At 36.1% G+C, this 72089-nt stretch overlaps 4 long non-coding RNA genes across 7 annotated transcripts; all 4 read right to left on the reverse strand.

Moving 5' to 3' along the window:
- Positions 1-4426: 4426 nt before the first annotated feature.
- LOC131055461 (uncharacterized) lies at positions 4427-5413 on the reverse strand. The gene is made up of 2 exons (XR_009108362.2): positions 5196-5413; positions 4427-5058 (listed from the first exon to the last, which is right to left on the reverse strand). It is a non-coding gene; the product is annotated as an uncharacterized LOC131055461 (long non-coding RNA).
- Positions 5414-17903: 12490 nt separating this feature from the next.
- On the reverse strand, positions 17904-21290 carry LOC131055460 (uncharacterized). Its single transcript, XR_009108361.2, has 3 exons — positions 21022-21290; positions 20200-20857; positions 17904-18685 (listed from the first exon to the last, which is right to left on the reverse strand). It is a non-coding gene; the product is annotated as an uncharacterized LOC131055460 (long non-coding RNA).
- A 15128-nt stretch (positions 21291-36418) lies between these two features.
- Positions 36419-39573, reverse strand: LOC131055458 (uncharacterized). Of its 2 annotated transcripts, none has more exons than XR_009108360.2 (3): positions 39331-39573; positions 39079-39167; positions 36419-36801 (listed from the first exon to the last, which is right to left on the reverse strand). It is a non-coding gene; the product is annotated as an uncharacterized LOC131055458 (long non-coding RNA). The 2 variants fall into 2 exon arrangements; XR_009108359.2 differs by having other exon boundaries at positions 39079-39147; positions 39331-39568.
- Positions 39574-49137: 9564 nt separating this feature from the next.
- LOC131055457 (uncharacterized) lies at positions 49138-52482 on the reverse strand. Of its 3 annotated transcripts, none has more exons than XR_009108358.2 (3): positions 52241-52457; positions 49888-52101; positions 49138-49764 (listed from the first exon to the last, which is right to left on the reverse strand). It is a non-coding gene; the product is annotated as an uncharacterized LOC131055457 (long non-coding RNA). The 3 variants fall into 3 exon arrangements; XR_009108357.2 differs by having other exon boundaries at positions 49138-50460; positions 51274-52101; positions 52241-52456; XR_009108356.2 differs by having other exon boundaries at positions 49138-52101; positions 52241-52482.
- Between the last annotated feature and the right edge of the window lie 19607 nt (positions 52483-72089).

Below are 72089 nucleotides of genomic sequence, written 5' to 3' on the forward strand. Positions count from 1 at the left end.
AGAATGAACAAGAACCAACCAAGATCTATTGTGACAACAACTTAGCCATAGCATTAATCCAAAATCCAGCAACAAAGTATTGGTGCAAAAGCATGTCCATGTTTTAGTTTTCTTGTTTTGGTTGTTCATTTTTGTGTTCTTTGTCCCACATTTTTTATTTACATTCCTCGTCACCAGTTCTTCTATTCTGGTAAGATTCAATTATGGAGAGGTCGTTGGCATTGGGGAAAACCGTATGGAACGGTTGAAAGGCAATGGGAAGGGAGAACAGAAAAATGGAAGGAAGGAATGATAGAAACTGCAAGGAAGGATGATCAGGCCGAAGTGGTTTTTGAATTTGTGTAGTTAGCATTAAGGTTGCAGTCAATAAATTGTATTCCTCCTATATGTTACAGAGATAAAATTGTTTACAGGTGTTCTGTTTTCTGATTTGTTGATCGTCTCAGACACTGATGTGCTTATGTTGATTTCTTGCCCTCACATTAGCGTATAGTTCGTTGCTTTAATCTGGTTTTTGAATTTGTGTAGTTAGCATTAAGGTTGCAGTCAATAAATTGTATTCCTCCTCCTATATCTTACAGAGATAAAATTGTTTACAGGTGTTCTGTTTTCTGATTTGTTGATCGTCTCAGACACTGATGTGCTTATGTTGATTTCTTGCCCTCACATTAGCGTATAGTTCGTTGCTTTAATCTCATGTAGTTCCTGTCGCATCATTAGTTATTTCTGTCATCATTCCAAATTACTATCGCCATTCAAGGCAGAAATAGTTATCATTTAGATAGTTGCCACTGTTTTGGGAAATCCTCATTCATCATTTTGGTATCAGAGCTCATTTGTCATCATTTAGATAGTTGCCATTCTCTAGAACTCGTCAATTATCAGGTATCATTTTATTAGGAAGTTGGTTAGTAATGAAGAAACTTTTTTGGAACATTGCAAGTCTGAAGAAAAATATAGAAATATTTTCACCAAGACAGAAAAGTTTTGTGCATCAAAGACATAGCTTGGGTATATGGCAATAATTGTGATTAAAAGAGAGTATTGGATCTAATCATACCTACGACCATTCACTCTCCTGCCGTTGCCAAATTTTAAATGAGAATTTATCTCTGCGTCTCCAATATGAGGTTTTCCCACACTAGTTGAAGATTGCAGAATTAATTGTAATTAATTGCATTTAGTAATATTCTCGTCTTTGGTTTTGCTGGGATATACGTTGAATAGGGCACCATTTCTTTTTTGGCATATAGATATATGAAAAGTGTATGCTCTGCTGTAGCAACTGCTAGAGCGCAGCCAGAAACCGGGGACTTTGTTTTCAATATTTCTGAGTGTGAAGAAAGAGCAGCAGCTCTGAGAATGGATTACTTTTCTATAAGAATTTGTCTGTCTTAAAAAACTGTATAAATACATTTCATTTTGGGTTCATTTTTGTTCTATCTATGTTATTTTGCAGTCTGTTTTAGTTTCTTTTCTTTCTTTGTCTCTTGCTTTAAAGCATGCCAGCAAATGAGCTGTGCATTTTCGACATCGAATAGCCCCAAAATTAACGATGTTCTAATTCATGAGTTGTGACAGCAATTAAAAGACCCGCTGGAATCCCCTTTGCACTCGTGTATTGTATATTGTCAAATCGTAAAACTTTGATGTAAATGTCCTCAAAGAGTATTCTCTAAATGTCATGCCAAGTGTTTTTGGCTACAGCATCTTGTAATCAATGAAAAAGCTAAAGCGAAAAATGGAGGAGCATTTCCTGTAGTATAATTTGCCAATTCAGTTTTACAAAAACAATCCATCAGAACAATTTGTACATTATGCCTGGTGTTCATCAATTCCAACTTGATGCATGGCTACCTCTAATGGAAACATTTCAATTACCTTTAATGCAAAATTCACAATACTCTTCAAGAGCCTCCATTCATCATTAAACATCGAGAATAAAATAAACAAATGCAACAAACTTCAGTTCACAACACGTCATCATAGCACAAAAATCTTGCAAGCAGTTGAATGAGATCTAAGGTATTATAAGAGGGTGACGCAGAGTATTCAATCCTAACTCATTGTGAAACATGTAACAAAAATGACATGAGACATTGCGTATTCTAGTTCACACTCGTCAAGCTTTAAACTCAATTCGAAGAACTTCAAGGCTGGGACATCAGTATTCGGCAAATTATATCTTTATCATTTCTTACTTAGATCAAGATTTATCCTTGTAACACATCACCCAAAAACCATTTGACTGATTGGGCATCCAAGAATGTCCAATCCTTCACAATTAGTTAAGTTGTGAAATGCTTTTGGTAAGTACTTCACTCCTTGCTCAGTTGATTTAGAGGATCCAAAAGATTTAGACATCTCAGAGACTCTAACAGAGATTTCAAATTGTATTAATCAGCAATTGGGTGATTCTTCCTGGAGGACAAATTTTCCAGAGAGTTCGACAAACTTGTCAATTAGAGATTGCTCAAATTATCTGGGGTTGTCAAACTCCTCAAGAGTGGGCTCCCTAATTACAGAAATTACAATATGCTCCGTTGATGAAAACTGGCACATCCCTCATAGTCGCCTCATTCCAACAGAGCCATCTCAGGGACATTTGATTTGTGATTGGATGTAGCAACTCTTGAAATTCCTTACATCTCATTAAAGCAGATTCTCTTCGGATGTTTTCTTTCACTCCAGCTTCTTTTTGACTCCATGCAATTAGGCAAGGTTGTCAACGTTCTAAAACAAATAAACTCCATATGTGCTCTAAAACGACAAAATTCTTCAGGTAGTACTTTTCTTCAGGTAGTACTTTAATAGATCTAAGATATTGCAATACAGGTAGTGTTCACATGCTCTGAAAATTCAAGAACTTTTTAATGCAACACTGATAAATTAAGATGCTGCAGCAATACCAATACCAACCAGCAACATCCTTAACTTGATGAAACTGAACAAACCAGGTAAACTCCACGTGCTTCAACAATTTTTGAAGACAGAACTCTTCAGGCAAAACTTTGATAAATTAAAATACTGCACCAATACTAGCTGCTTAAAAAAATTGTCACCATTTTTCATTTCATGTAATAGGAGCCACTTAAAAAAACTGTAAACATCTTGACTTCATGAAATACAAAACCCTTCAAAGAATTGGGCAACGTCTGCTTAAAAGACATTATTGATGTCTTTGACTTCTTTATGCAACCGCTTTAAAGGACTTGGTAACATCTTTAACTTGAATTCATACAACTACTAAAAAGAAACTACCAACATCTTTATGCAACTGCTTAAAACAATCTGACAACATTTTTCACTTCATGCAACACGGGTAAGTCTTAAAGTCCAACAATTTGAAAAGAGAAAATTGGTGAGGCACATAATCTTTCAACAAATATCCAACTGCAAAAGGTTATTCCTTTTAAATGCTTCAAACATCATATTAAAGTTGGGCACTTTTGAAAACTAAAGAACCAAGCTATAATCAGCCCTCTCAATTGCCAATGAGGCTGCATAATGTCCATTGAAATTATTGCAGTTTGAAAACCTAAAGAAAATGTATAAGTATGCACACTGGCCTACAGATAAAAATGTTCCGCGACTTTCAAATATTAATGGCTAAAGCAAAGTTCCAATAAATAATAGAAAATATGAAGTTCCCTCTCTTCGCCATGTAATTTTTTTCATCACAAACTATCTACCCAAAATACACGAGCAATAACGTATCATTGGACTGTTCTCCTAATCAAACTCAACCACATTTATTTAGAAGCATCTCTCCGTCACTAAATTTTCCAAATAACCAAACTTTTCTGTTGCCCAATAGCCAATTATATAAATATCACTTGCTCTTCATCAAGCTTTTGAAAACCATTATTCTCCACATCTCATATAATATTTCTCTAGATCTAATTGATATTCTCTATCAGTAATTACTTGAAATACCTTTAAGAACAAAAAGTAGTCTGTCAACTTTTAAGAGTATCAAGAGTTACATTTTATTAGCTCACATTTGAATCTATACATAAATGTTAGAATACATGGTGGATTTATTTTTTATGAAAAGCATGTCAATAAAGAAGGTGGGATTACAGTTTAGGAATCAACTCAGCCAATTTCTAATGATCAAAACTTTCACAATAGTTGAAGCAAGCTTGATGATCATGGATCTGCTTTTTTTTAATTAGAAATATACATTTATATTAATAAAAAATAATATACAAAAGAAATGTCTTTGTCTTTCAAGATACCTTGAAACTTAAGCTGATCAACCAACCTCTTGGGCTCCCTCCCAATGGAAGCCTATTATTTTACATGAAAGCTATTTCCTTCCCCACAAGGGGAGACAACCTGATGACCACATATCTCCACACCTTGAGAGATGTATGGATCCATTCACTTGTATATCTATGGATCAATCTATAACACTTCTCACTAAAGTGTTTAACCACGTGTTGTTTTGATACATTCTATTAATACTTTCAATATAGTGACTGATGTCATTTCATACATTTTTTTATGAAACATCAAAAATAGATCTCAAGCCAATCATAACTAAAGCAATAAGATTATATCAAGCATGCCAACTAAACAGCTTAGCGTGTCAATTAAATAGCTAAGCATGCCAACAAAACAGTTTAGCATGCCAACAAAACAGTTTAGCGTGCCAACTAAATAGCTAAGCATGCCAACAAAACAGCTTAGCGTGCCAACTAAATAGCTAAGCATGCCAACTAAACAGTTTAGCGTGCCAACTAAATAGCTAAGCATGCCAACTAAACAGTTTAGCGTGCCAACTAAACAGCTAAGCATGCCAACTAAATAGCTACCACTAATGTAAGGAATTCAACCCTACCACATCAGGAAATAAGGATGTATATATCTATGTTCCTGATCCATCTTTACCAAAACCGCCCATCCCATCATGGAAGCAGAGCAATGTAAATGTGTCAAAGCCTTGTAGGTCTTCAGGACTTCAAGGCATAGTTGGCTACCACGATTGAAAAGTTTCTCATCAACAAAACTGGAGCTTTCTCCACAATACTCTCTAACAGCCACTAGTTGCAACTTCACACGTACAACAAAATACAACCCAGAACAAATAAATGAGATTACTAATCAACCTTTGAAAAAAGAGAGATAACAGAGCCAAAAAAAATCAGATGTAAAATGTCATAAGCAGAGGCGGGATAGTTAGGGCTTACTGTGAATGTAATCCAAGTGGTATGCTGCCATTTTTCTCTCTCCATTGGGCATGTGGCCGGCAAAGAGCAAAGACTTCCTGTGGGAAGCAGCGTTACAGATCGCCTTCTTAAGGGCGTAAAAGAGCACATTAGGTCACAACAAACCCTAAGGGTATACAGATGAAACCTTATCAACAAGATTCCCTTTTATTTTTATTGTTTTGTTGGCATACGGCTTATATTTGATGGCCGTTTCTATAACAAATATTTAACTGTATAATACGTTCAATCTATTGTAGAAATTGGAAAAACTAATATTAAAATTTGGATGAAAAGTGAATGATATAATTAAAAAATAATAATAATATAAATATGTTTATACTGGTAAAGTATGATGATTTAAGTTTTGTTGATATTTTTGTCATAAGATTCATATCTTGTGGGGAAGTTATTGAATGTTTCTATTGAAAGTGAGATTATATTTATTTATTTCTAAATTTAAATGATTTAATAGAAAAAAATTATGTTCTTTAATAAAAATTTCTATTAGGCTTAGCTCTTTATTAGAAATTTCTATTATTTTGAACTTTTTTAACTTTTTGTATATAATAATTTTTATACTAACCACTTTCTTGCATATTTTTTAGCAAGTAAAATATTTTACAATTTTTAATTAATTTTGTTTTTGGGTATTCTCTAATTGATAGCCTAAACCCTATATTATGTAGAGCTACAAGTTGTAGATGGAGGGGAGAGCAAACCATGTTGATTTTGTTTGCAATGAGTCATTTCCATATAATCATACAAATATATAATTGTTGATTTGTTAATTATGTCTCTTGATTTTTGTCATTACATCTCTGGATGATAGGGGTGTTGATTTTGTTTGCAATGAGTCATTTCCATATGATCATACAAATATATAATTGTTGATTTGTTAATATTTTTAAGATTTAGATTCCTAAAATCAATTTCATGGTTGGCATAACTATAATATGGTGAGGATTTGTGGAGGACCTTATATAGAAATATTGTTTAGTGGAGAGTTGATCATGATTCATTGGACCTTGTTTGCACCTTCAGTCACATTATTTAGCAAGTCATCTCAATTTAATTACTTACCAAGAAAATAGGCAAAGTTGATTTTGTCTAATCTTAATCTTTGATTTGCTAATTTGTTATATACTTTGTTGTTTTACATGATTAGTTGAGGCCTATTAAATATGTCTAATGAGATATGACTTTGATCCATTTTGTTAAGAAAAAGGTAATTATTCCTTGCATCTGATCATAAAATTATCAAATTATATTATCCATCTCTTCTCTTTCCATAAATCTTCCCCTCCAAAACCAAAAACCCTATAAATAACTAGACCACCACCTAACCACCTCACTAGTAACACCACAACACACCAAAAATAGAATAGATACCTAAAAAAGAGTAACCACAAAAGGAAACCAAAAAACAAGAAGCACTAAAAATTTAAAAGACTCTAGTTATCTTGACCCCTTTTAAGCCCTTTCCCCTTTTCATCCCTACCCACCCTTTCCCCTTTTCATGTATCTTACCTCATCTTGATGCTTCTTTCACACTTAAACTATGAAAGGAAAAAAAGGTGCAAATCACACTTCATAAACTAATTCATCTAAAAAAAAGAAGCATGGATAAAAAACTATTTTGATCATAGAAGATAACACAAACATAATTATAATATAAATCATATGTCAAAAGCTCTTTGCCCCATACTCCAAAATGCATACCAAAGATCTTTACATGCTATGAAAATACATACCTTATAGGAGAATCACCAACATCTAGAGTAATTTTGGTAACTTAGCAAATTCACTATGAAACCTTTGTTTTTAGTATCTAATAAATAGGAAAATGTCAAATTATGTTACCTGTTTTTTTCTGGTCAAATACTCACGTCTGTGGGAATGGAATCAACTCCGATACCCCTTTATTTTCAATTTTGATTTGCTACCTGCTCACCTTCCACCCCACTACAAATAGAATTGTTTTTGCTTGTTTTGAAGTTAGCATTATCACAAGTGATCAGGAAGCAGTCGGCAATTTCCCTCTTTATTACTTCGAATATGTACTCTTAAGACTTCTCACTTTATTCAGCAATGCATATGATGATTAAGTTGGTGAATAGATTTGCTTGTTCATGAGGATTCCCTTACTGTGAAATAATGATGGATGATCATTCCTCAATGGTTTATTGATTATTCATTATTGACACTGCATTCTTGGCATTTTGTGAGAACAAATGAATTTAAATCTATTTCTCTCATGCCAAAATTGGTTTTGGAGGCCTATGCTACCAGAAACATGATGGCTTAATGCCGTTTCAAGTTTCAACGGCCGAAACTGGTTTCACCTTGTGAAATGGCCGTCAGTGTTGTTTGCTAACATTGCTGCATAATCTGAGATCAAATGATCTGCTAAAACAGAAGGCTGTGAAATCTGAGCACAAATGATATGCTAAAACACAGGGCTGCAAAATGTCAGCACAAATAATCTGCTAAACACAAGGCTGTGACAAGGAGTTAAGGGTTTGTTTTCTTCGGATGCAAATACAGATGGATTTAATACAATTATACTTACAAGATTTTATACTTACGAGATAAGTTGTTATATATATATGTATATTCCGTTTCTTATATGCAACTTTTAAATATCCCCATTTCTTGTCACGCTATCATTGCCATTGCAGTTTTCATTTCTCGTTTCTGGTAACATAGTTGGAGGCCTTATTTTGCTGGTTTTAATTAGTAGTATGTAGGGATCTAATGAGTTTCCAGTGAATAGTGAATATCCTAGTAAATTTCTTTGATTCCTGAATAGTTGATAATTCGTTAGTTTCACAATAATGGTGGATGATCATTCTTCAATGGTTTCTTGATTGTTCATTATTGACTCTGCATTCTTGGACACTTTGTGAGAACAAATGAGTTCAAATCTATTTCTCTCATGCCAAAATTGGTGTTGTTGGCCTATGTTACCAGAAACATGATGGCTTAATGTCGTTTCAAGTTTCGACAGCTGAAACCTGTTTCACCTTGTGAAATGGCCATCAATGTTGTTTGCTAACATTGCTGCATAATCTAAGATCAAATGATCTGCTAAAACAGAAGGCTGTGAAATCTGAGCACAAATGATCTGCTAAAACACGGGGCTGCAAAATCTGAGCACAAATAATCTGCTAAAACACAAGGCTGTGACAAGGAGTTAATAGTTTGTTTTCTTCGCATGCAAATACAAATGGATTTAATACATTTATACTTACAAGATTTTATACTTACAAGATAAGTTGTTGTATATATGTATATTTCGTTTCTTATATGCAACTTTTAAATATCCCCATTTCTTGTCATGCTATCATTGCCATTGCAATTTTCATTTCTCATTTCTGGTAACATAGTTGGAGGCCTTATTTCGCTGGTTTTAATTAGTTGTCTGCAGGGGTCTAATGAGTTTCCAGTGAACAGAGATTTTTTTATAAACAATCAATCTTCTGAAAAGTAAACTATTCCCCACAATATCCTAGTAAATTTCTTTGATTCCTGAACAGTTGATAATTCCTTAGTTTCACAATAATGGTGGATGATCATTCTTCAATGGTTTATTGATTATTCATTATTGACACTGCATTCTTGGGCACTTTGTGACAACAAATGAATTCAAATCTATTTCTCTCATGCCAAAATTAGTGTTGGAGGCCAATGCTACCAGAAACATGATGGCTTAATGTCGTTTCAAGTTTCAACAGCCAAACCGGTTTCACTTTGTGAAATGGCCGTCAGTGCTGTTTGTTAACATTGTTGCATAATCTGATATCAAATGATCTGCTAAAGTGTTGTTTGTTAACATTGCTGCATAATCTGATATCAAATGATCTGCTAAAGTGTTGTTTCTTAACATTGCTGCATAATCTGATATCAAATGATCTACTAAAACAGAAGGCTGTGAAATCTGAGCACAAATGATATGATAAAACACAGGGCTGCAAAATCTGAGCACAAATAATCTGCTAAACACAAGGCTGTGACAAGGAGTTAAGGGTTTTGTTTTCTTCGCATGCAAATACAGATAGATTTAATACATTTATACTTACAAGATAAGCTATTGTATATATGTATATTTTGTTTCTTATATGCAACTTTTAAATATCTTCATTTCTTGTCACGCTATCATTGCCATTGCAATTTTCATTTCTCGTTTCTGGTAACATAGTTGGAGGCCTTATTTCGCCTGTTTTAATTAGTGGTATGTAGGGATCTAATGAGTTTCCAATGAACAGTGAATTTTTTTATAAACAATCAATCTTCTGAAAAGTAAACTATTCCCCACAATATCCTAGTAAATTTATTTGATTCTTGAACAGTTGATAATTCGTTAGTTTCACAATAATGGTGGATGATCATTCTTCAATGGTTTATTGATTGTTCATTATTGACTCTGCATTCTTGGACACTTTGTGAGAACAAATGAATTCAAATCTATTTCTCTCATGCCAAAATTGGTGTTGTTGGCCTATGTTACCAGAAACATGATGGCTTAATGTCGTTTCAAGTTTCGACAGCCGAAACCTGTTTCACCTTGTGAAATGGTCATCAGTGTTGTTTGCTAACATTGCTGCATAATCTGAGATCAAATGATTTGCTAAAACAGAAGGCTGTGAAATCTGAGCACAAATAATCTGCTAAAACACAAGGCTGTGACAAGGAGTTAACGATTTGTTTTCTTCGCATGCAAATACAGATCGATTTAATACATTTATACTTACAAGATAAGTTGTATATATGGATATTTCCATTCTTATATGCAACTTTTAAATATCCCCATTTCTTGTCACGCTATCATTGCCATTGCAATTTTCATTTCTCATTTCTGGTAACATAGTTGGAGGCCTTATTTCGCTAGTTTTAATTAGTGGTATGTAGGGGTCTAATGAGTTTCTAGTGAACAGTGATTTTTTTTATAAACAATCAATCTTCTGAAAAGTAAACTATTCCCCACAATATCGTAGTAAATTTCTTTGATTCCTGAACAGTTGATAATTCCTTAGTTTCACAATAATGGTGGATGATCATTCTTCAATGGTTTATTGATTATTCATTATTGACACTGCATTCTTGGGCACTTTGTGATAACAAATCAATTCAAATCTATTTCTCTCATGCCAAAATTGGTGTTGGAGGCCTATGCTACCAGAAACATGGAGGCTTAATGTCATTTCAAGTTTCAACGACCGAACCGGTTTCACCTTGTGAAATGGTCGTCAGTGCTATTTGCTAACATTGCTGCATAATCTGATATCAAATGATCTGCTAAAATAGAAAGTTGTGAAGTCTGAGCACAAATGATATGCTAAAACACAGGGCTGCAAATTCTGAGCACAAATAATCTGCTAAACACAAGGTTGTGACAAGGAGTTAAGGGTTTTGTTTTCTTCGCATGCAAATACAGATGGATTAAATACATTTATACTTACAAGATAATAGTTGTATATATGTATATTCCGTTTCTTATATGCAACTTTTAAATATCCTCATTTCTTGTCACACTATCATTGCAATTGCAATTTTCATTTCTCGTTTCTGGTAACATACTTGGAGGCCTTATTTTGCTGGTTTTAATTAGTGGTATGTAGGGATCTAATGAGTTTCCAATGAACAGTGAATTTTTTTATAAACAATCAATCTTCTGAAAAGTAAACTATTCCCCACAATATCCTAGTAAATTTCTTTGATTCCTGAATAGTTGATAATTCCTTAGTTTCACAATAATGGTGGATGATCATTCTTCAATGGTTTATTGATTGTTCATTATTGACTCTACATTCTTGGACACTTTGTGAGAACAAATGAATTAAAATCTATTTCTCTCATGCCAAAATTGGTGTTATTGGCCTATGTTACCAGAAACATGATGGCTTAATGTCGTTTCAAGTTTCGACAGCTGAAACCTGTTTCACCTTGTGAAATGGTTGTCAATGTTGTTTGCTAACATTGCTGCATAATCTGAGATCAAATGATCTGCTAAAACAGAAGGCTGTGAAATCTGAGCACAAATGATCTGCTAAAACACAGGGCTGCAAAATCTGAGCACAAGTAATCTGCTAAAACACAAGGCTGTGACAAGGAGTTAACGGTTTGTTTTCTTCGCATCCAAATACAGATGGATTTAATACATTTATACTTCACACTATGCATGAGAAAGTTGTTAAAATGACCAGTGGGTACATCACACATCCGGCTCTGAGGCAGATACACAAACTATACTTACAAGATAAGTTGTTGTATATATGTATATTTCGTTTCTTATATGTAACTTTTAAAGATCCCCATTTCTTGTCACGCTATCATTGCCATGGCAATTTTCATTTCTCATTTCTGGTAACATAGTTGGAGGCCTTATTTCGCTGGTTTGAATTAGTGGTCTGTACGAGTCTAATGAGTTTCTAGTGAACAGTGATTTTTTTTATAAATAGTCAATCTTCTAAAAAGTAAACTATTCCCCACAATATCCTAGTAAATTTCTTTGATTCCTGAATAGTTGATAATTCCTTAGTTTCACAATAATGGTGGATGATCATTCTTCAATGGTTTATTGATTATTCATTATTGACACTGCATTCTTGGGCACTTTGTGACAATAAATCAATTCAAATCTCTTTCTCTCATGCCAAAATTGGTGTTGGAGGCCTATGCTACCAGAAACATGATGGCTTAATGTCGTTTCAAGTTTCAACGGCCGAACCTGTTTCACCTTGTGAAATGGCCATCAGTGATGTTTGCTAACATTGCTGCATAATCTGATATCAAATGATCTGCTAAAACAGAAGGCTGTGAAATCTTAGCACAAATGATCTGCTAAAACACAGGGCTGCAAAATCTGAGCACAAATAATCTGCTAAAACACAAGGCTATGACAAGGAGTTAACGGTTTTGTTTTCTTCGCATGCAAATACAGATGGATTTAATACATTTATACTTACAAGATTTTATACTTACAAGATAAGCTATTGTATATATGCATATTTCATTTCTTATATTCAACTTTTAAATATCCTCATTTCTTGGCATGCTATCATTGCCATTGCAATTTTCATTTCTCGTTTCTAGTAACATAGTTGGAGGCCTTATTTCGCTGGTTTTAATTAGTGGTATGTAGGGATCTAATGAGTTTCCAGTGAACAGTGAACTTTTTTATAAACAATCAATCTTCTGAAAAGTAAACTATTCCCCACAATATCCTAGTAAATTTATTTGGTTCTTGAACAGTTGATAATTCGTTAGTTTCACAATAATGGTGGATGATCATTCTTCAATGGTTTATTGATTGTTCATTATTGACTCTGCATTCTTGGACACTTTGTGAGAGCAAATGAATTCAAATCTATTTCTCTCATGCCAAAATTGGTGTTGTTGGCCTATGTTACCAGAAACATGATGGCTTAATGTCGTTTCAAGTTTCGACAACCAAAACCTGTTTCACCTTGTGAAATGGTCGTCAGTGTTGTTTGCTAACATTGCTGCATAATCTGAGATCAAATGATCTACTAAAACAGAAGGCTGTGAAATCTGAGCACAAATGATCTGCTAAAACACAGGGCTGCAAAATCTGAGCACAAATAATCTGCTAAAACACAAGGCTATGACAAGGAGTTAACGGTTTGTTTTCTTCGCATGCAAATACAGATGGATTTAATACATTTATACTTACAAGATTTTATACTTACAAGATAAGTTGTTGTATATATGTATATTTCGTTTCTTATATGCAACTTTTAAATATCCCCATTTCTTGTCATGCTATCATTGCCATTGCAATTTTCATTTCTCATTTCTGGTAACATAGTTGGAGGCCTTATTTCGCTGGTTTTAATTAGTGGTCTGTAGGGGTCTAATGAGTTTCCAGTGAACATTGATTTTTTTTATAAACAACCAATCTTCTGAAAAGTAAACTATTCCCCACAATATCCTAGTAAATTTCTTTGATTCCTTAACAATTGATAATTCCTTAGTTTCACAATAATGGTGGATGATCATTCTTCAATGGTTTATAGATTATTCATTATTGACACTGCATTCTTGGGCACTTTGTGACAACAAATGAATTCAAATCTATTTCTCTCATGCCAAAATTGGTGTTGGAGGCCTATGCTACCAGAAACATAAGGGCTTAATGTCGTTTCAAGTTTCAACGGCCGAATCGGTTTCACCTTGTGAAATGGCCGTCAATGTTGTTTGCTAACATTGCTGCATAATCTGATATCAAATGATCTGCTAAAACAGAAGGCTTTGAAATCTGAGCACAAATGATATGCTAAAACACAGGGCTGCAAAATCTGATCACAAATAATCTGCTAAACACAAGGCTGTGACAAGAAGTTAAGGGTTTTGTTTTCTTCTCATGCAAATACAGATGGATTTAATACATTTATACTTACAAGATTTTATACTTACAAGATAAGTTGTTGTATATATGTATATTTCGTTTCTTATATGCAACTTTTAAATATCCTCATTTCTTGTCATGCTATCATTGCCATTGCAATTTTCATTTCTCGTTTCTAGTAACATAGTTGGAGGCTTTATTTCGCTGGTTTTAATTAGTGGTATGTAGGGATCTATTGAGTTTCCAGTGAACAGTGAATTTTTTTTATAAACAATCAATCTTCTGAAAAGTAAACTATTCCCCACAATATCCTAGTAAATTTCTTTGATTCTTGAACAGTTGATAATTCCTTAGTTTCACAATAATGGTGGATGATCATTCTTCAATGGTTTATTGATTGTTCATTATTGACTCTACATTCTTGGACACTTTGTGAGAACAAATGAATTAAAATCTATTTCTCTCATGCCAAAATTGGTGTTGTTGGCCTATGTTACTAGAAACATGATGGCTTAATGTCGTTTCAAGTTTCGACAGCCGAAACCTGTTTCACCTTGTGAAATGGTCGTCAGTGTTGTTTGCTAACATTGCTGCATAATCTGAGATCAAATGATCTGCTAAAACAAAAGGCTGTGAAATCTGAGCACAAATGATCTGCTAAAACACAGGGCTGCAAAATCTGAGCACAAGTAATCTGCTGAAACACAAGGCTGTGACAAGGAGTTAACGGTTTTTTTTCTTCGCATGCAAATACAAATGGATTTAATACATTTATACTTCACACTATGCATGAGAAAGTTGTTAAAATGACCAGTGGGTACATCACACATCGGGCTCTGAGGCAGATACACAAACTATACTTACAAGATAAGTTGTTGTATATATGTATATTTCGTTTCTTATATGCAACTTTTAAAGATCCCCATTTCTTGTCACGCTATCATTGTCATTGCATTTTTCATTTCTCATTTCTAGTAACATAGTTGGAGGCCTTATTTCGCTGGTTTGAATTAGTGGTCTGTACGGGTCTAATGAGTTTCTAGTGAACAGTGATTTTTTTTTATAAACAATCAATCTTCTAAAAAGTAAACTATTCCCCACAATATCCTAGTAAATTTTTTTGATTCCTGAACAGTTGATAATTCCTTAGTTTCACAATAATGGTGGATGATCATTCTTCAATGGTTTATTGATTATTCATTATTGACACTGCATTCTTGGGCACTTTGTGACAACAAATCAATTCAAATCTCTTTCTCTCATGCCAAAATTGGTGTTGGAGGCCTATGCTACCAGAAACATGATGGCTTAATGTCGTTTCAAGTTTCAACGGCCGAACCGGTTTCACCTTGTGAAATGGCCGTCAGTGCTGTTTGCTAACATTGCTGCATAATCTGATATCAAATGATCTGCTAAAACAGAAGGCTGTGAAATCTGAGCACAAATGATCTGCTAAAACACAGGGCTGCAAAATCTGAGCACAAATAATCTGCTAAAACACAAGGCTGTGACAAGGAGTTAATGGTTTTGTTTTCTTCACATGCAAATACAGATGGATTTAATACATTTATACTTACAAGATAAGCTGTTGTATAAATGTATATTCCATTTCTTATATGCAACTTTTAAATATCCCCATTTCTTGTCATGCTATCGTTGCCATTGCAATTTTCATTTGTCGTTTCTGGTAACATGGATGGAGGCCTTATTTCACTGGATTTAATTAGTGGTCTGTAGGGCTCTAATGAGTTTCCAGTGAACAGTGAATTTTTTTATAAACAATCAATCTTCTGAAAAGTAAACTATTCCCCACAATATCCTAGCAAATTTCTTTGATTCCTGAACAGTTGATAATTCGTTAGTTTCACAATAATGGTGGATAATCATTCTTCAATGGTTTATTGATTATTCATTATTGACACTGCATTCTTGGGCACTTTGTGAGAACAAATGAATTCAAATCTATTTCTCTCATGCCAAAATTGATGTTGGAGGCCTATGTTACCAGAAACGTGATGGCTTAATGCCGTTTCAAGTTTCAACGGCCGAACCCAGTTTCACCTTGTGAAATTGCCGTCAGTGCTGTTTGCTAACATTGCTACATAATCTGAGATCAAATGATCTGCTAAAAAGAGAAAACTGTGAAATCTGAGCACAAATGATCTGCTAAAATACAGGGCTGCAAAATCTGAGCACAAATAATCTGCTAAAACACAAGGCTGTGACAAGGAGTTAAGGGTTTGTTTTCTTTGCATGCAAATACAGATGGATTTAATACATTTATACTTACAAGATAAGCTGTTGTATATATGTATATTCCGTTTCTTATATGCAACTTTTAAATATCCCCATTTCTTGTCACGCTATGGTTGCCATTGCAATTTTCATTTCTCGTTTCTGGTAACATAGTTAGAAGCCTTGTTTCGCTGGTTTTAATTAGTGGTCTGTAGGGATCTAATGAGTTTCCAGTGAATGGTAATTTTTTTTATAAACAATCAATCTTCTGGAAAGTAAACTATTCCCCACAATATCCTAGTAAATTTATTTGATTCCTGAACAGTTGATAATTCGTTAGTTTCACAAGCATTCTGTAGTGAAGTGCATTCTAGATATTATTTTGGTGCTCCCAATCTAAAATTATTAATTAATGATGAATCGAGAGTGAGGGTTAAAGATCTAATTGTTGCAAACTGCGATGCCTTAGAGGTAAAATTCAATTCACACTGCTCTAACAATCAACTAATGCCAAAAGCAATAGGACAAATTCTGTACCTGAAAAGGTGGGCCAGTTACGGCCAGGACCTTGTAAATGATAGAACAGTTTCATTCACATAGAATCGAAAGAAGAAAGTGATATTCTACCAATCAAGACTTGAAATTTAAAGGGGCCTTCATAAACTTAACATATATTCACAAAGTTTTCTTTTTTTTTGCTTTTGTAAAAATAGTAGACCAAATTCTGTATTTGAAAAGTCAGGATCAGTTACGGTTAGGACATTGTAAAGGATAGAACAGTTTCCCTTCTTTACAATCTAAAGAAGAAAGTGATATTCTATTAATCGCAACTTGGTTTAATGGGGCTTTCATTGACCTTGTACATGAAGACAATATCCTAGTAAATTTATTTGATTCCTGCACAGTTGATAATTTGTTAGTTTCAATAACATTCTGTGGTAACGAGCACTCTAGAATATTTTCGTGCTCCCAATCTAAAATTAATGATGAATCAGGACAGGGATTTTAAGGAGTTAATGGCAGAAAAGTACGGGAGAAAAGTACGGGGTAAAATTTAAAGGCAGAAAAGTAGGAGGTAAAATTTAATTCACTCTGCTCTAATAATCAACTACTACAAAAAACATTAGGGCAAACTCTGTATATGAAAAGGCGGGCCAGTTAGGGTCAAGCCTTGCAAAAGGATAGAACAGTTTCAGTCATATACAATCTAAAGAAGAAAGTGATTGTACCAATCAAGACTTGAAGAAGCCTTTATAAAACTTATACATATATTTATTAAGTTTTTTTTTGCTTTCCTAAAACCATTAGGGCAAATTCTGCTTTTGAAGAGTCGGGCCAGTTACGATCAGCACATTGTAAAGGATAGGACAGTTTCCCCTCTTTACAATCCAAAGGAGAAAGTGATATTCTATTAATCACGACTTGGAATTTAGAGGGGATTTCATTGAACCTATACACAGACAAGAATTTGTTTTCGCTTTTATGGCAAACGATATGTCCCATCGATCAGCCAAGGATAGAAATCAGTCCCAGAAGGTCAAGTTTGTAGGGTTTGCATTTGCAATATTCTAACAGATACATCCATGTAAAGGTAGATCACTAAACAGAAACAAACTACTGTCATGAACTGAAGACGAGCACTAAATTCTATTCTGATTCCATTCAAACCGAGCACTCAGTTCTTGTGGAATGGTAGAAATAGCATTCATTCACTTATTCTGTGAGAGAAGGTAAAACACAGAAACACAGAAGCACGAATTAGCCACTAAAATTATGGGAACTACTTACACTTTATAGACATTAAGTTTCCACAGTCCATAATTGTATTGAATTCGAGCTTCTGGATTTGACTGTGTGTGTTTTTTTGTTATCAAATTCAATACTTACACTTTAGTTACATACCAGCCAAAACATAACTTTTTTAAGGGATGAGTTCTTTCAAATCCTTATTCTTCCAAAGCCCTATCAGTCAACCAAAGCCATAACAGAACACAACAATTTCCTATCATTGAAATTTCATTATATTTGCAAGAAACTCTTTAAAATAGCATAATTTCAATTTTCAATATCCGAATGAAGGTCACTGAGATAAACGAACAGCTACCAATTAGTAAAAGTAGCTTTTATTTGAGTCGACAGACCTATTCCTTATTCTCTGTCATAGATCATAAACATAATGATTGTAAAAACAAATGATAAAGATTGAGAGAGGCAAAGTTTGTGGGCCAGTATAACTCTCTTTTACTATTATATTGAATTTAATACACTCGAAACCATGTTTTTTCAATCATTTCAAAGAGATCCTCCGCTTCCTGGAGTGAATAGGGCTGTAAGAATAGCTGCACTTTATAAATGAAGGAGATACCCAATTCGTGAGCTGTGACAAAAATGAAACCATCCATTCCAAGGGAGATGGTCTTTGGAAGCAGAGCATCTAGTGGGTCTCGTGATCCACATCATCCAGAACTATCAGCAGACAAATAGATCTCAAATGGCTTCCATTAATGTATAATGTTAAATAGAAAAAAGTATGCCATGACGGTCCTCCAACTCCAAGTTATCTGCTAGTTATTTGAAGTGTTTTTGGATGCAGCACCATGCACTAAGACTTAAGACTGAAACTGTAGATGGAGAAACATCTTCTATCGCATAATGCTTTAAGCGACTGTCATTTTACCACAATGTCCCATTTCCACAATTTGTAGAATCTGTCCACTCTGCAGAGTTTGTAGTGTAGCAGTTACAACGTCTCTTACAGTTTCATTGAGACAACAGGATGTTTGGCTACATTGAATGAAACCTTTTTAATCATCTTTAATGCAAAATTCGCAATACTCTTCATCAGTCTCCACTCATTGGTAAACATCTACAACAAAATAGTACACAAATGAAAAAAAAAATCACTTAGTATAGCACAAAATAGATCACAGAGCAAGTGAACGAAATACAAAACTGATAATTCAGGATGGTAGAGTACTTGATATTTGTACATTATTAAGCACGTTGCCAAAATGAAATGAAACAATTGTGTAGCGACATTTTCCGCTTATCAAGTGTTCTAGAAATGGGAAATTTCAGGGATTGGATAACGTCTTCACAAAATAGTATCTTGAATGCTTGTGTCTCACTTTGATCAAGATGCCTAATCCTGACCACTTTGACCCAAAAACCAACTATGAATTTATAAAATGTTTTTGGTAAAGACATCACTCCTAACGAGACTACATTTAGAGAATCTAAAAGATTTAGAATTTGCAATCTCCCTTGGTGAATATTTCACGATTGTACGAAGCAAGAATTGCAAGATGATTCAAGCAGAATAAATTTACAGTAGTGTCAGACAAGCTTTTGAATGACAGACTGCTTATGCTCAGAAATTCCAATTTACTCAAAATTCTGAGGTTGGAACACTCCTCAAGAAGAGGATCTTTCATTTCAGAAATTGCAATTTGCTTCATTGACAAATGTCGGTTGGAACATCCCTTATGTTTATCTCATCAAAATGGAGCTTTTTCAGGAATATCTGATTTGTGATTTGATGAGGAAACTCTTGAGATTCCCTGCATCCCAAAACCTTCAGCTTTTTGTATGATATTTTTGAAAATGTCAAATGTGAACACGACCTTGAAACAATAGCATAAACAAAGATATAGCAGGAACGTTAGCTAGTTACAAGAAACTAAAAAAAATCTTAGATTCCCTTGAGCTGGACAAAATCAATATACCACAGGTTCGTCATATCCTTTAACAGTTAGATACTAATAATAGCATTTTTCTCTGGATGCTCCAACAATTTGAGAAGACAGTTATTTCGAAGTCTCCTAATGGGAAACTAGTATGCTCAACGAATCAAAGTTTTCTTTTCTGATTTGCAAGAATGCTAGCTGCTTTAGAGAAACTGTAAGCATCATAGAATCCATCCAGTTGGGCTAATCTATTTGCTTCAAGTTTGTTAAATGTTTGAAAGAGGTTGATATGAAGATAGCATATTTAACTAGAGGTGCTCCAGATATTTGAGAAGATAAATTTCTCCTGGAAGCCTCATCATAGGAGATTAATGTGCTGAATCAACTAAAAAAAAAATCAAATACCTCAGACATCCTATTAAATTTGAAATATATTGGAAACTAGGGCTGCAAGAAATAATCAACCAGCAGCCAATTTTCATTCACTCGGACAGAAATAATGCACCCTTTTTTACAGAAAGCCAAAAGAGAAAATACTAGCATGTGTATTATCCTTGCATACTTCTTTTTATGTCAAGAATGTGGTAAAGATTTAAAAGTATGAATAGGAAAAACAAAAACATGAAACCTATTAATATGCTGTAACAACGACTAATGGCAAATTCCATTCCATCAAAGAAAATATCAAACTCACCTCCATTTGTGCCCGAATGCCGATCATCCATAATTTAATAGTTAATAATTGAAATTTCTCTTCCCAGATCACAGAAGGTGAGGTGATCATGCATTCTTATGCTAATATCATTCCCCATAGAGATTGCCAAACTCTTTGCCTTTCAATGAAAAAACAAGCTATGTCTAAGAAAATCTCCTACTCTTCTCAGTGCATAGCATTGCAGCTTACTTTTGGCCTCTGTTTAATGTATACCTCAAATATTCTAGATATCTTATCTAGCTGAGATTCCTAGTAACCTGTCCAGGTCACCCAAGTCTACCCTCCTAATACCTTAAGAGATAAAGGTAATCCATAGGAAGAACTCATTGAAACTTCAGCCAGATCTTCAAATCCTTGAGGCATATAGGATTGTAACCAAGCATGCCAACAGAAGAGCTACTTGGTAAGAAAGAGAACTCCCGCAAGAAAACCAAAGCTGCATCTATAAATATAGGAGATTCCACTGATATTCAATTGTTTGGCAAGTGTAATTTTACCAGAACCGTCCATCCCTACCAAATCTAAAGAGATTGCAGTGCAAATATTACAAAAGTTCTTCTGTATGCTCCATCTGAATGTTTGGTTACTCCATTTGAAACCATTTTCTATCAGCTCCATTACAGCATAATCCACAATACTGTTCAACAACCTCCACTCGTCACTTATGTTTACGACACAATAGAAAACAAATTAAACAAACAAATCATAGAGTTTAAAAAAACAGCAGATGTTGTTGCCGATCGAATGAATGAATGAGACCTAAGATGTCAAAGATAGAGAGGCAGAGTACTTGACACTCACCGTGTATTTAATGAGTGGTAAAACCCCATTTTCCAAAGGAAACTTGTGCGTGCATCCACCTCCTTTCAGATAAGGAAAATGCACTATAGCATTTTTAAGGAAATTCGATGAGGAGATATGCTAAACTGGTATTGGGTATACGCCGAAGGAACCGAAGGGTTAAGGTCAAGGAACCGATTGACGAAATCGGCATTACCGATGGCACACATCCCCTGCAGCGCACCCAACCAATGATAAAGAGGCGGGTCTTCCTTTCACACCCCTGTAATGCGTTGTATCTTAGGATAGGGTTTTTTTTTTCATCAAATTACAAACTTCATTTTTAAATTTATAAATATATTTCAATCCGATTAAGGGAAAGGACCCACTAGTTGTGCACCCTAACTTCGCGCTTTTCAAAATCCTACTTGAAAATTTCAAATCACTCTGATTTTTTTACAGCAGCTTACTTGGCAAGTCCCCTGCTTATAACTAAGGTTGCAGGGCCACATCATCAAATATGATGCCACATCAACATGCTTTTTGCCAAGGTGTCCAAAACAGCCCAAAAAAAAGTGAGACCAATAGGTGTGCAAAAGAGACCCCAATAGTTGTGCGGCTGACATGGCATCACCTGATTGGTTACTTTTTACAATATTAGTACATTTCTTAACAACTATTGGTACATTTCCTAACAATTGTTGGTACATTTCCTAACAAAAATTGATATTTTTTGTTTCAAACAATAGGTTTTATTTGTTCAATTTTTGGAACAAAAGGTATCAACAACCCTCACAACAATTGGTACATGCTCAACTACTGGGTCCTTTCCCCTATATATATAACAATTATTTGTTTTATTACATAATAAATGATATATTAGATTATTGTAATGGAGAAATTTGTAAAATTATGTCAATCTTATTCTAATTGGACATATTTTGTGAGAATGTCTTAATGCAATTACATATTAATAAATGACACAATCTTTTGTAAAGTTGAGGTCATTTTCTCATAATATTACTCATCTTATTTATATATTATTCAACACTTGACTCCATCTTATCCATATCTACACATATTTCCATGTATTTGACATTTATAATGATCATTATTGCTACCGTATTTGAACATTTATTCTCTACTAGTTATTATTATTTATATGTCTTAGAGTTGATCTTGTTGGCACATAATCAATCCTACAACTACAAATTTGTCCCAAAAGATTCAAAATTCAAATTTAAATTTTGGTTGATTCTCGCCCATTTTTTTCCTCGCTTGAGTTAAATTGGTACATGTTTTGCATGATTCATTGTTTTGTGCTTGTATTTAAAGACATTTAATTCCATTCATTTGCAAGTCTTCTCTCATATTCAAAAATCATTTGCATTCAAGGAAAGGCATGCTAGGAACCCTTTGATTAGGAAACTTTAAAATAATCTAATTTTGCACCACATCATTCTAGAACATTTGCATGTCTAAAAATTGTTGTCCTTTATTATTTCCATGACCCTAAGTCAATCCTATCAACGGCATTGACCTATAAGAATGCAACCCTTGAGATTTGGCATTCTCTCTTGGTCATTCCTAAACAATATTAGTCCTTAAGGTTTAGTGAAGCACAAAGAACTAAGTGGACTAGAAAGCTAAACTACACAATATGAAATCACATTTGTAAGTCATAGATCAAATATATGTTTAGGAAAAAAATCTAGAGACGCAAACTCAACCTCTCATAAGTTTGTGGACTATTCTAATTTTGAAGTAGAGTACATTGAGATAAATCATATTTAATTTTAAGGGGAGGATTGTTGGTATATTATTTTGTTTATATACCTAGTATAGGATACACTTTCTAAGATAGTTATCTACTTAGGAAGGTTGCATTTGCACCATGTGGCTTATTTTTTACTAGTTTGGTGGAGGTGTTGTGCATGCATGTGAATTCATCTTCTAGTATCTCATAATGATTGTACATCCATATCTCTTGATGGCATATCCTATATATACCCACTTGTAGCTCTCATTTGACTAATATAACATTAAAACAATTGTATATTTGCATTGTTTGATATAATAAAATTATTCTTTCATTTTATCTCTTTGTGCTTTCATTGAAGCTCCTTGATCTTGGTTGGCTATCTCGAAAGCCAAATCTTACATGGTATTAGAATTTTTTTTATTGCTTCTTGTTAGTCTTTTTGGAGATCTCAGTTGCATATCTTGTATTTTTTGAAAAAATTAAGTATCAAAATATCACTTAAAGAATAGTTAAAAATAATAGATATACCCAATTTTGGTGGGTTAACAATTTACTTTGAGATATTACTAGAGTAAATTTGAACTCACCATTGAGTTCAAAGCATCCAAGAAAACCATATTTTCTTTTTTTTCATCTTAATCAAACATTGGAGGTTAGATCAAGGTTTTGAAGGAATGATTTCTTATTGGACATCTATCACTTGTTGTTGGAGTATTTTGGAGAAAAAACAATCTAGTCACTGCATCTAGAAAGTCAAAAATCCCATTGAGTGATTATCAAATCATTAGAAGAAAACCTTCTTTCCTTGATATGTTAGGGAAATTGTCCCCCTTCATCAAAGAAACAATTTGCATATGCCTATACAAATCGTTAAATGTGCCAACTATTAAACTAATTCATCTATGAGAAGAGGTATGTGCACAAATAATTCAATCATATAATTACAAAAAATTACACAAAAACACTAATGTCATAAGACATTAATTTGTGTAGGAAAAACTCTTTTTACAAAAAAAACCCATACTCCACTATACATGTCTTACAATATTGACAAAATTATATACAACTTCACATACCCTTATAGAAGAATCACCAACATCAGGTTCTAGAGTAATTTTGATAACATAATGGTACTCCAAATTCACTTTGAAACATGTCTAGCATCTAATAAATAGGAACATGTCAAACTCTTTTACCTGGTTTTAGTTTCAAGCAAATGCTCCTCGCATCTGCTCACTTTCCACCCCACTACAATAGAACTCTTTTTGCTCGCTTTGAAGTTAGCATTATCATAAGAAATCGAGAAGTAAGCGATTTCACTCTTTATAACTTTAAATTTGTACTCATTTGCCATGCCCCCAACCATGAACAACAAATCTAAATAAGAAATTGGGACTTCACGATCAACAAAGTTGCATCAAAAATTCATGATTTCTTCTCATAGCACCAACAATGATATTTATAAACAATCCATGGTTTCCCTAATAAATCGCAAGTGTGACAATTAAGACATGAGGTGTGATGGGGTAACAAAGGACATACCCTAATCCAAGGGTCGCAACCTTTTAAGAAGACACAACCTTCTAAACCCATTGGAAGGATATAAAGTAACATTGCCTAGGGAGAAGTTGAAGAGAATTGAAAATCATCGGTGATTAGAAAATGCATCTTCAAATTCCAATATCATTAACAATTGATGAGATAAGCCTTCAAAAAATATCAATATCAAACACCATTCATCGTCGGCCATTCTCAAATACTTCTGTAGAAATATAAGAATTGTATTAACAAGATCAACAAGCAATAAGCATTCCAATCCCCAAATAATAGATCACACTTCTAGCATAGTATTAAACAACAACAATTGATATCAAATTAGTTCATCAATCAATAGCAATTGAGAGATTGCAATCTAATTGTACATTCACCATCTAGGTATAATTAATACTCAAATCATATTTGTCAATTCTTTAAGTGTATATGTATGCATCTTTATATATGAGTTTTATGCTTAAGTGTATGCCTCTATGTTAGGGAATAGATATGCATTTTGTCTGAAATACACCTTATGAGAGGAAGGGCCTAAAGTGTAAGAGAAGGGTGGTGAGCGAGCTCATAAGTAGAACGTCCTAAAAGGACCAATGTGACCTAGGACAAAGAGGGCATTTACAACGTCAAATAACCCCTTACAACCTCCACCCAACCCCACAAGATGACAATTGACCGTAGGGAGATGAGACATGGTTGGAGAAAGCAAGTGTTAGAATTAGGGATCACTGAGAGGGGTGGGGGGGTGGGGGTGAATCAATGATCTGCCAGAAATCAAATCCACAAACTTATTCTTTATCCACCAGTTAGCAATGTATAACAGTAAAGAACATAAACAAGCAATAAATAAACCACAGATCCACAACACCGGAATTTTTACATGGAACCCCGAAAAGGGAAAAAACACGATGGGGCTGGAACCCACAATATTCATATACTATGGCCAGGAATACACAAATATTACATAGATGGGGAATGCACTTGCATTCAGGCTCACTACCTAGAGCTCACTGCTCAATTACAATAACCCAAAAGGCTACAACCTTCAGGGAAGTCTCACTGACTTACAATTCAATTACAATGAGGAAATACAATGAAATGAACTCTAAAGTCTAGCATCTGACAATGCATGAATGAGTTTCGGTTAAGCACTAGGTCTCTTACTGTACTCGCTCTGCAAATACTTTGTTTCTACCTCAGTCAGCTACCAGATTATTTGTGAACCAAATGTGCACGTGAAACTGCGCTTAATCACACAAAAACAGATCTCCGCAATAGTAATGCATCGAAAACTAATCGCCAATTCGATCTTATATATCCGATCAACAAAAATAACCTCCTTCAAGTCGACTTCAAGAAGTGTAATGTGTAGTTTCAAGTTGGCTTCAATCTTTAACAAAACATAGCACCGGACCAAAAGAATATAATCACGCGCTTCCTAAGGATCTTCCCATTCATCAAGATCACAAAATCAATCACCAAAATCACAGCAATCATCGAAAATCTTTCCGAACCAAAACATCACCGAGATAGCCCTGTTTTACTTGTTAACTCCTGCTTCCAGATAAGAGAAATCATGACCGCCAAATTGAATATCCAAGAAGAGTTGCCATCAATGACAACCCTAGACCAATAAGCAACTATCAAAAGTCACCGAATGAGTGTCAGTTACCAACAATCTCCCCCTTTGGCATTGATGGAAACACTTGTGAAAAATGACTAAGTGTTGAAACCTGTACATCGAATCAAGAATGATTCTAAGGCTCGCTCTTAAATCAACAATCCAAAAATCTACATCACCGAACTGTACACTCCATACACAATTAGCTTGTACATTTTTCACCTTATCTCTCCCCCTTTGACAACAATGCCAAAGATAGGGCGTGCAGCAACATTTCTTGTCCATATATACACACCGAATGATCCAATATATACATGCTTAAGTACATCTGCATATGCAACCTTGAGGAGCCCAAACTATGTATTCCAACCTGCCTGCAATTTCTCCAAAATTGAAACAAAACCATTCAAAACATAGGCATGAAATTCTATAGCTGCAATCTCATTTGGAGTCTCCTGAGACATATTTTGGATGTAGTCCATCTTATGGTACACTAAGGTGTCTAACCGGGGACCAATTAGATTTTGGAGTTCACCTATCCACCTAACCATTTTCTCCTTCTCCTTCTCAAAATTCCTAATCTGCTCCATAATTATCAAAATTTGGCCTTCAATACTGTCAGTTAAGTTAGTCGTAGGGTCATAAGCTTGAGAAATATGAGCTAACTGACCTCTACAATTATCTATTTGCTTGTCTATTTCAAAATTAGACAAGATATAAATTTTACTGCCTTCCATTAAGGCCTCATCAATTAGTTTTAATTCTTTATCAAGTTGGGCCTTATCATTGCTAATCATTTGCAAAAATGTTTGTACTTTGGCATCTTTGAATTTTTCCATAACCTGTCAGGTTAATGTCTTGGTTAAAGAATCAAACTGAGAAGATATGTGATCTATTAAGTTATGGAGCTTACCAGATGAACTGGCATTAGCATCAAGTTGTAGTTCTGATACCAACTGTTCCAAAACTGAAACTGTTTTCTCAATGAGTCTCTTCTCTTCTGATTCAAATTGCGCTAACTTCTGACTAGCTTGTGCTTGGAGAGCAACAACAGCAATCATCCTTCCTGTCGGAGATATTTGATTGAAAGGTTTGTCAAAACTGATGTTAAATTGAGGAAAGCTCCCTTGGCTTTGTATTTTTAATGTGTTAATTGCCATGAGGATCAGAGTTTTTATTGCCTTACCGTACCCTTCCCTTTATCCAATTTCTCTTGTTCTACCTCTTCCTTTTATCAGCCTCCTACTTTGCATTACCTTTATTCTCTATGGGTGTCTCATGTGCACCACTGTCACCACTTGGTGCACCAACCTCTGCCTCAGCTAATTTTTCATGTGCCTTACCTGCCTCAACTTCTACAGAATCCAAAATTTGTTGTTCTGCAACATCCTGAGTGTCCTCCACCTTATTTTCATCTTGCATCTGAGGATTCTCTGATTGAGTGGTTGTGTCGTATGAATTAGATTTTAAAAGCCAGTGAGAAACTTCTTCCAGATTGCACTGGTCTCTCTCCTTATTTCCTCTACTCTGTCAACCATCAAGTTGTTGACTGTGTGTTTGCTCCCGAATTCCTTTCTATTTGCTAGCAAAATTAATCTATCAATTTCTTCAATAGTGATATTGGTGCACCGATTGACCAATTCACTTTCCTTTATTTCTCTATCCATCTAACTTGCAGACTTTCTCCTAGCATCAATCAGACTATACAGATCTTTCGGAAGATTAATTCAATTAACGCTTTACTAAATACATCCATATACAAAACTACAGCGTCCTCAATGTGCCTTTTATCCTTATCATCCATATTTTCATAATATACATAAATGTTTTTCAAATTTCCATTATTTCATCTATTAATTCTTGAGTAGACAAAGGAGGAATAATATGATACTTGGTTTGGGTGGCCTCCATCTTACCAAATTCAATTGCTTCATCCAAATCAGATTTTATCTTTCTTCCTCACTTAGGCTTGCTTGTCGGAATAGGATCAAACTGTTACTACTTATCAAGTTGCCATTAGTTTTTATATTCAAAGTCATACTATATATTCTAGTCAGTTAGCACTACCGAATCATGCAGTCGGTACACATAAAGAAGTCGGTATGCACAGTCTAATTGGTTACAGAGGAAAGCAGTCACAGAACGCAGTATACACCAAGCTGTCTACCAAGTATCTTTTTGAGACTACCGAGCAGCAAAGATAACACACCGAGTTGACATACACCGAGTGAAACGTGTTACCAAATACATTGAACCTAGACATGCATATGAAAACGTGTTACAAGATCGAGGCACATCTAACCATTATTACATTGGAAATTGCACCAAAAGATTGTGTATGATTTTAAGGACAATCTAACCAATGAAATATTTTGTTTAGTTATTCATTCGAGGAATCTTGTTTGTAAGATCAAAGCAATGAATTGGATCACCGTTTTAAGAGATCTATTTATACAGCATGAGTGAAGTGTATGTATGAATAAAAGAAAACTGTTATAGAGACACAGAGGTCACCGAGAAGGTTTTCAGTGAACAGTCGAAGAACAGAGTAAACAGAAGGGTTTACCGAGTTACTATATGGGTTACCGAGGTATGCTATAAGCAAGGTAATCTATTCTAAGCACATAGAATCTGCTATAACATTTCAGATGTAAAGTTGCAGATATTGGTAATGATTTTTTGTAATATTGTGAAGTTGAAAGAGAAACCTTTAACAGGATAAAAGACTCTAATCAAGTCTATAAATTGTAAAGCCTCTAACCAGGTGCAGCATTCAGAATAAATGTTGTAAAATCCTTTAGCAAGGTAGATCTAATAGATCTTGTTACTCCTAACAGGGTAAGCTATCAGAAATAGCTAAAATGTAGCTCTAACCGAGCACTCTTTATTATTGCAGTAGTGAAGTTATGGGTGTCATCCCCACTACAGTTTTTCTCTCTAACCAAGAGTTTCTGCGTAACCAAAATATGTGTTATGGAGTGAATCATGTATGATGGTTATCTATTTGTTTTAACTTTATTTTATGTTATTGCACTATTCTGTTTATGCATAACAGTAAAGTTATTATCCAAGAAAAGTTTTAGAGTACTGATTCACCCCTCCCCTCTCAGTATATTAGCTTTCCATATTGGGCCTAACACAGACTTTGCCTTCTTCTCTTTTAGCCCTTTCTTCTCAACACCGGATTGAGCTTTCTAGATCACCCTTGCAAATTCTCCTTTCTTTGGGGCCTTTGGAATGTCTACATCTGACTCGGTTTCATATGCCATCGGAGAAATTGCAACATGCTTTCTCTGGGGTTTCTGCTTCTTCCTCAAAACACCTTTGCCCTTAATAGATGAACCAGAGGGTTCTGATTCAATCGAAGGTGTCTTCGCCGGAGCGGGAGAAGATCCTGTCACCTTTGCTTTGACTAGAGGTGGTGAAGCCTTGTGTTTCTTTGCCTTTTCTTCTACATCCCTTGCAACTCTTCCGACTCTAACTTGCTCCCGAGGGTGACCTTCCTCAATGAGGATTTCCTCCACTATCTTAGCAACTTTTGTTTCCCTAGTTGGCTTGGTGAACTTGGTGTGCAGTTCCATTGATTTTTCTTTGCAAGTTCCAAACATTTCTTTTTTGGAGTCTACCAGAGCATTTAGTAGGTGTTGTGCGTAGGCATCTAAAGTTCCTGCATCGACCTCATAGCCCATAGGCATGATCCACACTGTTCGGGGCTCAACTGCCTCCATGAGACATTCATCTTTATTCACCATAAAACAGATTGTCCCCTCATATTTCTTGATAATTTCCTTGGGGATTCTGACCCTCTGCTTCATCTTGTCTTGAAAAATCTTGAAAAATGCCCATAATGCAGCATTTTGATTGTCCCTATTCCCAAGATTATCAAAACCCTGCTTTATCTGTTGGGTCACCGGTCTATCAAAAGCCCACTGTAATCTATCGGTTCCGGGAATCTAATTCAAGAAGTAAAGTGCCAGATAGATAACCAAGGAACCAAATTTGAAGACATGCTTCTTGTCATGCTTAATTTTCTTCAAATTTATCATCAATTCCTCCAGCATAACACTACACGGATCATAATGAGCATCTTCCTTAACCATCTGGTAGGCTACATGGATGGGTGTGTTGGATACTGAATTTAGTCGATTAGATTGATATGCCTTATAGCCAATAACCATCGCAACAAACTTGACATCGTCATCCTTGATTGTGCTAATCTTCATCGAACACCCATCAAATTTTGCATTGGTTAACTTGTTGACCGTAGGGTTTGTGACTTTTCGAAGCCCTAGCTTGTCACTGGTTTGATTCAAACAAGTTACCACCCTAATCGCCTTTGAAGTGATCTTATAGGGTTGGTCAAGCCATATAAACTCTACATGAATTCTGCTCAATACATACCTCACCCATTCATTTTCATCGAATGACGGAAAGTTCACGAACTGGGTGAAACCCTTTCTCTGCAACTGCACAAATTTCGGCTTGGGGTTACCAATTTCGCCCATGATACTATCGGTATATAGATCCAAAATGTCTTCACTATCGGTTTCTTCGATCTCACAATGAATATATGCCCTTATATTGTCTACGTGTAGAACTCAGTGTGGAATGGAAGAGAAAGCTCCAACTGAGCCGATCTCCATGGATTTGTGAGGTTGCTTCTTAAACATAGGACATGTTCTATCCTTGACCTCAACAACAAGTGGTGTAGCAATGGAAGAAGAGGATGCCATTTCAAATTTTCAGAAATCCAAACTCAGAAATGTTCTTCGAAAAAATACCTCAACTAATTGTCGAATGCCCTAGATCACTTGTTGGATCGCTTTTAGCTCTCTAATCGCCTGGAAGTCTTGATCGCCTTGTTCTGCAGATCAAAAACACTATTCGCAAAGTGAAGAATAACTCTCGAATTTGCCCTTTTAACTTTGAAAACCCTAATTCACTTTGAAATAAATGCACTTCAAATATCCAACCAGATGCCCTAAGAAACTACCGGATGCCGAAATCAACCATCTGAATCCTGGATATCAACTAAAATTCAATTCCTGTCATCTGTAATCTATCGACTACATATCCCATCAAGGGGTACTACAAGATTTGCATGGATTTGCCTCCCCTTAAGGCCAAAAGCCCTAGTTACCGGATGAAGGTTCTCCACTGGATTCAAGTATAGATTCACCATATGCCTTAGATTCATCTTTCTTTACCCACATCTTCGTATGGTGATCTCTGATCTCGTCAACCTTTGCCTTTCCCTTTTCATCTAATATGTTCTTGACTATCGGAGCATTGTTCTTACTTCTATAGTACTTTGCAATGTGATCGATTTTGTTGCATATTCTACAAACAACATTATTTTGCATAGGTTTGAAGTTCATATGATTTGGTCTTGTCCTGCACTGATTAGAAATGTGTCCAAACATTCCACAAGCATAGCATCCCTTGTTTTGAAAGTTATTCATTGTTGCTCTACACATATTTGACTTGTGACCAAAATTATTGCATATGAAACGATGATCGGTAAAGGTAGAAGCATTATTCATGTTGTTCATCATTCCATTATTCATCCAACTTTTGCACTTACTTGCCATATGACCAAATTTATTACAAGTAAAGCATCTACCATTGAATTTATGAGCATTAGGTTATCTTACCAGAGGATTCTTGCTCTTCTTTTGATCAGGTTTTACATTGCCTTGTCCATATTCGAAGGATTTACCTTTCTCAAATCCTAGACTTTGCATATCCCTTCCATGTCTCTGACTTTCCAGCATCTCATCAAGCCTTGCTAAACTAGCTTTGAATTTGTCTGTGTATTCATTGGCAATAGCAAATTCATCCCTCAAGGTAGCAATTTGTCTTTAAGTTCTTGACCATTATTCCTTGATTGTGTCAACTCAAGCTTCAACTGATCATTCTCATAGGTAAGCCTGAAGCATTCATCAGCTCTTTCCTTCAATGATTGTGTCAGATTCTCTTCATTCTTCTTTCGGTCCTCAATCTCTTAGTTTTGTCCTGATATTCCACGATCCGATCTTCTTTCTAAAATTAATGATGAATCAAGAGTGAGTCGTTTTAAAGAATTAATGGGAGCAAATTTAGATTGGGAACATTAATTCTTTAAAACTCCTCACTCTTGGAAACATTCCAAAAATTAATGATGAATCAAGAGTGAGGAGTTTTAAAATAAATGATGAATCAAGTTTGAAAAAAGAATAAAAAAATTTAGATTGGGAACATTAATTCTTTAGAACTCCTCACTCTTGGCAACATTCTCTCTTTCAAGCTTATTAACTTCATTAGTTTTGTCCTGGTATTCCAGGATCCGATCTTCTTTCTCCTTCAACTTGTCCATTAATTCATTCATCTTCTCTCTATAGACACTTGTTTGATCCTTCAACTCACTAATGAAATCATCAGCAGCATTCAAGTTCTTCTTCAAGGTACAGATCTCATTTCTAGCTGCATCAAGATCCTCAAGTGGTGCCACATTGAGTTGTCTTTGAAAATCGAAATCAATTGAATCAATCTCTCAGATCTTCCTCAAGCAGTAAAGCTTCCTCAGAGGAACTAGGCAATGATACCAACTGTTAGAATCAGGGATCACTGAGGGGGGGGGTTGTGAATCAGTGATCTGTCGGAAATCAAATACACAAACTTATTCTTTATCCACCGGTAAGCAATGTATAACAGTGAGGAACATAAACAAGCAATAAATAAACCACAGATCCACAACACTGGAATTTTTACGTGGAAACCCGAAAAGGGAAAAACAACGATGGGGCTAGAACCCACAATATTCATATATTATAGCCAGGAGTACATAAATATTACATAGATGGGGAATGCACTTGCATTCAGGCTCATTGCTCAATTACAGTAACCCAAAAGGTTACGACCTTCAGAGAAGTCTCACTAACTTATAATTCAATTACAATGAGGAAATACAATGAAATGAACTATGAAGTAGCATCTAACAATGCATGAATGAATTCCGATTAAGCACTAGATGTCTGACTGTACACACTCTGCAAATACTCTATTTCTGCCTCAGTCAGCATTCGGATTATCTGTGAACCAAATGCGCACGTGAAACTACGCTCAATCGCACAAAAATGGATTTCCACAATAGTAATACACCAAAAACTAATCGCCAATTCGATCTTATATATCTGGTCTTAACAAAAACAATCTCCTTCAAGTCGACTTTAAGAAGTGTCAAGTGTAGCTTAAAGTCAGCTTCAATCTTTAACAAAACATAGCACTAGACCAAAAGAATATAATCGCACACTTCCTAAGGATCTTCCCATTCACCAAGATCACAAAATCAATCACCAAAATCACCGCAATCATCAAAAATCTTTCTGAAATAAAACATCACCGAGATAGCCTTGTTTTACCGGTTAACTCCTGCTTCTGGATAAGAGAAATCACGACCGCCGAATCGAATCTCCAAGAAGAGTTGCCTTCAATGACAGCCCTAGACCAATAAGCAACTACCGGAAGTCACCGGATGAGTGTCAATTGCCAACATCAAGTACAAGCCACCAAGCAAAAGGGTTGTGCTAGACATCCAATCTCAAGCTTCGTGTCGAAATGGCTTCAAGCGGACCCATCATGTCTCTTTCCCGAATGTGTTTATACTCTAAATATAATGCAGCTTGACTAACCCTCATGATTAACTATAGCCCTAATTTGTTGCAATTGTGATTTTAAGACAAATTACGTCCTCACTTTATTCAGCAATGCATATGATGATTAAGTTGATGAATAGGTTTGCTTGTTTGTGAGGATTCTGTCATTTTCTATAATAATGGTGGATGATCATTCTCCAATGGTTGATTGATAATTCATTATTGACACTACATTCTTGGGCACTTTGTGAAAGCATAATGAATTTAAATCTATTTCCCTCATGCCATAATTGGTGCTGGAGACCTTGGTTCATTGGTCTGTAGGGATCTAATGACTTTCCTGTGGACGTTGAATTTTTATTATGAACAATTAATGTTCTAGAAAGTAAACTATTCCCACAATATCCTAGTAAATTTTCTTTGATTCCTGCACACTTGATAATTCGTTAGTTTTACTAACATTCTGTGGTGAAGTGCACTCTAGGTTATTTTGGTGCTCCCAATCTAAAATTAATGATGAATCAAGAGTGAGGAGTTTTAAAGAATTAATGGGAGCAAAGTGGAATGCGTTGGAGGTAAAGCTCAAATCACACTGCTCTAACAATCAACTATTTGCCAAAAAACAGTAGGGCATATTCTGTATCTGAAATGGTGGGCAAGTTAGGGTCAGGACCTTGAAAAAGATACAACAGTTTCATTCATATAAAATCTAAAGAGGAAAGTGATATTCAACCAATCAAAACTTGAAATATAGAAGTGCCTTCATATACTTTATAAATGTATTCATTAAGGTTTTTTTTTTTTTTTCTTTTCTGAAAACAGAGGCAACATTCTGTATTTAAAAAGTTTCGGGTCAGTTACAGTTAGGACATTGTAAAGTATAGAACAGTTTCTCTCTTTACAATACAAAAAAGAAAGTGATATTCTATTAATCACGACTTGGAATTTAGTGGGGCTTTCATTGACATTATACATATAGAGAGAATCCTACTAAACTTCTTTAATTCCTGCACCGTTTATAATCCGTTAGTTTTAAGAACATTCTGTGGTGAAGTGCAGTCTACAGCATTTTTGTCTTCACAATAAATTAATGATGAATCAAGAGAGGGATTTTGAGGAGTTAATGATAGAAAAGTGGGAGGTAAAATTTAGTTCACACTGCTCTAACAATCAAAAAAACAGTAAGGCAAACTCTGTATATGTACAGACAGGCCAGTTAGGGTCAGGCCTTGTAAAGGAAAAGACAGTTCACTCATATGCAATCTAATTAAGAAAGTGATATTTTAGCAATCAAGAATTTAAATTTAGAGGAGCCTTCATAAAACTTATACATATCTTCATGAAGTTCTTTTTTGCTTTTGTGAAAACATTAGGGCAAATTCTGTTTTGACGAGTCGGGCCCAGTTAAGATCAGGACATTGTAAAGGATAGAGCGCTTTCCCTTCTTTACAATCTAAAGAAGAAAGTGATATTTTATTAATCAAGACTTGCAGTTTAGAGGGGATTTCATTGAAGCTGTCTTTATTCTTCCAAAGCCCTATGAGCCAACCAAAGAAATAACAAAACAGGACAATTTCCTATCATTGAAACTCACATTATATTTGCAAGCAACTCTTGAAAATAGCATAATTTCAATTTCCAATATCTGAATAAAAATCAATTTTACCAATCAAGACATTAAATTTAGAAGAGCATTCATAAAATATATACATATCTTCATGAAGTTCCTTTTTGCTTTTGCGAAAACAATAGGGCAAAATCTGTTTTGAAGAGCCAAGGCCAGTTAAGATCAAGTACATTGTAAAGAATAGAGCAGTTTCCCTCCTTTACAATCTAAAGAACAAAGTGATATTCTATTAATCACGACTTGCAGTTTAGAGGGGATATCATTGAACCTATCTTTATTCTTCCGAAGCCCTCTGAGCCAACGAAAGACATAACAAAACACGACAATTTCCTATCATTGAAATTCATTATATTTGCAAGCAACTCTTGAAAATAGCATAATTTCAATTTCCCATATCCGAATAAAAATCACTGAGATAAATGAACAGCTACCAATCAGTAAATTAGCTTAGTATTTGAGTTGGATAGACCTATTCTTTATTGTCGGTCATAGATCAAAAACATAATGATTGTAGAAACAAATAATAGAGATTAGATAGAGGCGAAGTTTGTAGGCCAGTATAACTCCCTTTTTCTTTAATATTGAATTAAATATACTTGAATTTTAATTTTTTAAAAACATTTCAAATATATCCTCTGATTCCTGTTTGAATAGGGCTGTAAGAAACAATTACAGCGACATAGCTGCAGTATATAAATGAAGGAGATGCCCAAAGATTTGAGGTTACCCAACTCATGAGCTGTGACAATAATGAAACTACCCTAAGTCACAAGGTTCGAATTCGACAGACATGACATTCGGATGAAATTCGATAAGTGAAAAATTCGAAAAAAAATTCGGATAAAATTCGCCTTCTATAATTTTGTTTATTTTTAAATATATGTATACTTCTAATAAATTATCAGAATAGCGACCCTTGTCGGAGAAAATCCAAGGGCAACCCAGCAGTTGCAGACACCCATGACCCAATAGATACAAAGCATATACAAAGAATACCCATGACCAGCTGAGTTGTGTTTAGAGGCAGATAGCAGTGCTTTATAGAGGAAATTCGATTAAATTCGATTTTTTTTATAGAAGTTTGAAATTCGATTAAATTCGAACTTCATCCATGAAAATCGCTGTATCCTGTGACTTAGAAACTACCCATTCCAATGGAGGTTGTCATTGGAAGCAGAGCATCTAATTAGTCTCATGATTCACATCATCAAAACTATCAGCAGAGATTGGACAAGTAGATCTCAAATGACTTGCATTAATGTATATTGTTAAATAGAAAAAAGTATGGCATGAAGGTCCTCCAAGTTATCTGCTAGTTATTTGAAGTGTTTTACAATGCCATGCACTAAGACTGAAGACTGAAACTGTAAATGGAGAAACATCTTCTATCGTATAATGCTTGTAGCGACTGTCATTTTACCACAATGTCCCATTTCCACAATTTGTACATTCTGTCCACTCCGCAGGGATTGTAGTGTAGCCGTTTCAAAGTCTCTTACAGCTTCATTGAGACGACAGGATGTTTGGCTACATTGAATGAAACCTTTTTAATCATCTTTAATGCAAAATTCAGAATACTCTTCATCAGTCTCCACTCACTGGTAAACATCTACAACAAAATAGAAACAAATGAAAAGTATAGCACAAAATAGATCACAGAGCAAGTGAACGAAATGCAAAACTGATAATTCAGGATGGCAGAGTACTTGGATATGTGTACATTATTAAGCATTTTGCGAAAATGAAATGAAACAATTGTGTGGCGACATTTTCCACTTATCAAGTGTTCTTCTAGAAATTGGAAATTACAGGGATTGGATAACCTCTTCAGAAAATAGTATCGAGAATGCTTGTGTCTCACTTTGATCAAGATGCCTAATCCTGACGATTTTGACCCAAAAACCAACTGTGAGTTAATAAAATGTTTTTGGTAAAGACATCACTCCTAACGAAACTACATTTAGAGAATCTAAAAGATTTAGAATTTATAATCTCCCTTGGTGAATATTTCACAATTGTACGCAGCGAGAATTGCAAGATGATTCAAGCAGAATAAATTTACAAGAGTGTCAGACAAGCTTTAGAATGACAGACTGCTTATGCTCAGAAATTCCAATTTACTCAAAATTCTGAGGTTGGAACACTCCTCAAAAAGAGGATCTTTCGTTTCAGAACTTGCAATTTGCTTGATTGACCAATGTCGGTTGGAACATCCCTCATGTTTATCTCATCAAGATGGAGCTAATTCAGGAATATCTGATTTGTGATTTGATAAGGAAACTCTTGAGATTCCCTGCATCCCAAAACCTTCAGCTTTTTGTATGATATGTTTTAAAATGTCAAATGCGAACATGACCTTGAAACAATAGCATAAACCAAGATATAGCAGGAATGTTAGCTGGTTACAAGAAACTAAAAAATATTAGATTCCATCGAGCAGGCAAAATCAATATATCACAGGTTTGTCATATCCTTAAACAGTTAGGTACTAATAATAGCATTTTTCTCTGGATGCTCCAACAATTTGAGAAGACAGTTATTTCGAAGTCTCCTAATGGGAACTAATATGCTAATCGAATCAATGTTTTCTTTTCTGATTTGCAAGAATGCTAGCTGCTTTAAAGAAACTGGAAAAATCAGAGAATCCATCGAGTTGGACAAATCTATTTGCTGCAAGATTGTTAAATGTTTGAAAGAGGTAGGTATAAAGATAGCATTTTTAACTAGAGGTGCTCCAGATATTTGAGAAGATAAAGTTCTCCTGGAAACCTCATCATTGGAAATTAATGTGCTGAATCAATTAAAAAAAAAATCAAATACCTCAGACATCACAATAAATTTGAAAAATGTTGGAAACTAGGGTTACAAGAAATAATCGGCACTCTCCATTGTAAAGGAGCCTGCAGCCAATTTCATTCACTCGGACAGAAATAATGCACCTTTTTTTACAGGAAGCCAAAATAGAAAATACTAGCATGTGTATTAGCCTTGCATACTTCTTTTTATGTAAAGAATGAGATAAAAATTTAGAAGTATGAATAGGAGAAATCAAAACATGAAACCTAGTAATATGCTGTAACAACGACTAATGGCAAATTACATTCCATCAAAGAAAAGATCAGACTCACCTCCGTTTGTGTCCAAATGTAGATCATCCATAATCTAATAGTTAATAATTGAAATTTCTCTTCCCAGATCACAGAAGGTGAGGTGATCATGCATTCTGATGTTACAATCATTCGCCATAGAAATTGCCAAGCTCTTTGCTTTTCAATGAAAAAGCAGGCTATATCTATGATCATGCATTCTTATGCTACTATCATTCACCATAGAAATTGCCAAGCTCTTTGCTTTTCAATAAAAAAGCAGGCTATATCTATGATCATGCATCCTTATGCTACTATCATTCGCCATAGAAATTGCCAAACTCTTTGCTTTTCAATGAAAAAGCAGGCTATATCTATGATCATGCATTCTTATGCTACTATCATTTCCCATAGAAAGTGCCAAACTCTTTGCTTTTCAATGAAAAAGCAGGCTATATCTAAAGAAATCTCCTGCTCTTCTCCGTGCATACTCTGTTTAATGTGGACCTCAAATATTTTTGAGATCTTATCTAACTGGGATTCCCAGTAACTCTTCCGAGTCACACAAGTGTACCCTCCTAATACCTTCAGAGACAAAGGTAATCCATAGGAAGAATCCATTAAAATTCCAGCTAGATCTGCAAATCCTTGAAGCAAATAGGATTGTAACCAAGCATGCCAACAGAAGAGCTACTTGGTAATACAGGAGATTTCTCTCATATCCAATTGTTTGGCAAGTGTAATTTTACCAGAACCGTCCATCCCTACCAAATCTAAAAAGATTGCAGTGTAAATGTTACCAAAGTTTTTCTGTAGACTCCATCTGAATGTTTGGTTACTCCATTTGAAACCATTTTCTATCAGCTCCACTGCAGCATAATCCACAATACTGTTCAGCATACTACACTCGTCACTTACGTTTACAACACAATAGAAAACAAAACAAACAAACAAATCACAGAGTTTTAAAAAAAGCAGATATATTGCTGATCGAATGAATGAATGAGACCTAAGATGTAAAAAGATGGAGAGACAGAGTATTTGACACTCACCGTGTATTTGATGAGAACCCCATTTTCCAAAGGAAGCTTGTAGGCGCATCCACCTCCTTTCAGCTAAGGAAAATGCAAATCCGATAAGGAGATATGCTAAACTGGTATTAGGTATAAGATGAAGGAACCAAAGTGATTAGGTCAAGGAACCGATTGACGGCATCGGCATTACCGATGGCACACATCCCCTGCAGCGCACCCGACCAATGAAAAAAAGCAGTTTACCCTTTCACCCATGTAATGCGTTGATTCTTAGGTTAGGGTTTTTTTAAACATGAAATTACAAACTTTGTTTTAAAATTTATATAATATATAGAGAGAATGTGTAATAAATCAATAAATCATATATTATATTATTCTAATGGTTAAATTTGCAAAAACCATGTCAATCTTATTCAATTTGAATATAATGCAACTACATAATGATAAATGACACAATCTTTTGTAAAGTTGAGCTCATTTCTTCGTTGTTACTCATCCCATTTACATATTCTTCAAAACTTAGATCCATCTTATCCTTATATACAAATATTTCCACATATCTGACATTTATGATACCCATTATTTCTACCATATTTGCACATTATTCTCTACGTAGTTATTATTACTTTCTACGTAGTTATTATTACTTATATATCTTGAGTTGATCTTGTTAGCACATAATCAATTCTACACCTACAAATTTGTCCTAAAAATTTTGAAATTCAAATTCAAATTTTGGTTGACTCTCTGTATTTCTTTCCTGGTTTGAGTCAAATTGGTACATGTTTTGTATGATTTATTGTTGTGTGCTTGTATTTAAAGGCAGTTAATTACCATTCATTTGCAAGTCCTCTCTCATATTCAAAAATCATTTGCATTCAAAGAAAGGCATGTTAGGAACCCTTTGATGAGGGAACCTAAAAATAATCTAATTCTACACCACATCATTCTAGAGCATTTCCATGTCTAAAGATTGTTATCCTTTATTATTTTCATGACCGTAAGTCAGTCCTATCAAGGGTGTTGACCTATAAGAATGCAACCCTTAAGATCTAGCAATCTTTCTTGCACATTTCTAGACACTATTAGTCCTTAAGGTTTAGTGAAGCACAAAGAACCAGGTGAACAAGAAAGCTAAACTACACACTATCAAATCATATTTGTAAGTCATAAATCAAATCTTTGTTTAGGAAAAAGAACCTAGAGACGTAGGCTAAACCTCCCATAAGTTTGTAAACTATTATAATTTTGAAGTAGAGTACATCATAAAAACAGGACTCGAACTCAGCACAGACTCAGCAAGGGTGAATCGACTTGGGACTCGGGACTTGGCAAAAAAAACTCAACGACACTCAACAAAGTGAAAAACCCAAGAAATTTAGATATTTTAAAGATTTAAAACTTTTTTCATGCACCCTTTATTAAATAAACCTTCAATACACAATAAAATCATCAAAGAAAAGTTAATTTAATCACATACAGAAGTATACATCGATCACATTAGTATAAACGCAAATTGTAGCTGAAGGAAATAGCAAACATAGATATATTAAATCATAAATATTGTTAAAATGTATACAAAACTCATGGAATATGAAATCCATGACATCAAATGTTTCACACAAATATAAAAAAATTTGCATCCTTCCTACGAAGGCATCTAAGGTAGGTCCTGTATGATTCAACAACTATAGTCTCTACCTATGACTTAATTCCACCCTCACCAACATCAGTTATGTCTATGTCTAGCTCTGCTTGTGCTCTAACCTTCTCCTTTGTCACGGCTATAGCCTCAGCGTCTCTATCTACCTGGTCTATCTTATCAAGGTCCTCGACACTAAAGACAGGATCTGTAGCCTCAATGATCCACTCAAATTCTAGATCGACCTCCTCTAGCATGATCAAGGTGGAGTTGTGGTCCAAACCATGTCTTTGTTTAAGACATAGATTGTAATGAACAAGGACTAGATCATTCAACCTCTCCATAGGCAGTCTATTGCACCTCTTGGAGTGTATGTGCTCAGACATACTCCAATTGCATTGACAACCAGAAGCACTGCATGGTTGGCTCAAAATACGAATGGCTATCCACTGAAGATTTGGTATTTTAGGACCAAACATCTGCCACCATCTATCTAAGATGAAAAAAAGAAAAAAAATCAATCTCATTTAAATAATAAATTGAATAATATATAATTAAAATTATTCTCTTAAAACCTCCTCATCCGCTTTGAAATCAAGGCGGAAATGGAATGTCAAATTGAAGTAATGAGCGGCTGCATGGAGGGGTTTGTGAAGTTGGACTTGTCATCTCCTATCAATGATATCCCAAATGGGATGATACTTACTCTTATCTCCTCCATAGATAGCTCTAATGCCCACCTTGGCTCTATCCATGCCCTTGAATATGTAGCCCAGTGTGGGCTTCTCCCCACCAACAACACATAGGAGAACTACCAAGGGCTCAAGGAGCTACAAATATTGTGAAACTTTATCAATTAGCTTAAGTGTGAATGAAATAAGCAAACAAAACAAAAAAATGAATTGAAATTAAAACATAATGTAGAATTTATAAAAAATTTACCTTCACAATCTTTACACAAGGTGCCCAAAAGGTTGGCTAATCAAAAATGCAATTCATCACATCAATCCCTGCAGCAGTCGTAACATAGGATGAGGAAGTCCACTCCTCACCAACAAACATATGCCGCAAAGCTGCCTTATATTGAATCAAGGATTGTAATGTGATGAAATTGGTGACAATCTAGTGATTCTAGGACGAGCCAACTCTTTCTGCCCTTTGTATTGTCTCATTAGGCTAAGGACCCATGAATGATTGTATACAAATTTGCAAATATTTTTTGCCTTCTACACACATGTCTTGATCCATGGAAGCTTGCCAATATCCTCCAACATGAGGTCAAGGTAATGGGCGACATATGGAGACCAAAATATAGATGGGTTCCTCTTCGTCAAAAGTTTACTTGCAGTAGCATAATTTGTTGCATTATCAGTCACCCCTTGTACTACATTCTCCTCACCCACCTCATGTATGACTTCCTCTATAACCTCGCATAAGAATGTGACATTTTTAGAATGTGTAGAAGCATCGATGGGCTTCAGGACCATGGAGCCACTTGAAATTTGAAAATAAAGCAAAATCATAAATTGAAAAATAAAAAATACTAATCACTAAATCAAATTCAAATTATTCAATGCATTGAGGGAAGTAGAATGATCAATCACTTGTAGAAGAAATATGAAAACTCAGGAGCGTCATGTTTCTCCTATCAATCCAACCATCTGTCATGATGGTGCAACCCTTCTTGCTTCACATCTCCCGTTGGTCCTCTAATGTGGCTTTTACATCACCCATTGTTTTTGTCAAAATTGGGCCCCTCGAGTAAGATTCAAAAGGGGCTTTGAACTCTGGCCCACAAATAGTGATGGCATCAACCATGCTCTACTAATAAGGAGACTTGTCACAAAATAATTTTAAATAAGATAAGTATGTCCAATAAAAATCCATTACACAAAACAAACTATAAATTTTAAAACAATCAAATAAAAAGGAATTACCTAGCCACAAAGAATGGAATGGTGCCATCATACCAAAATTTCTTAATTGCACATCTAGCTACATCATGTACCTCCTTGTTCCACCCCATGCTCTAAAGTGAGAATTGGGCACCAGGAGTAGTGGGTGGCTCAAAATATGAATCCATCCTAGATTTATGAATTTTAGGACCAATGCTAGCCAACTCCTCCCCTTGCCCCTTCTTCATTTCTTTTTGTGCTTCAAAAGTTTCTAGTTGCACTTAACACTAACGAATAGCCTCAAAAATTGCTAGCGTGCAAGGGTCACCATTATGGTCGTGTATGTCGACAATGTGGTATTTGAATCTATTTGTGCCTCTATGAAAGATTGTTTTACAAAATTTACATTTTGCCTCTCCTTTTTTTGGCCCAGGAAAACTTTCAGTATATTTCCAAGTTGGATCTCTTCTACATGTGATTGTTCTAGGAGTAGGATTATCACTAGACATTGTGAAAAATATGATTTTCAAAAACTTAAGGCTAATACAATAAAACAATGACAAAAAAATGAACATTTGTGCATTACCTTTATAAATCAATACGAAAAATATATTGTATGGTTTTTTTCAAAAAATAATGTAGGGTTTGTTTGAAAAAAAAAATAGGGTTTTTTTTTTTTAAAGTGGTAGGGTTTGTTGATTGCTCTTTCTTTGGAAGGAAATCAAAATGAATACAAATGTTTTTTTTTTAAATAAATGTAATTTTTTCTACAAAACACAAAAAAAAATAAAAAATTCAATCTTACCTCTTAGAACAAACTTCAAATCAAATGCAACCTCTTTCCAATCCTTTGTATGAAGCTCTCGATGCACCAAATGTGAGTAATACATTGTCCCAATGTGATTTGTTGACAAATTCTTAGTCTTCCTTCTTGTTGGTTGCCCTACAAAGCACTATTGTTTTTCCTCACAACTCACTCTTCTCCTCCTATTTTGCCAATACAAAGAAATAAGCTCACTTTTAGGGTTAAAAAAATTAAAAACACTTTTTAGTTTTTATGTTTTGTCACTTTTATGTTGTCATCGGCTGAGTCCAGGATTCGAGAATCGTTACGTCCAAGTCGAGTCAACAAGTCCTTGGACTCGCCTAGGTCACCCACCTCAAGACTCGCTGGGTCCTAGCAAATCTAGGCGAGTCTCATTTCTATGGAGTGCATATTGAGAGAGAAGATATTTAATTAATTTATTACACAATATATATCTAGGATAGGATTGTTGGAAACATGATTGTCGTTGCACAAAAATATTGACATGTTAATACTTGATACAACCACGAGATTTAATGAATCCATGGGAGGCAATTAAGCCATGTTGCAAACCCAATCACTATGTTGCACAACACAAGGAGCCCAAGGGCACACACCTTGCAACAATCCCCCTCGCCCCAACACAAGCGAGGGGTTTGAACCCGTGACTTAGGCTCTGATACCACTTGTTGGAAACATTGTTGTCGTTGCACCAAAAGAAAGTTGTTAATGCCTGATACAACCACAAGATTTAATGAATACACATGAGGAAGTTAAGCCATGTTGCAAACCAGAGCACTGTGCTACACAACACAAGGAGATCAAGGGCACACACACCTTGCAACAAGGATACACTTTCTAAGATAGGTATATACTTAGGAATGATGAATTTGCACCATGTGACTTATATTTTATCAGTTTGGTGGAGATGTTGTGCATACATGTTATGGTAAATCGATGTTATTAAACAATGGATACGAAGTCTCCTTAAATAGACAAGTACAAGATGATGTTTCTAAATGAAACAATCATGAATTGAAGACAAAAAAAGAAACTACCTAAAACAACTAAGATGACCATTAAAGAAACATTACAATATTTAATACCCTCCCTTTATGGTCATCGTACGAACTACCCTACGGAAGACACTTGCAGATCTTTTGATCACAAACGCAAAGAAGGTTGCCCCTTCACCTCAGAACACTCTGTTGTTGTTGAGACCCTCCCTAGATCTATAAAATGTTAATGACCAAGATACCAGAAACCTTCCAACCCAATGCTGGGAAAACAAAAAACTGTCCCTCCCTATAGCCAAAGACATCGAGAACAACTTCTCAAATTGAAACCATGATTTTGAGGAAAAATCAGCAAACCCTTCACTACTTCAGAAAAAAAGCCACAAAAATTTTCAAATAAGCACAATGCCCCAAAATAGACTGCAAGAAGCCACAATTTTATAGGAAAAAACCATCAAGCCCTAAAATTGAAGTTTACAAAGCTTTTTTTTTTTCTGAAAAAAACAGTAAAAACCCTTAGATAGAAACACCTGTACCCATGATTTTTTAGGACAAAATCATGCAAAACCTAGAATCCCATGTGAACGAGTAACATCATGAATTACAAATGACATTTTTTAGGAGAAAAATCACACAAAACCCTCAATTAATTTTTTTTAAAGGAAAAAAATTATCAAAACCCATCAAATAATTTGTGAGGAAAAATTACAAACCCTTACATATTTTTTAAGGACAAAAAAATCATGAAAAAACCCACTAAATAATTATAAAAACCCACAAAATAATTTTCTGAGGACAAAAATTATTTTAAAACCATATATAATTTTTTATGGAAAAAATTATAAAACTAACCAAAAATTTTTAAGGAGAAAAATTATTAAAACCCTAGATCAAACAAAGTCCAAACAATTTTATTCCAAAGAAAAATCGTGAAAAACATCTACACAGAAATCTCGCATCTTGTACGTGTGCCTAGATCCACGATTTTGTCGTACGAAAACTCCTTTTTGCGTTCAAAATACTCGACCCCACAAAAAAGCGAACATCAAAGGTCGTAGAAGAAAAAACAACAAACTAATCCTCCTTTGTTGTGGAAATCTAGCGACCCAAGTCGCAAAGCTAGCAAAGTCAATACCGTGGAAGGCTGCATGCAGGTAGAAAAACATGGACTGGAAAAATACGAAGTAGAAACACGAAAAAAAATTTGCAAGCATAGACCACCAAGACATGCAAGAAAAGAAGACCCAAAAGAAACACAAACAAGCAAAAACACCGGCCCGTGAACTAACAAAAACAACCCACGAAGAAACAAAAAAAAAATGTCAGTCGCATGGAACAAAAAACTATTGGCACCCACAATCTTCAAACACGCAAAAAAAAAAAAAACCATACTAAAACATGGCCCTACACGAAAAACACGAACAAGAAAACACGAGAAAGCACAAACCTGCGAACTCAAGTCTGAAAACCCTTGAAAAAAAAGCTGCAGATTCCATGAAAACATGAAATCTTCTTCATGAACAAGCTTTCACACATGCACACGAATTTCAGAAACCCTCAAATCTAAAAAAAAGGCCCTCCCAAAATCCCGAGCCCTCTCGTGAGGGAGTCAAACGCAAACCTGCTCTGATTCCATGTTATGATAAATTGATGTTGTTATTAAACAATGAAGACAAAGTTTCCTTAAATAGAAAAGTACAAGACGATGTTTCTAAATGAAACAATGTGAACTAAAGATAGAAAAGGAAACTACCTAAAACAAGTAAGATGACCATTAAAGAAACATTACAATATTTAATACATGTCAATTCATCTCCTAGCATTCCACAATGATTGTGCATTCATATCTCTTGATGGTCTATCCTATATATACTCAATTGTAGCTCTCAATTGAGTAATATAATATAATATTAGAATAATTGTATATTGCATTGTTTGATATAATAGAACTATTCTTTCATTTTTTATCTCTTTGTGCTTTCATTGAAGCTCCTTGATCTTGGTTGGCTATTTCCAAAGCGCAATCTTACATGGTATTAGAGCTTTTGTGAAAAATTAAGTATACTCTTGTCTTGCATCAAAAGATAGCTTAAAGAATTTAAAGAAATAATAGATATACCCAAATTTGGTGGGTTAACAAATTACTTTGAGATATCATTGGAGTAAATTTAAACTCACCACTAAATTCAAAGCATCTAAGAAAACCAAATTTTCTTTTTGAAGGAATGATTTCTTATTGGACATAGTTGGTCACATCTACAAGGTTTTGAAGGAATGATTTCTTATTGGACATCTATCATTTGTCATTTAGAGTATTTTGAAGAAAAATTGATCTAGTCATTACATCAAGAAAGTTAAAATTCCAATTATCAAATCATTAGAAAAAAAAACCTTCTTTACTTAATCTGTTATGGAAATTGTCCCCTTTAACAAAGAAATAATTTACATAAGCCCACATACGTTATTGCATGCACCAACTCTTAAACTTATTCGCATATGAGAAGAGGTATATGTACAAATAATTTGATCATATAAATACAACAAAAATTAAATAAAACAAATATACCGTAAGGCATTCATTTATACCCAAATAAATAAATAAACCACACTCCAATATACATACCAATTGTCTTACAATATGGACACAATTATATACAACTTCACATGCTTTTATTGGAGAAACCCTAGCATAAGTTCTAGAGTAATTTTGGTAACATAATGGTACTCCAAATTCACTTTGAAACCTGTCTCTAGCATCTAATAAATGGGAACATGTCAAATTCTTTCACCTGGTTATAGTTTCAGTCAAATGCTCCTCACATCTGCTCACTTTCCACCCCACTACAATAGAATTGTTTTTGCCTGTTTGAAGTTAGCATTATCACAAGAAATCAGCAAGTAGTCGGAGATTTCACTCTATAACTTTGAATTTGTACTCTTAAGACTCCTCACTTTATTCAGCAATGCATATGATGATTAAGTTGCTGAATAAACTTGCTTGTTCGTGAGGATTCTGTCATTGTCTATAATAATGATGGATGATCATTCTTCAATAGTTGATTGATTATTCATTACTGAAACTGCATTTCTTGGGCACTTTGTGAAAGCATAATGAATTTAAATCTATTTCCTCGTGCCAAAATTGGTGTTGGAGGCCTTGGTTCGTTGGTTTTAATTAGTGGTCTGTAGGGATCTAATGACTTTCCTGTGGGCGGTGAATTTTTATTATGAACAATCAATCTTCTGGAAAGAAAACTATTCTGCACAATATCGTAGTAAATTTCTTTCATTCCTGCACAGCTGATAATTCGTTTGCTTTTACTAACATTCTGTGGTGAAGTGCACTCTAGGTTATTATGGCGCTCCCAATTTAAAATTAATGATGAATCAAGAGTGAGGGATCTTAAAGGGTTAATGGCAGCAAAGTGAGATGCGTTGGAGGTAAAATTCAATTCACACTGCTCTAACAATCAACTATTGTTTCCAAAAACAGTAGGGCAAATTCTGTATCTGAAAAGGTGGGAAGTTAGGTTCAGGACCTTGTAAAGGATAGGAGAGTTTCATTCATATACAATCTAAAGAGAAAAGTGATATTCTACCAATCAAGACTTGAAATTTAGAGGGGCCTTCATATACTGTATACATATATTCATGAAGTTCTTTTTGCTTTTGTGAAAACAGTAGGGAAAATTCTGTATTTCAAAAGTCAGGGTCAGTTACAGTTAGGACATTGTAAAGGATAGAACAGTTTCCCTTCTTTAAAATCCAAAGAAGAAAGTGATCTTCTATTAATCACGACTTGGAATTTAGAGGGGATTTCATTGAACCTATACATACAGACATGAATTCTTTTTCGCTTTTGTGGCAAATGATATGTCCCATAGATCAGCGAAGGATAGAAATAAGGTCAAGTTTTCAGGGTTTGCAATATTCTAATAGATACATTCTTGTCATAGGTAGACACCTAAACGGAAATAAACTACTGCCGTGAACTGAAAATGAACACTAAATTATATTCTGGTTCCATTCAAATTAAACACTTAATATTGTGGAATGGTAGAAAATAGCATCCATTCACTTATTCTGTGAGAGGAGGTAAAACACAGAAACACGAGTTAGCCACTAAAAATTATGAGAACTAGTTACACTTTAGTTCCATACCAGCCAAAACATAACTTTTTTTAAGGGATGAGTTCTTTCAAAACCTTATTCTTCCAAACCCCTATCACCAACCGAAGACATAACAACACGACAATTGCCTATCATTGAAATTCATTAAATTTGAAAGCAACTCTTGAAAATAGCATAATTTCAATTTCCAATATCCAAATAAGAATCACTGAGATAAATCAACAGCTACCAATTAGTAAATTTAGCTTAGAATTTGAATTGGACAGACCTATTCTTTATTCTCGGTCATTGATCATAAACATAATGATTGTAGAAACAAATAATAGAGATTGGAGAGATGCAAAGTTTGTGGGCCAGTATAACTCCCTTTTTCTATTATATTGAGTTAATACACTTGAAATCATTTTTTTTTCAAACAGATCCTCTGATTCCTGGAGTGAATAGGACTGTAAAAAAAATTACAGCAACTTAGCTACACCTTATAAATGAAGGAAATGCCCAAAGATCTAAGGATACCCAAATCGTGAGCTGTGACAATAATGAAACTATCCATTCCAAGGGAGATCGTCATTGGAAGCAGAGCATCTAGTTGGCCTCATGATCCACATCATCCAGAACTATCAGCAGACTAATAGATCTCATATGACTTGCATTAATGTATATTGTTAAATAGAAAAAAGTATGGCATGAAGGTCCTCCAAGTTATCTGCTAGTGAAACTGTAGATGGAGAAGCACCTTCTATCCCATAATGCTTTTCGCGAGTGTCATTTTACCACAATACCCCATTTCCACAATTTGTGCCTTCTGTCCACTCTACAGAGATTGCAGTGTAGGAGTTACAAAGTCTCTTACAGCTTCATTGAGACAACAGGATGTTTGGCTACATTGAATGAAAAAAATGTAGTCATCTTTAATGCAAAATTCACAATACTCTTCATCAGTCTCCACTCATTCGTAAACATCTACAACAAAATAGAAAACAAATGAAATAAAATTTACTTAGTATAGCACAAAGTAGATCACAGAGCAAGTGAACGAAATGCAAAACAGATAAGTCAGGATGGTAGAGGACTTAATATTTATACATTATTAAGCATGTAGCCAAACTGAAATGAAACAATTGTATGGCGACATTTTCCACTTGTAAAGTGCTCTTCTAGAAATGGAAAATTTTAGGGCTTGGATAACTCTCTTCAGAAAATAGTATCTTGAATGCTTGTGTTTCACTTCGATCAAGATGCTTAATCCTGACCACTTTGACCCAAAAATCAACTATGAGTTAATGAAATGTTTTTGGTAAAGACTTCATCCTAATGAGACTACATTTAGAGAATCCAAAAGATTTAGAATCTATAATCTGCCTTGGCGAAGCTTTTACAATTGTTAGAAGCAAGAATTGAAAGATGATTCAAGCAGGACAAATTTACAAGAGTGTCTGACAAACTTTCGAATGACAAACTGCTTATGCTCATAAATTCCAATTTACTCAAAATTCTGAGGTTGGAACACTCCTCAAGAAGAGGATCTTTCATTTCAGAAATTGCATTTTGCTTCATTGACAAATGTCTGTTGTTACATCCCTCATGTTGTTCTCGTCAAGATGGAGCTTCTTCAGGAAAATCTGATTTGTGATTTGATGAGGCAACTCTTGAGATTCCCTGCATCCCAAAAACTTCAGCTTCTTGTATGATATTTTTGAAAATGTCAAATGTGAACATGACCTTGAAACAATACCATAAACCAAGATATAGAAGCAATGTTAGCTGCTTAAAAGTAACTCAAAACATATTAGATTCTATCCAGCTGGACAAATCAATATACCACAGGTTTGTCATATCCTTAAACAGTTAGGTACTAATGATAGCATTTTTAACTCTGGATGCTCCAACAATTTGAGAAGACAGTTATTTTGAAGTCTCCTAATGGGAACCTGGTATGCTCAACGAATCAAGGTTTTCTTTTCTGATTTGCAAGAATGTTAACTGCTTCAAAGAGACTGGAAACATCTTAGACTCCATTCAGTTGGACAAATCTATTTGCTGCAAGTTTGTTAAATCTTTGAAAGAGGTAGTTATGAAGATAGAATTTTTAACTAGAGGTGCTCCAGCTATTTGAGAAGATGGAATTCTACTGGAAGCCTCATCCTAGGAAATTAATGGGCTGAATCAATCAAAGATTTATTTTTTTCAAATACCTCAGACATCCTATGAAATTTCAGAAATATTGGAATCTAGGGCTGAAAGAAATAATCGGTGGTCTCCACTGCAAAGGAGCCTGCAGCCAATTTTCATTCACTCGGACAGAAAGAATGCACCAATTTTTACAGGAAGCCAAAACAGAAATACTAGCATCTGTATTAGCCTTGCATACTTCTTTTATGTCAAGAATGTGATAAAGATTTAAAAGTATGAATAGGAAAAAAAAAACATGAACATGAAATTACATTTCATTGAAGAAAAAAACAGACTCACCTCTATTTGTGTCCAAATGTCGATCATCCTTCCAATAGTAAATGAATGTTTAAGTGAAATTTCTCTTCCCAGATCACAGAAGGTGGTCATGCATTCTTATGCTATTCTGACTCTTGAAGTTCAAGAGAAACAATTTTAAATAAATGATTCCCAACTATGTAGACCACTCACTAATGATTTATGCCCTACTGAACTGGGCATACTTTATAATGTCATTTCCCATAGAAATTGTCAAACTCTTTGCTTTTCAATGAAAAAACAAGCTATATCTACGGAAATCTTCTACCATTCTAAGTGCAGAATATAGCAGCTTACTTTTGACCTCTGTTTAATATATACCTCGAATATGCTAGAGACTTCATCTCACTGAGACTCTTAGTAACCTTCCAGATTCACCCACCTCTATCCTCCTAATACTTTAAGAGACAAAGGTAATCCATAGAAAGAACTCGTTGAAATTTCTGTCAGATCTTCAAATCCATGAGGCAAATAAGATTGTAACCAAGCATGCCAACAAAAAAGCTACTTGGCCACTTTAAGATTAGAGGAGATCATATAAGATCTAAAGTATTTATCTACATCAACTCCCAGATAAAAATCAAAGCGGCATCTATAAATAGAGGAGATTTCTTAAATATCCAATTGTTTGACAAGTGTAATTTTACCAAAACCGCCCATCCCTACCAAATCTAAAGAGATTGCAGCGTAGATGTTGCAAAAGTTCTTCTGTAGACTCCATTTGCAAGTTTGGTTATTCCTAACGAATACATTTTCATCCGCTCCAATGCTGCATAATCCACAATGCTCTTCAACGAGCTCCACTCATCACTGATGTTTACAACACAATAGAAAACAAATTAAACAAACAATCACTGAGAGTTAAAAATGAGCAGATGAATTGCTGATCGAATGAATGAATTAGATCTAAGATGTAAAAAGATGGAGAGGCACAGTATTTGACACTCACCGTGTATTTGATGAATCGTATAACTCCATTTATCAATTAGAAAGTGTGTGGGTGTAGCCACCTCCTTTCAGCTAAGGAAAATGCACTACTTCAATTTTAGGAAATCCGATAAGGAGATATGCCAAACTGGTATTAGGTATAAGATGAAGGAACCATAGTGATAAGGTAAAGGAACCGATCGACGGCATCGGAAGCACCGTTGGCATGCATCCCTTGCAACGCACCGACCAATGATAGAAAGGCAGTTCGCTCTTTGACAACCATGTAATGCATTGTCTCTAGGTTTTGGTTTTTGTTTTTTTTAATAAAAGATTCTTTTGTTTATGTTGATTTATTCCATTTATTTTAAAACTTCAAATTATATATCATATTACTGCAATTGTGAAATTTGCATAATCATGTCAATCTTATTGAATTTGGGTATATTGGAAGAGAATATCTTAATGCAATTACATATTGATAAATGGCACAATCGTGTGTAAAGTTGGGATCATTTCTTATATCGTTACTTGTCTCATTTACATATTCTTCTATACTTCGCTCCATCATATCCATATCTACACATATTTCCGTGTATTAACATTTATAATGTCCATTATTGCTACTATATTTGAACATTTATTTCTGCCTAGTTATACGTGTATGTGTTGAGTCAATTTTGTTGGCACATAATCAATCTTAAACATGCAAATTAATCCCAAAAGATTTGAAATTCAAATTTTGGTTAGCTCTCACCCATTCCTTTTTTGGCTTAAGTTGAATGGGTGCACGTTTTGCATGATTTTGTGTTGCGTGTTTGTAATTAAAGACATTTAATTGCATTCATTGGCAAGTCCTCTCTCGTATTCAAAAATCATTTTATTCAATAGGAACCCTTTGATTAGAGAACCTAAAAAAATAATCTAATTTTGTGCCATTTCATTCTAGAGCATTTCCATGTCTAAAGATTGTTGTCCTTGAATAATTTCATGACTGTAATATTCATCCTATTAAGGAGGTTGACTTATAAGAAAGCAGCTCTTGAGATCTAGCAATCTCCCTTGGGCATTTCTAAACACTGCTAGTCCTTAAGATTTCATGAAGGACAAAGAATAAGGTGAACTAGAAAGCTAAACTACACTTTACCAAATGATTTTTGTAAGTCATAGATCAAATCTATTTGAAAAAGACCTAGATACATAGACTCAAGCTCCCATAAGTTGATAGATTATTCTAATTTTTAAGTAGAGTACACATTAAGAGAAAAAATATTTAATTTTAATAGAAGGATTGTTAGTGTATTATTTTATTTTTTATATACAATTAATTAGTTTATTGCACAATATGCACATTAGATAGGATAAACTTTCTAAGATAGGAATCTACTTAGGAATGTTGTATTTGCACCATGTGACTTATATTTTATTAGTTCGGTGGAGATGTTGTGCACACATTTCACTTCATCTCCTAGTATCCCACAATGATTGTATATTCACATCTCTTGATGGTGTATCTTATATATACCCACTTGTAGCTCTCATTTGAGTAATATAATATATAACCAAATTTGTATATTTGTGTCATTTGATATAATAAAATTATTCTTTCATTTTTTTTTATCTCTATGTCCTTTCATTGAAGCTCCTTGATCTTGGTTGGCTATCTTCATTGTCATATCTTACATGGTATCAAAACTTATGGGATTACTTCTTGTTAGTATTTTTTGAGATCTAAGTTGCATATCTTGTCAAAAAAAAAGAAGAGTATACTCTTCTCTTGCATCAAAATATGATCTAAACAATTTAAAAAATTAATAGATATACCAAATTTTGATGGAATCCTTTTGTAGGTTTGTCTCACAAATTACTTTGAGAGATCAGTAGAGTAAATTTGAGCTCACCATTGAGTTCAAAGCATCCAAGAAAACTAAATTTTATTTTTTCATCTAAATCAAACATAGGAGGTCAAGTCTCTAAGGTTTTGAGGGAATGATCTTTTATTGTACATCTATCACTTGTCATTTGGAGCATATTGGGAAAAAATTGATGCATTCATTGCATCTAGAAAGTAAAAATTGCCATACGGTGACTATCAAATCATTAGAAGTATTTACCTCTTTTCCTTAATCTGATAGGGACATTTTCCCCCTCCATAATAGAATTAGTTTGCACAGGTCTACACAAATCAATGTACACTAAATCTAATGGTGCTCTTGCCCTTCTAAAATTTCATGACAGATAGGGATGTCTATGTTGCTTTCCTAAAATGCAAGCATCACACCTACCACTAGGCTCTACAATGGTTGGTAAGTCTCTAACCATACCCTTGTATAGAAGACCCACACCCAAATAGGCTAAATGCCCAAACCTCGGGTGCCAAAGTCTAGAGGGGTCTTGAATTTGACTATCTTGAAGATTGATTAGTGTTGTACTATCGTACACTTGTAATGTTTGTGAGTTATAGTTGTGAACTAGGTAGATAAGAAAGTTTGTATCCTCAAAGGAAACATCCCATTCTTCATCATTGAGACTTCTGCAACAATATTCTTGCTCCCATTCTTGTTAAAGATGATAGATTCTCCTTTCTCCATTAGCACCATGTAACCTCTTTAGATCAACTATCCAAAACTTAAGAGAATGTGTTAAATACATGCAAAAAAATAAACATTATTTATCTTCTTTTTGTCACCATACTTGGTGTGGATCATAATAGATGATGGTATGATGAAAGAATAAGTATCCGGTGGATTACGAGGAGGGGGGGGGGGGGGTGAATCAATAAACTGAAAAATTGATACAAGCTTCCCAATCTCAAATTCAAACTCACAAAGTAAACTTTCACTGTCAAGATCAATACTCATAAGAATACTCAACATCAACTGGTTAACTGTTATAACAACTTAACAGTAAACAACTTCAATCTTGTAAACATCAAAATGCTTAATCATATATCAACATATTCCATCTCTCAATGCTTCTAGTTATCTTGCCTTATCAGAATAGTTAAGTAGTCAATCAAATCAGCATATAAGATCATAACCACAAAAACATTCACCACATGACACAAATGTTTATACGTGGAAAACCCAAATAGGTAAAAACCACGGTGAGATGAGACTCACAAGATAGCTATCTGAACTCTTCTGAAGTTCGCCTTGTTAGGAGCCAAGCCTGTTAAAGCTTTAAGAACTGATCCTATTAGGAATCACCCGGTTAAGGGATTTACAAAATGCCTTGATGAAAATAAAATACCCCACTAGGAGTAACCTCGGTGGAGGATTTGAGAATCCAAGCTAATGGATCACCTTTTTAGAGGCTTTAAGAAGTAACCAAGCTTGTTAGAGCTTACCCGGTTAGGGGATTTCAATTCTGCTGTAATTGTTAGAAAACAATAGGTTTTCTTGATCTGTCTGAATAGCACTACATTAGCTTGATCGGATCCTTTTAAGCTTCAATATGCCTTTACTCAAACTGCAGATCCGTTCTCTGGTTAGGAAACCACACACTCAACTGATTTCTGCCAACTTTTGCCAACAACTTGATAAACAACTTCATCGACCTTAAATACAAATCGATTAGGTCGATAACACAACAAAAACCTAATTCTCTCATAGAGATTACAAACAAATCGGTTCAAGTGTGACCATTGGATTTACATAACAATCTATACACATTCTTCAAGAAAATTCCAACCGCTCCATGATCACCGCTTCATCGGACTTTGTAACTCATCACGCGCTATGCATTAGATGCAATCCACTTTGCTCATTCCCTACACAATCAAACAAATGCACCAAAACAATATGAACTTATCCTCATACAATGATCACACATTTTGCCATCATTACTGCTCATCATTAGATCTTAAACCAACAAACTTGATCGGTTAGGGTTTAACAAAAACAACTGGTAGGGTTTACCGGTTACATTGCATAGAAAAGGTTTAACCTTATACACCGATTTACCGGTTCAACTCACAAACTTACATACCGGATTACAAAATCTTCCTCAAAGCTCTTACTACCAGTTACAAGACAATATTAATAACAACAACAATATCAACAATATCATAAATACCATCACGGGTTCAATTGACATCAATGACAACATAGCATATCATTAATGCAATCTTTATGTAAATGCCAACAATCTCCCCTTTTGGCATTGATGGCAATACAAATATCAACACCTTTGATTGTTGTTGTGAATGGTGAATAGGAATCCTGGTTTACATTACTAAGTATTCACCATGCTCGGTTTGTCTTCAGCCTGTTGCTGGTTTCCCTTTGCCAATTACATAATTCTTCTCCTAATCACATAATTCTTCTCCCCCTTTGACAACAATGCCAAATTGAAAGTAAAACATGTAATTGCAAATTTTCATTGTGCATCAACAATTTACTGCAACTTGATGCTCCCCCTGTGGAATACATCCACTTCTTCATCAATCCATGTAAAATTTTGTAAGTGATTCAGGGACTGATGCAATCAACATCATGCTCAACTAACTTCATGAAGAGGGACAACCCCCAAATGACTTCTAAGATACTCAAAAGTGGTCTTAGGTAGAGGTTTGGTAAAGATATCTGCAAGCTGCTCCTTGGTAGAAACATGCTCTAAGATAACATCTTTACTTTAAACTTTTTCCCTCAAAAAGTGATACTTCAATTCAATGTGCTTGGTGTGAGCATGCAAAACAAGATTCTTAGAAATATTTATGGCACTTGTATTATCACATAAAATCTTTATAGGTTATGAGATCTTCATCTTAAAACCTTCCAAAATGTGCCTCATCCAAAAAGCCTGTGTGCAAGTCATATAAGCTACAACATACTCAACTTTAGCAGTAGATTGTGAAGTACAACTCTGATTCTTACTACTCCATGAAACAAGCCTTCCTCCTAGAAAGAATGCTCCACTGGTAGTACTTTTCCGGTCTTCAGTATTTCCTGCCCAATCAACATCTGGGTATGCCTTCAAATCAAAGTTTCCTCCATATGAATACCATAATTCATAGTCAACTATACCTTTCAGATACCTAAAAATTCTCTTGGTTGCTATCAGGTGTGCTTCCTTTGGATTCTTCTGAAATCTAGCAACTATACCAACCGCATGGGCAATATCCGGTCTGCTGTGAACAACATAGTGTAATTTGCCAATCATTGACTTGTATTTCTTTTCATTAATGGACTTGGATTCATCTTCCTTGGATAACTTACAACCTGTAACCATTGGTGTTCCAACTGGTTTACAGTCACTCATGCCAAAAGTCTTCAAAACCTCTTTCACATACTTAGATTGAGTAATGAAAATACCATTCTTCATTTGTTCTATCTACAAGCCTATGAAAATTTTTATTTCCCCTACTAAAGACATTTCAAACTCATTTTTCATTTCATATGCAAAACTATTGCTTATGACATCATTACCTCCAAAAATAATATCATCAACAAATACTTCACTGACCAGTATTTCATCTCCTTTAGACTTGAGATAAATATTACTATCATCACTAGTTCTTGCAAAGCCTATCTTCATCAGATGTGTATGAAGTCGTTCATACCATGCTTTGGATGCCTGCTTTAATCCATAGAAAGCTTTATGCAATCTGTATACCATGTCTTTCTCATCTGTCAAAGCATAACCATCTGGCTACTTTATGTATACCTCTTCTTCCAATATCCCATTAAAAAATGCAGACTTAACATCCATATGATAGACCTTGAACTTCTTATGGGTTGCAAATGCAAGTAAAGTTCTGACACCTTCTAGTCTCGCTATTGGTGCAAAAGTTTTGCCATAATCTTCTCCTTCTTCTTGAGCATAACCCTTGCAGACTAATCTTGCCTTGTTGTGAACTACAACACCATCTTCATTTGACTTGTTTCTGAATACCCATTTAGTACCTATAACATTCTTATTTACCGGTCGGGGTACCAGGGTCCAGGTGTTGTTCTTCTCAATTTGATTCAATTCCTCCTCCATAGCTTTAACCCAATGATCATCACCAAATGCCTCCTTAGCACTTCTTGGTTCAATGGTGGAGATCAAGCAAGAGTTCTCTCTTATTCTCCTTCTAGTTAGTACTCCAACATCCTTATCCCCAATTATCTGCTCAGGACTATGGTTCAGTCTCACATACCTAGGAATAACGTGATCATTCTGTATGCGGGAAAAGCGGGGCTATGAAACTCAAAATGTGAAAAATGAAGCTCCAAGAGGCTTGTCCACACACCCACATGACTTCTTGGTGCAAGCTATGGAGTCATGAAGGATGACTCAACTTCCCAAGGTTGGTTCCATGGTTCTCTATCTCACAAGGTCCCTCAAACCAATGCCTTTGCTCTCAGATCATTGAGCAAAGTGGTTTAGGGATGACAAATGAAAGAACGAGGGATGCTTTTGATTGATTTTACCATGAGAATGCATCCTATCTATGCATGATTCTACAAATGCTATAAACTAGATTATAAGATGACAAGATTAGTAGTAATACTATCCTAACATGATATACTAGTTATGTGATTTAAGCTAATGATAAAATAAGTAGTCTAAAATGTTTATTAGATTAATTCCTATTGCAAAGAGAGACTAGATGTGTTAAAATTGAGCATAAGTGTGATACTAAGAGCTGGCACAGATCCTCAAAATGGAGAAATGAGAGCTCTATTTATAGCAAAAATAGGGCAATGGATGGCCAGGATTGAAAGAATTAATCAAGGGTCAAGTTTGAAAGTTGATCAATCCATGTTTACAATTTTCACCAATGAAATGGTGACAATTGGCAACATAAGGCTAGTTGAGAGGAGATGTAAGAAGCATTATATGCTTGAGAAGACCTCATGGTTATCTTAAGGGGTAAGGGTTAAGGTTAGGATAAGGTTATCCATTGGATAAAGCTTTTACCCAAGAGGTAAACTCTTGTGCAAAGGATAAAGGAATAACCATGGTCAAAGCAATAAATGCTTGATGAGACCCTTGGGTTAGATGGAGGTTAAGTTAGTCAAAAAGTCTCTAATCATGCCACTAAGGGTTAGTTAACCATTAATGGTTTAAAGACTTTGGGGACAAATTTGTAAGAGTCCTTCCAAATTTGGGGGATTCAACAAGTTGGCTTGTTGAATGGATAAAGACTTCAATGCCTTTTGAAGACTTTACTCCAAATTTGAGAAGTGACATTCTCAAATTTAGGGAAAAGGGATAATGAATGGGTTTAGGGTTAATTGATTTGGATTAGATGAATTCTAGAAGAAATTAGGAACATGGTTTAGTATGCAAGTGGGAGATGTAAGATTTTGCAAGTGGAGGAGAAAAATAGAATTTAATTAAAATAAAGTTAATTTATTTCAATTTGGTTGTAAATTGGGAAATTGAATAAATTCAATTTGGGGTAAACTATTTAATTAAATGTGAATTTAATTAAAAGTGGAGAGAAGGGATTTAATTGAATAAAATGATTTATCCCATTAAATGGTAATAAAGGGTTCTAGTGAATTTAACTAAATAAATTGAGTAATTTACTTAATTAAATAGAGGAATGTGGGTGATTTAATTAAATTGGATTTAATTAAATAGAGGAATGAACATAAAATATTCATATAGGAATATGGTCATTTTTATATGTCTACATTTTGCCCCTCTTTGAAGTGATTCAAAGAAAATGATGTGTCATTGTGATTTAGTTATGATCAATTTTTTATGTCGTTTTGAGATATGTCATGCCCCAGTTTTGATACTCGATGCCCCAGATTTGATAGAAATGATGTTGATAATGCCCCCTCGGGAGATGAATCAAAATTTTTGAAAATTTGATTTGATTTGAATAATAACATTTTAAATTTTGGTCTATGTGGAATGTGTTAATTTGATTCATCTCCCGATAATGATGTTGGGTAGGTTTGCATGAGACACCATGAGCAATTTTCGCATTCCTCTATGGAACCCTAATTTTGATTTACCCTATAAAAGGGAAAAAGTAAACCCTTTTTGTCTCATTTGTGCTTGTTGACTTTGGAGATAGTGACATTTGGAGAGAAGTCAACATAACGATTCCGTACTCTACTCATCGATTCGAGCACGTGCGGAGGTATCGGAGGCCTACCGCGTATGGACCACCGGTAAGTCAATCTTTTTGACCCCTGTTTGATTTTTGATTTTGTCGTTTTTGGTCATTTTTTGAATTTTTTATGCAGATTTTTACGTTTTAGCGCATCAGGTCGAAAGGGTAGCACATACGAAATTTTTTTGTAGCGCATAGGGTTTAGCGAATAGGGTAGCATCCAAAAATTTTAGGCTAGAGCATGGTTAGGTTAGGGTAGCACGTCGGATTAGGTTAGCGCACCGGGTGTACAGGGTAGCGCAAAGGGCAAAACGGGTAGCGCATAAGGCTTCTAGGGGGTCGCATGGGTAGGTCAAGATAGCGCGTAGGTGTGACCTAGCGCATAGGGTTAACTACGTAGCACGTGAAGTGGGTAGATTAGCGCATAGGGGTTTTTTAGCGCGTAGGGTATTTTAGAGGGCGCATTCGAAGAAAAGGGTAGCGCGTAGGGTTTTTCTAGCGCATAGGGTTGATTGGGTGGCGCGTAGAGAAAACAGGTTAGCACATGAGAAGCAGTTTAGCATGCAAACAAGATGATTTAGCGCATATAGAAAAATTTGTTGGTAAAGTGGGATTTGTGAAAAAGAAAAGTTTGTAGGTTGATGTCAAGTCTGCTGGGATAAGTGTATTTTTGCTAGTCTTTGTGTCTGCTGTCATTGATGTGATAAGTGTGTTCAATGTGAGTTCTGAGACAACTTAATTTGATTTGCGATGTTTCAAGTTGATATAGATTTGATGGGATTTTGATATGATGTGGAATTTGATTTAAATTTGTTCAAAGTTTTTAAGTTTTGGATATGAATTGTGGAGCTTGAGTTGTGTTACAAGCTCATATGGAACTTGAGTTGTGTTACAAGTTGACATGATTTGACACTTGAGTTGTATTACAAGTTGATATGATTTAAAACTTGAGTTGTATTACAAGTTGATATGATTTGATGGATTGATATGATATGAAACTTGATTTAGATTTGTTCAAAGTTTTCAAGTTTTTGAGATGATTTTGATTTTGATATCCATGTGTTGATGAGGAAACTGATATTGGACTTGCGTTGTTTTTAACAGGAGCGTCTTGGAGTAGTACAGTCGCGTGAGCGATTTCTGAGACCGTGGTCATTGATACCATGATTGACACAGGGAGACAGAGACATTATTGATAGATGTGGTCTGACCTCTTTGTTAGAGATGCCTCAGTTTATTGTAAACCGGGGTTTATTGACAGCATTGGCAAAGAGGTGGCATAGCGATACAAATACCTTTCATTTGGCTACATGCGAGATGACAGTGACACCTGAGGATTGCTACCGGATTTTGCGGATTCCTGTAGTAGGTGCACTGCTACCCTACGAGCAGATGGAGGAGGGTGGGACTGAGGCACTGCGCCAGACTTTTTAGAATGACACTATCTGTGGGTATGAGATCCCATCGCAGGAGTTTTTGGATTTGGATTACGCTCCTCTGCCATCAATCTTAGCAACTTTCATTGGTGGGTTTCTATGTCCCAATCGTAGGTCGAAGGGACTGTCAGTGGGATGGGAATTGGTGCTGGAGGTATGGTGATGCAGGGTCATCAATTTGCATGGGGGTCGGCTATGCTGGCCCATTTATACAGGGATTTACATGAGGTAGTGTACCTGGGTTACGATAGTTTATCAGCTAGTGTGACACTGCTTCAGGTATGGGCGTGGGAGCATATCCCCGCAACTAGGCCATTGGCAGATAGAGATAGGCCTGTTGGATGCGCGTACGCATATGGGTACAGAGGGATAGTTGTCCAGCGTAAGCTAGGCAAACTAGAGCATTGGAGGAGAGTGTTGGATGATATTGATACAGTCGTTTGGCGACCATATATAGGTTGCGAGGTATGGGCTGAGGATGGGATGGAGATGCCCTATGTCTTCATGACCAGATATTTGATAGGGCAGACGCCCTTTGTCATTGAGAGGTTTCTGCATAGCTGGGTGCTGCGGTAGTATGGGCAACAATAGGGGATGCCACAGGGAGCATGTTTTTATGCTTGATGGAGACAGGATATTCTGGATTGGGGACCGACGATTGATAGCGGGGCAGCAGTGGAGGAGTTCTTTCATGCAGTCAGCCAGATTTGGGATTATGCCCCTAAGATCGTGGATGCAGGGATGACTGATGAGTTTACAACACTCTTCATAGCATGAGTGATGGCTAGGATATCTGATCCAGCTGAGATGATTGTAGCGTTTGATGATGATGAGGAGGTAGATGAGGGGGTGGGGTGATGGAGGAGGAGGGGATGGAGGAGATGGTAGAGGAGGTGGCCGATGGCAGTGAGGGGAGAGGAGGAGATGGGATCGAGGGAGACTTGATCGGGGGAGGAGAGGAGAGAGAGGTGGAGATGGTGGTGCCAGAGGGATACAGGGTGAGATTAGGGCAGCGGGTGGTGATGGATAGGGGGAGAGGAGGTTTGGCTATCAGAGCTGGAGAGGAGGAGCAGGTTGGCGAGATGTTAGCGACGGTGGGAGGGTATGATGATTTCAGATGACTAGCCCAGAGGAGGAGGTCAGATGTTTTACCTCCACCAGTACCGAGAAAAGTGAGAGGGATAGGGGTACTCCTTCACAGGTACCCTTGTAGGTACGAATTCCAACGCATGCAGAGGATGCATAGATTAGATCGTTGCAGTTGTCCGTGCAGTAGTTGCAGACACAGATGCTGGCGCAACAATGTCAGATGACATAGTTGACCACAGAGCGGGATACTGCCTTGGAGCGGTTGGGTCAAGTCGAGGCTCGAGCAGAGGCTTTGGAGATAGCGGCAAAAGGTGGTCCGATGAGAGATACCTTGAGAGAGTTGGCTTTGAGAGCCAAGGAGGCGGAGTATTATAGGAGACATTATGAGGATGCGGTGCCCAAAGAGCGTCAAGTGCAGAGTTTTACATAGTCAAGATCTAGTCGATCACGAGAGAATGGGTCGAGGACGGAGAACAGAGGCATGACAGGGCCTCTTAAACAGGATCCACCTAGAGATCCATGTGTTGGGACATCTTCAGCGAGACCGTCTCCCTCAGGAGATAGTCATGCGTGAGAGACTTTGTCTCTATCGCATTTTGATCATTTGTATTGTACTTGGCACAAATATGACATATTTTGTATATTGATCATTTGTTGAGATATATATGACACCATTTTCTTTGATCTTCATGTGATGTGTTATGGATGATGCTTTCTATATGCTTTAGTTTATTCTATGATGAAATAATGCTTAGATAGATGTATGCGATATTTGATGAATATGATGTGATAATGCATGATGCTACGAGATGTATCTTGAAAATGAGATGTATGATATGATATATTGGGAGATGTATTTTGAAAATGAGATGTATGATATGATATGCTGTGAGATGTATCTTGAAAATGAGATGTATGATATGATATGCTGTGAGATGTATCTTGAAAATGAGATGTATGATATGATAGGCAACTAATTGTAAAATGATATGCAACTAATTGTAAAATGATATGAAATTAATTGTTCTTGAGCATCCTCATTCTGCATTTGTCATCTCGGTATAGCCACATGTTATTTGCTTTCTTTATATGTATCATCATTGAGCATTGATTTGTTGTGGGATATGTTGAAAATTTATACAAGCATAATGGTATAATTGAACTATAATGACCTGAGAAAAATTTACATGATTTTTGATTTTGCAAGATAGCACAAGCGTCAAGGTATAATTGAACCAGGACGACCTGAGTGCGGATTACGTATAAATAGACAAGATTAAATCATTTTGTGTGGGGGGAAAAAAGCGAGACTAGGTTATCATGCCCTAACCCTACCTTTTGTCACACATTACGGAATACGAAAGAGCCTCGAGGTATCACACAATTGGTTACTTCTTTTTGTGAAAGAGAGAGCCACGGGCTACCTATTAGGGTTTCTATTCCCTTGTTGAAATTGTAAGATCAAGTAATGCAAATTCAAACCCTAATCCCAAAATGCAAGTATGAACTAATAACAAGATTGCAGAATTGAGACTAAACAATGAACAGCTGTAAATACAAGGATGAAATAAGAATGCAGATGTGTACCCGGAGTCAAAATCGGACTGAAAATGTTCAGGACGGGAGCGCGGGCGCCACTGTCCTGAAAACTGCACCGAAAACTGTCGTTCTGCACTCTAAAACACTGTCGGAAAGTTGTCTGAAAGCTGTCTGTCCGGAGGACCAGGGCGCCCAGCGCCTCTGTCCTAGGGACCAGGGCGCCCAGCGCCCCTGTCCTGGCAGGACCAGGGCACCCAGCGCCCCTGTCCCAGTCTTCTGCTCTGCAATTTGATACAGAGTGTTGTCTCGACCTGTTCTCTCCAGATCTGTATCCTGCGGCGTCGTCCGAGTCCCGAACCTGCACTTATATCTGAAAAATGGGATGGGTGGCTATATAGGGTTTTGCCTTAGTCAAACCCCTGCTTCGGTGATTTCCACCTCCACGAATAGCCAAGTTGTTTTGTAAAATGTATTGTGTGTGCAGACCTAGTGTGTGTGCAAGGTCCTAAAATGCAAGAAAGCAAACTAGAGCAACCTAGAAAGCAAACCCTAATTGCTTGTAAATGATAATGTAAATGCTCTAAATCAAGATGCAAAGTGATCTAAAGCATGAATAAAGGATATATTGAAGCTTATGCAAAGACATGAAAACAACATGAAATCATACCCAACCCTCAAGGGAGGGGTACAAGCCAATCTTCAGTCGGTAATCTCCTATTGTTCTTCAATGTCTTCCAAGCCCTAAATGGATGAATGGATTTGATAAATGCTTGATAGAGGGATGTTGTAAGATGTTGAAGTCTTCAAAGATCTGCCCTTTCACTGCATATGAGGTTCCTGGAAACAAAAATCCGATCCTTTCAAATGAAGAAAGAGAGCTCTTATGTATGAAACCCTAGGTCACAATTTCGTCTTTTGGCCGACCTAGAGATCGAATATCCCACCAATTTCTTGGGGTTAAGCTTTATTTTATGATTGGATCGCGCTCCTAAAATTTCAGGAAAAATGTCTGGGACCGTGTGCACTCCGGGCGCCACGGTCCCAACAACTTTTCACCAAATTTTCAGGGCTGTCAGATATGATGATTTTAGAGAGAATCCCGAAGTTACAGGTGATTTCGAGATGTTTTGACCCCCGAAATCAAGCCCCCAAGCTCAGGATAGGGCCTAATTAGGGTTTTTGATTAAGTGATGTATTGGAGGAATAAAATGAAAGGGGCACACTTTAATGAAAGGGCCCGACTTTATGATGTGGAAGATGATGAAATAGAACCTTTAGACCTAATTAATTTGATTAATTAAGTGCTAAAGGGGCAATGTAATGCAAAATGCAACTATGCCAAGGCGGGTGCTAAACTAGGTGTTAAATTATACCGCTTTAGCAAGTGCGTACAATTTATGACGTTACATTTAGCCCCCACTTTAGCGGTCATATGAGTACTATGTGCATATGCAAGCTAAAGTACAGAAAAGTAAACATCATTTGAAAAAAGGATATATCCATAAGTTGTCGGACGAAGCCCCCAACGGTATCTGTAGTACACAGTTAGGAACCGCACCCTAGAAAACACACGTTAGATCACAAAATCACCTAATGCTTACTAAGGAAGGTGATGAAATTTGCGAGTAGCTATATGCCCCCCCTGTTTCGACTTGCTTATTAGGGAGGTGAAACAGGGTAGCATGTTTACTTATGACAAATTGTGTAAGAGAGTATTGATGAGGGATGTTCACTGAAAAGGCTTCATCAGAGCACTTTTTGGAACATCCCGAGAGCAGGGGAATGAAAATACGATTCCTATGCAACAAACGGTTCGAAAATCGCATCTCCCAAACTCAAGTTATGATGAAATGAGTGAAAGAGGAAAATTAGGGTTTTGAAAGTAAAGGTAAAAGAATGAACGTATATACCTTGAAAGAGACATTTGCATTTGTCACTTTGTTGATTTTGAGTACTGTTCATTGCAGCGGAGCCCACATAGCCATCATCATGCCTTCACGACGACCGGAGCGTCCCACGAGGATTGAGATCATGCGACAGGCTGTGATCGACGACGAGCCACTGGACGAGGTGAGTTGACTAAACTTTGACTTTTGATTTTCTGCATTTTGACTTTTCTGTGATCGTTTGCGAGCCCTGAAGGCTGACCCGGGTCCCACCCAGGGTGCCATGGTCCCCCTAGGGCGCCATGGTCCCCCTAGGGCGCCATGGTCCCTATGGGGCGCCATGGTCCCTGACAGGGCGCCATGGTCCCTGACAGGGCGCCATGGTCCCTGACAGGGCGCCATGGTCCCAATCAGGGCTTGGCATATGATGTTCGACAGTTTGCATGAGCGATTTTGATGATCGAGTACTGATTACGGTTATGTTTTTGTGTTGCAGGGCCTTCCGTACATGAGAGAGCATACAGCGGGACATATTCTTCGCAGTTTGCGAGATCAGATTCCATGGCTTACTCAGGCAGAGAGAGACACATTGTTGATAGTAGGATTATGGTATGTGATCCTCATGCCAGCCATTCGGTTCCATCCTGCAATGTTGATGGCATTGATGGAGCGATGGGATCCTGACACATGCACATTTCATCTCCCAGTAGGGGAGCTGACGGTTACACTCGAGGATGTGTACCGTATACTTCGTCTTCCTATTAGAGGAGCAACTGTTACATACGCGACCGATCGGTCAGCGAAGGATCATCAGAGGGAGTAGGTATATTGCATAGGGAGAGTCATGCCGAGCGAGACGAGAGGTCGCATCATGATCAGCTGGCTCTTACATCCTATAGGGGAGGTACCCCTTCTGAGATGCCTTATGATCGCCATCATAGCACTAGCCGTCTGCCCTAATGGGCGAGGCACGCACATGCATGGGGGTCTCACATGGTGCATCAGAGCGATGGAGAGACACAGGAGAGTGTATGCTTGGGGTCGGAGTATGCTTGCACATCTCTATCACGACCTTGAGGAGTATGTATTTGGACAGGGTTGCAGTTTGATGACATGCACACTTCTGCAGGTATGGATTTTAGAGCACTTCACATGCACCAGGCCTGTTGGCTTTCCGCTGAGTACGACTAGCAAGCGACCTAGGGTGTTTGCCTATCCACTTACCAGCGAGTGGAGATTTGGAGATCTGTTATATTGGAGAGTGATTTTTGATAGACTGACAGCCGAGGTGACAGTGTGGAGACCTTACCTGCGGATGCACAGATGGGATGGGATGGAGAGACAGTTAGCATGCTTACAGAGGAACCACCTACTGCAGGGGCGATATTCACACATCATAGTCCCTTTCTACTTTGACCGAGTACGAAGGCAGTTCGGGCTAGAGCAATGTGTTCCAGCCGATGTGCCCATCTATACTCGACACTCACGGGTCCTTCCCAGACCTAGAGCAGTAGCGAGACCGACGATAGATGACATCGAGACTACAGATATAGAGGGATCTGATCAGGATGTAGTCACTGATTATTCTGCAGAGCCTGGAGCACAACGCAGGTATGTCTCATGGTTTATGAGATCATATCCTAGTCCTATCTTTCCACCGGATCACCCGACAGGCCATCCAGGCCCATGGAGACATGGAGACCGAGATGAGGACCAGGGATCCAGGTCAGAGGATCCAGAGGAGGGAGAGGGTCATGAGGAGGCGGGAGATCCTGATCTACCTATAGGCGATCAGCCCAACGCCGAGGAGGAGGAGGACACAGATAGAGATGAGGACGAGGAGGAGAGAACTGATGATGAGGAGAACGAGGATGCAAATGAGGATGAGGATGTGGATGAGGATAGAGATGATGAGGAGGAGTCAGATGTAGCTCCTCACCATTCAGGGGATGATACTATAGCTCTGTATCCTCCTCTTATTCCCCGACAGGAGGAACATGAGGCGATACAGAGACCTGTTCCTAGTACCGTCCAGCCTACACCCATCGTGCACAGATTAGTCGAGCGAGGGGAGCCTAGTAGATCCCAATCATAGATGCTACCGTATCATGATCCCTACTGGCGTGAGGGAGACCCAGGTATAGTAGGTTTAAATTGATTATTAATGTTTTGATGATATAGAATGGTACTAATACAAAAAAATCTATTCTACTGCCACAGCTAATGTGCAGGAGTGGCGTTCCCTGATTCAGCAGGCAGTGACAGACATTTCCATGATAGCACAGATCCCCAGTTCCTCACAGATTGCCTATAGGCCTCAGGGGAACGTGGGTCGGCATGAGGACTTGTTTTCCCCATTCCGAGTTCAGGTAGACATATGGAGGGAGAGAGAGAGAATCCTATCAGAGGACCTTCAGTGGGCGCGGCGAGATCTAGCAGCAGCTCAGGCCGAGGCTACCACCTATCGCACGATCCTTATGGATAGGGATCGTAGGAGTTCCTCTCGGAGTCACTCACGGTCTGTATCGCGCTACACACCCATGGGTCCACCTTCACGGCCAGATCAGGAGGGAGCGTCCAGTCGACACTCTCCAGCCACTAGTCCTAGGGATAGGAGATGATTTTATGATGTAGGAGAGGTCACATTTTGGATGTATAGTGACCTATATTTGTATACGATCCACATATATATAAATGTATATATACATGCTTCTCTTTTGTCTCAAATGTGTTATCTTTAATGCTTAAAACAATGTATATTTTGCTTTGATTAAATCTAATACATTTGGTAAATGTACATGTACGTTCAGAATTTAATTTCCATATGATTGATTTCTCAATGCACCATGATTAAATTGATACATGTGTGACTTAATTAAATATTTAATCAAGTACTACATTGATGATAGGGAAGAAATATGCATTAAGTCTAAGAATCATATAACTAACGTGATTTAATTTTGAACTTAAACACAACATGATACGATTCTACTTAACACATAAAGACACTGTATAATATGCTAGCATAATGGAAATGTAAATCTTTTACAACTTACATAAATGAATTCAAGACAAACTATGAAGTAAGGAAACACGCTTGTTAAGGACGAAGCAATATAGATTAAACATCATAACATTTAATTCTATTTTGCTCTAATTAGGAGATACTAACATATTACCCAATGTTGAAGAACTCAAAAGAAGATAAATAAGGAATGAAGAATTAAGCATAATATCTACGCAAGTGCATAGCATTTATAGGTTCTTTAAGAGGCGTACCGTCTACATCCGCTATTTTGTAAGCACCTGATCCATAATCCTCAATAACGATGTATGGTCCAAGCCAATTAGGACTGAATTTTCCCTTTTCTGCAGGTAAGGCATTCACATTGCGCTGATTCTCATAGAGGACTAAGTCACCTACTGAGAAGGAACGTTGAATAACCTTATCATTATAGCTTCGTTGTAGAGTTTTGTGATACGCTTGAATATGCTCAAGAGCGTTTATACGCTGTTCATCAAGCATCTCAAGCTGTTGAAGTCGTTGTTCTCTATAAGAGTCATCATCTACTATACCTTTGAGAGAAACCCTAAGTGATGGAATCTCTAACTCTAAAGGCATAATAGCGTCAGCACCATAAACAAGATTATAAGGAGTAGTTCCTGTAGCAATTCGTACACTCGTTCGGTAGGCCCAAAGAGCATAGATTAGCTGATTACTCCAATCCTTACCATGCTTATTCACGGTTTTGCGAAGAATTTGTTCAATTATCTTATTGGATGATTCGGCTTGACCATTTGACTGAGGATAGTATGGTGTAGAAAATCGATGTTTGATATGATACTTCTCGAGGAATTTCTTCACGTCCTTGTTCTTAAATGATGTCCCATTATCTGAGATTATAGTAGAAGGTATCCCGAATCGAGAAATGATGTTTTCTAGAAGAAATTGACAAATCACTTCAGCAGTGGTAGAGCGAAGGGGAATAGCTTCTACCCACTTCGTAAAGTAATCTGTTGCGGTTATAATGAAGGTGTGTCCTTGAGATGAAGGAGGAGAGATTTTACCAATAAGATCCAAACCCCATGCGGAAAAAGGCCAAGAAGCTACTTGAGAACGAAGTTCTTGGGCAGGAGCATGAATCAGATTATTATGTTGTTGACATTGATGACATTTCTTAACAAATGAAAAAGAATCCTTCTGCATAGTTTGCCAATAGTATCCCATACGAAGCAATCTATGAACCAAGGATTTGCCTCCAAAATGCCCCCCACAGGCACCTGAATGCGCCTCTTCAAGAGCAACGGGGATTTCTGATTTGTTAAGACAGTGAAGGAGAAGACCATCATAACCCCTTCGGTAAAGGACATTAGAAAGAATGATATATCTAGTAGACAACTTGCAGATTCTAGCCCTAGTGTTTCTATTAGCAGAATCAGGAAAGGTACCATCGGTCAAATATCTTATGATATGCGAGTACCATTCATCTGAGTCTATAAAGTCACAACATGTTACCAGACTAGGATCATCTACAATAGCTGGAGAAATAAGGTTGTGAATAACAAATTTAAGATCAACCACAGGGTCCTCTAAAGATACAAGAGAAGCCACACATGCCATTGCATCCGCATGTCGATTATCTTTTTGAGGAACAGGTTCCATGGTATAAGAATCAAATTTTTGTAATAAAGAGATGGCAAGGTTTTTATATTGTGATAATTTGTCTTGTTTTGCTTGATATATTCCTGTTACTTGTCTTATAATCAATTGCGAATCTCCATAGATATGTATGTGTTTTATGTTCAGAACTAAGGCTGCTTTTATTCCCGCTATAAGAGCCTCATACTCAGCAATGTTATTGGTACATAGGAAATTTAGACGATAGGATAAGGGAATGGGTTTCTTTGCAGGAGAAATCAGAACAACACCTGCCCCCAATCCCGTACGACACTTAGAGCCATCAAAGTATAACTCCCAAGTTTCATCTTTCTCTATAGAAAGAATGAAGTCGTCAGGAAAAGACTCAGGGTTAGGGAAGGAGAAAGGTGAAGGGGCCTCAGCTAGGTGATCGGTCAACGCTTGCCCTTTAATTGCTCTTTGTGAAACAAATTTAAGGTCAAATTCAGTTAACATCATAACCCACTTAGCTAGGCATCCTGATAAATCAGTTTTAGAGAAAAGATGCTTCAACGGATCAAACTTTACCATGACGTGGACTTCTGAGTTTAAGAGATAATGTCTCAATTTCTGAGTCGCAAACACCAAGGCCAAGCATTGTCTTTCTATCGCAGAATATCGGGTCTCATAATCGAGTAAGGTACGACTTATGTAATAAACCGGACATTCTTTACCATCTTTATCATGTTGTGCCAATAATGTTGCAAGAGCATGAGAGGATGTAGCCGTATAAATAAGGAAAGGTTTAGAAGGTTCAGCCGGTCGAAGGATAGGAGGATTAGTTAAATACATTTTTAAATCTTCAAATGCTTGCTGACAATCCTCATTCCATTGAAAAGTGATATTCTTTTTGAGAAGTTGAGTGAAAGGAAAAGTACAATCCGCAAGTTGAGATACAAACCTACGAATAGCTTGAATCTTTCCTTGTAAGCTTTTAAGTTGAGACACATTTCTAGGAGGTGGCATGTTGACAATAGCATCTATTTTCTTAGTGTCCACCTCAATCCCACGATACGAAACTATGAATCCTAATAGTTTTCCACTATCCACACCAAAAACACATTTTCGGGGATTCAAGCGCATGTGATATTTACGAATCCTTTCAAAGATTTGATGAAGGATTTTAATATGATCCATGCAAAGAAAGGATTTGGCTAAAATGTCATCAACATAATCCTCTAAAA

The sequence above is a fragment of the Cryptomeria japonica genome, chromosome 2 (genome assembly GCF_030272615.1).
Source record: "Cryptomeria japonica chromosome 2, Sugi_1.0, whole genome shotgun sequence".
Classification (NCBI taxonomy): domain Eukaryota; kingdom Viridiplantae; phylum Streptophyta; class Pinopsida; order Cupressales; family Cupressaceae; genus Cryptomeria; species Cryptomeria japonica.